This window comes from Hyperolius riggenbachi, chromosome 8, assembly GCF_040937935.1.
Source record: "Hyperolius riggenbachi isolate aHypRig1 chromosome 8, aHypRig1.pri, whole genome shotgun sequence".
Classification (NCBI taxonomy): Eukaryota; Metazoa; Chordata; class Amphibia; order Anura; family Hyperoliidae; genus Hyperolius; species Hyperolius riggenbachi.
Window position 1 is genome coordinate 68524108 of NC_090653.1, and position 56818 is coordinate 68580925.

The following is a 56818-nucleotide window of genomic DNA, read 5'->3' on the forward strand; positions in this document are numbered from 1 at the left end:
TGCACCTCCAATACAGGTGCGCCGCTAGGGAACTGAGCCGCAAAGGCGTGTCAGAGTTGCAAGTAGCGAAAAAGCTTTTTGTTTGCAATGGAATATGTTTGTTTTAACTCATTAAATGTTAATAAAGAGCCGTCTTTGACAATATGTTGCAGACTTTTTAATCCTGCCTCAGCCCATACCTTAGTTTCTGGGATCTGGGTAAAGTGTACTAGGTTAGGATTATCCCACATAGGAGTGTATGGAGAAGTGTAATTGCTTACGCCTAAGTATTTAACCGCCTCAGACCATACCTTACAAACTGTTTGCATTGGAATAGTACAACGTTCGTCATTGGCAGTACCTCTATATAACAGGAGAGTGAGTCTTTCGTAAGATCCCAGGCATGCCGCCTCTGTAACTACTGCAGGGTTGTATTGATCCTGAGAGAGCCACCATCTGGCTGTGACTAGTATTGCAGCATAATAATAAAGTTGCATATTGGGAAGAGCCAAGCCCCCTTGGTCTGTATCTAGTTGTAACGTGGTCAGGGCAATTTTGGGGGTTTGGCCTGACCAAATGAATGTTGAGATTAAGGAATGTAGAGTTTTAAAGAATTTTTTAGGGATCATAGTTGTGAGTTACATAATACATATAGGAATTTGGGCAAAAAGATCATTTTGAATATGTTTATTTTCCCAATAAGCAAGTGTTTCCAGGTTTGGGATTTCTTACGAAAGGCTTCCACAGCTGGCACAATATTGAGTTTAGTGTAATCACGTATAGAGTTCGTTATTAAGATGCTTAGGTACTTAAACTCAGAGACTCATTGTAGTGAATTAGAAAGTATTTGGGGCTGAGAATTATTCAGTGGCATGATGACAGACTTATCTTTATTGATTCTAAGACCCGAGAAAGAGCTGAAAGTTGTAATAATATCTAAGGGCGAGGTCAGAGAGCTCTCTGGGTCATTTAAATATAGCAGTGTATCATCCGCGTATAAAGATATCCTTTCTTCAATACACCCAACTGGAATCCCATGAATTTGTTCGGATTCTCGGATTAAAATAGCCATAGGTTCTATTGCAAGGGCGAAAAGATATGGGGACAGTGGACACCCCTGCCGGGTACCGCGTTGCAATTGAAATAACTCAGAGATGTTATTTCCAGTGCGAATTTTTGCCCTGGGAGCTTGATACAAAGCTTTAATCCATTTGACAAAGTTATTACCAAACCCATATCGATTTAGGATTTCCCAAAGATAAGGCCACTCTATTGAATCAAATGCCTTCTCGGTGTCCAGCGAGGCAACTACTCTATGGCCGGGCACCGAGGAGGACAGAGAAATATTAGTAAAAAGCCTGCGCAAATGAATATCGGTGCCTTTATTGGGCATAAAGCCAGATTGGTCGCCATGAATTAAAGAAGTTATTATTGGTGAAACCCTATTTGTTAACATTTTGGCAAGGATTTTAGCATCTGTGTTAAGTAATGAGATTGGTCTATATATGATCCAGATCCGCATTGTGTTGGGTCTTTCCCTGGTTTCAAAATGAGGATGATAATTGCGTCTGAGAAGGACTCAGGTAGGGGATGCCCCTCTAGGACTTCATTAAAAAGGGACCGCAGTTTAGGAGCCAAGATATCAGTAAAGCATTTATAAAATTCAGTAGGAAGACCATCTGATCCAGGAGTTTTGTTAGGTTTAAGCTCAGCTATAGCTTCCTGTATTTCCTCAGTGGAGATTGGCTTGTCAAGGATTGTTTTATTTTGTTCAGATAACTTTGGCATGTCTATATTATTAAGGTAATTGATTAGTTCATCTGTGGAGTAATGGGCCCTTGAGGAGTATAGTGTTTTATAGAAGATAGAGAAGACTTTATTTATTTGTTCCGGGTCCATATGTGTAACATTACCTTGATCTATTATAACAGGAATAGCTGTAGGTAAGCTAGAATCCTTAGACAACCAGGCCAACAATTTACTATTTTTGTCCCCGAACTCAAAGATGCGTTGCGTTTGATGTAACATGGCATTCTTAGTTAGGGATATTTGAGCAAGCCTCCATTGTCTAATTAGCTGCTGCCAGGATCTCCAGGATTCAGGGGAGTTAGATTGTATATAGTTATTTTCAGCAACCTTAGCTTTGTTTTCAAGGCTCAGTATATGTGCCCTGGAGTTTGCTTTGTATGCCTTAAGTTCTGTCATATACTGCCCCCTGATAACCGCTTTCTCTGCGTCCCAAACAACCGGGCCAGAGGTGGTCCAGAATTAGTGTCCCAATAAACCCGCAGGGCCTGAGATATTTGAGGTTGTATAAGGGGTTCATTAATATAGAAGCGTGATATTCTCCATAGCCGGTCCTTGGGTTTAGCGGAGATGGTCACTGTAAGTAAAATAGGGACATGATCTGAGATACCTGATGGTAGTATGTCCATTGACTGTATTTGGGGTATAATGGGTGGGGGGGTAGCAAATGCTAAGTCTATTCGGGACATAGAGCGATGCGCAGAGGAAAAACAAGTAAAAGCTCTATCTGTGGGGTGTTTCCACCTCCATATGTCTTGTAGATGATTGCCCTCAGCCCAGGTTTTGAGGTCGGTACCGTCCCTGGAAGAACTGCTAGTTCTGTCTATTGTGGGGTCCATAGTTAGGTTAAAATCGCCCATTATAATAAGTCTGTCACCATGCCACCTAGAGGACTTAGTAATAATATCATATAGAATTTGTTTGTTTACCGGCGGTGGGACGTACACCCCTGCTATAATATATTCAAGGCCATAGAGTTCAAAGTTAAGCAAGACAAAACGTCCCTGGCTGTCACAGCACGAGTCGACCACCCGTAGTGGGAGAGATTTATGAATAAGTATTGAGACACCTCTGGAGTAGGAAGAAAATGTTGAGTGATAGTGCTGCTACACCCAAGGGCGCCTAAGTGACAAATTTTAGTTCCCAGTCAGATGCGTTTCAAGTAGAATACATATATGTGGGGTATACCGCTTTAAATAATTAAACACTAAGGATCTCTTAATTTTAGAGCCCAGCCCTCTTGTGTTCCAGCATATACATTTAAGTGTATCCATTTATGGTGATGAGTAATTGTAGTAGGATATATATATGGATATATATATATGGATATATATATATATATATATATATATATATATATATATATATATATATATATATATATATAATCTCTATATCGGAAGAACTATAGTAGATCTACATATACGGTTAGGCCACAGTGTGGTAACAAGGCATATGAAATATAAAGTAGACAGTACTGAACTGCCTAGTCAACAGAAGCTTTTTTAGAGATTTCTGAGATTCCGTTTAGAGGTCATACCCCTCAATCTTCTTACTCTTCTAAGGGGAATATTAAAATAGCTGCCATTCTTGCACTGTTAATGGCACAAGCCTCAAACCTGGTACAGTTGATCATTGGGTCACTGGGGTTCAAATTCAGAAAAGGTGGTGGAGTCACAAACAGCCAATCAGATTTTTTCATTTCAATGCAAATTATTGATGCCAAAGACGGCAAAGCTCACAAACTTGGTCATTGAGTAATTGTGTGTTAGGGTTAGAAAAAGTGGGCGGAGCCAACACCAGCCAAATACATACCCGGGCAACGCCGGGCAATCAGCTAGTTGATAATAAATACTGGCATCTTGCTGATGCTGGCTTTTATTCATTGCAGGCACTTTGATCGGATTTGGGAACACTTGTTTCCATTCACCGCTCATGCCGGTGATCGTGAGCAGATGATTAAATAAACAAATATGCATATCTACGCCCCTGGTGATTAAGTGAAGTTTCAAGGGGCATAGATATACATAGCAGCTGTGGGGAAGCAGTTAATTAATGGATGTTATTTTGTGTGCTTGTTGCATTGGTTGTTTCAATTTGGGTCCTCGATTCGCAAATCTATTACTCTGGTTATAGGTATGCTCTTGTAGTAACTGAATAACTCTAGAGCAGCCATGCCTCCATATTCTTTTTTTCCTTGTATGCTATTTTTCTTTTGGTCCTGGCCCAAATAACATGTTTAAATACTTTAAACCAAGTACCGGGAAGGGCCACTGGCAGACACTGCCTTTCCAGTTTCCAGTTGTGGTTTTGTTTTTTGCCTGGCGGTTGCAGCCTGTATAGAACAGCCGTGTGGAAAGTGCATCATCTTGTTATACGCCATTTTGTCCGGGGGTTGCAGCCTGTACAGAACAGCCATGAGGATAGCGCATCATCTTGGTATATGCCATTTTATCTGGGGGTTGCAGCCTGTACAGGACAGCCGTGAGAATAGCGCATCATCTTGGTATATGCAATTTTGTCCGGCGGTTGCAGCCTGTACAGGACAGCCGTGAGGATAGCACATCATCTTGGTATATGCCACACTTGATTGGGACAAATCCATGAAACACAGAGAAGACAACAAAGCAAGGCAGGGCTTGTGTAAGTGCTACTGATGGCCAGTCACCTTAGATAACCTTCAGAAATGTGCAGAGATGTACATAGGATGCAATCCTACTGACTCCATTGAGGGTGTCATGTTCTCCAATTCCTTTTAAAAGTTCCCTAAAGGAAGAGAAGGCAGCCATTTCCTGCTAGGTGTTCCAATACTAATCATCTAATCTTCATTATATAACTGGAGCACAAAGGGATGTTTAGTGTAGGAGCGAGGAATTGTGTTACAGGACAATTTCAGCTAAGCTATCATGGCTTCCGGGAATATCAGCGCTGATAAGGGCAAAAGGTGCTGAATAATGAGTCACTGAGAGTAGCATAGAACACTCATTTGAAAGATTGCTGTAATACTTTTAAAGTGGACCTAAACTCAGAATGTCCTCTCTGTTCTAAACGATACACAACAGCATAATAACCTTTACAAAAAAACATTTCTTTGTTACAGCTGATACAAATCCTAAAATAAATCTGCACTGTTTTTACTTTCTGATTCGTGGAAGCAGGCATATTGTTAACATCCTGTGCTTTCAAGTGAGCTTATCTGCTGTCTCTGCCATGGCAGTCATGTGACACAGGGGCAGGGGAGAGATCAAATTACAGCTTGTGATTAGACACAAATGAGGGGGAATTAAGCAGGCTAAACTCTCTAAATACATACAAGGTGCATATCTCTACGTTTTCCTTCTGTCATGTGCAAGAGTTCAGGTCCACTTCAGTTAGAGTAACTGTTAGCCCCCAAAGTGAAATTTAAATCTCTACAGCAATGTTTTATTTAGTATTAAAGTGATCCAAAAAGCCAATGCAGAACTTAAAAATCAATATAATTTTGTTACTATGTAGCCTTTTGCCCAAGCTAATGACGCAAAGCCGCATATCTGATACTGATGAGCATGCAGAGCATGCCTATGTCTGCCCGACCCCCCTCTCCCCCCTCTCCCCCCCCCCCCCCCCCCCAGGACCAGGTGCCGATCTATTCGCACCACAAACAGCTGACCGCTCTGACAGGGAGAGAGAGCGGCAGCACTTCCAGCGCAGCCACGGCAGAGCAGCCGCCACCGTGCATCTCTCTCACATGTCTCACATGTGACTCGGCGGCGGCTGCTCTGCGTGGCTGCACTGGAAGTGCTGCCGCTCTCTCTCCCTGTCAGAGCGGTCAGCTGTTTGTGGTGCGAATAGATCGGCACCTGGTCAGGGCCGGCGCTACCATTAAGGCAAAGAAGGCAGCTGCCCCAGGGCCCCAGAGCTTGTAGGGGCCCCCAGTGGCTACAAGAGGAAAACAATTTTTTTCAAATCGGCCTTATAGTTTTTGAGAAAATCGATTTTAATGTTTTAAAGGAAAAAAAAACACATTTAAAAACCTGCCGACTTTAATGGTTAATAGCAAATCCACCTTAAATGCTAGAAACCCTAAATTTGCAGGATATGTTAAGGAGATCATTAGAAATAAGAGGAAAAAACAATTTTTCAAAAAGACCTTATAGTTTTTGAGAAAATCGATTTTAAAGTTTAGACGGAAAAAAGTATAGTTTTAAATGCGGTAAATGTAACTTTTAGTAGCAAACCTAACAGTAGTGTCATTTTACATGTATCAAACGAAAGCGCAATCAATTTCCTGACGGGGTTTCCAGGCGGTCTATACGCAGCCACAGCGCTTTGGCCAGGGATCGCTATACAGCCGCAATATGGCTGTATGAAGATCCCTGGCATTTTTTCCTATTTTCCCCCCAAAAAAATTGATGTTTAGAGTGTGGGAATTAAAAAAAAAAAAAAATTATGTGAGGTCCCCCCTCCTGAAACTTTTTAACCCCTTGTATCCCATGCAGGCTGGGATAGCCAGAATGTGGAGCTCTGACCGATTGGGACTTCACACCCTGACTATACCAGCTGCAAAAAAGGTCCCCTAATGCCGATTTTTGTTCGGGGTATATGTTGGGAGGGCCCCCCAGGTTTATTTTGCCCTAGGGCCCCATTGTTGCTTAAACCGGCCCTGCACCTGGTCCTGGGGGGGAGAGGGGGGAGAGGGGGTCGGGCAGACATAGGCATGCTCTGCATACTCATCAGTATCAGATATGCGGCTTTGCGTCATTAGCTTGGGCAAAAGGCTACATAGTAACAAAATTATATTGATTTTTAAGTTCTGCATTGGCTTTTTGGATCACTTTAATACTAAATAAAACATTGCTGTAGAGATTTAAATTTCACTTTGGGGGCTAACAGTTACTCTTTAAAGGTGTTTTCCACCTTGAAAAGTATTTCACAAAATTATTTCACAGATCAAAATACAATTTCAGTATAAAATATAATTCTCCTCCCTCTTAATATTCCACACATTGTCCCAAGTAGGGGCGTCACTACAGGGGAGCAGCCCCTGCGACCGCAGAGGGGCCCAGACCTGTAAGAGGGGCCCAACTACTATGTCACGCCCTCTGATAAAGGGGTTTATCTTCAGATCAGCTGTTTTGTGGCTACACAGGGGCGTATCTAGGTAAGATAGAGCCTATGGCATACACTGAAATTGCGCCCCACTGCCCCAGTCAGAGCGCGATTGGCTGAAGCCTCTTTCCCTCCTGTTTTCTCCTCCCACAACTCTGTTCCTCTGATTGGCCAGTATTTCTCATGCTGAGACAATGTTCTTTCTATAGTGGAGGGCGAGCAATGCATACACAATCAGGCAGGGAGGAAATGACATCAGGATTGGCTTCAAAATAGCCACACTTAAAATGGGAAATGCTAAGAAGGATTTTTCTCTTTACCATAGAAAAAGCAATAAAAATCAAAATGTGGACAGTGCAATACATATGTTATGTAAGTAGAGCAAGTATTTATCTACTTATATATGTGGGTTTTTTTCTGAGATAGTATGGATGACAGCTCCTCTTTAACAAGTGGCTTTACCCAAGTGCACCATCAGAATGGGATGTCAAAGAGGAACTGACACACTTATTTCTATAGGACAAGCTTGACACCATAAGGAAAAGAAAACAAAAAGTTTCTTAACAAATTTGAAGTTTTTCATTTTAAAGACTGTATTTTTGGACTATAAGTCTCACTTTTCTCCCCCAAAAGTGTGTGTGTGTGTGTGTGGGGGGGGGGGGGCAGTCACTGCGTCTTATAGTCCAAATACAGGGATTTCCTGACTTGTGAACGCCTGCCAATACAAATCTCCAACACGCCACAATGTCGGGGTCTCTGTACTATGCCTATGCAGAGGAGGACACAGGGGGACAAACAGAGGACAAGGGGGACACAAAGGGGAATCAAGAAGGACAAAGGTATACACATGGGGGACACAGGAGGACACAAGGGGACAGAGGAGGACACAGGGAGACACAAGAGGTACAAGGGGGCATGAAGTACAAAGGGGGCATAATCTACAAGATGCCCCTTCACCATGGATGCACCAGATTTAGTATATACAGGATCTTCTCAAAAAATTAGCATATCGTGATAAAGTTCATTATTTTCTGTAATGTACTGATAAACATTAGACTTTCATATATTTTAGATTCAAATACACACAACTGAAGTAGTTCAAGCCTTTTATTGTTTTATTATTGATGATTTTGGCATACAGCTCATGAAAACCCAAATTTCCTATCTCAAAAAATTAGCATATTTCATCCGACCAATAAAAGAAAAGTGTTTTTAGAACAAGAAAAGTCAACCTTCAAATAATTATGTTCAGTTATGCACTCAATACTTGGTCAGGAATCCTTTTGCAGAAATGACTGCTTCAATGCGGCGTGGCATGGAGGCAATCAGCCTGTGGCACTGCTCAGGTGTTATGGAGGCCCAGGATGCTTCGATAGCAGCCTTAAGCTCATCCAGAGTGTTGGATCTTGCGTCTCTCAACTTTCTCTTCACAATATCCCACAGATTCCCTATGGGGTTCAGGTCAGGAGAGTTGGCAGGCCAATTGAGCACAGTAATACCATGGTCAGTAAACCATTTACCAGTGGTTTTGGCACTGTGAGCAGGTACCAGGTCGTGCTGAAAAATAAAATCTTCATCTCCATAAAGCTTTTTGTCCTCTAAATCTAGCTGCGTCTTATGGTCAGGAGTGTCTTATAGTCCGGAAAATACGGAACCTTCACCAGGAAAGACATACACAAGCTCATGGAACATTTTAAGTATACAGACTGGTATATTATGGAATCGCTACATGGTTCTTTGGGAACATTAGAGATTGTATGAGGCTATTTGTAAGCAACTTGGGGCACAAGAGATGACAAGGGGTGGGTAGGGAGGTGGGTGGCTAAGCATGGGGTTTCTAACCTTTTACTATGATTTGCCATACACAAGGCAAAAAGAAAATACATGTCACACTCAAAACTCACAGCTTAGGTCAAGTGTCTGATAAGTGCCTTCACGAGCTTCACTTTGTTTCATGGTAGGGCCCCCCTGCCTGGGCCCCAGAATCCCTGGGGCCCCATACAAGTCTCCCCTCTGTGATACCCTATTGGTGGCTCTGACAACAAGAGAACATCAGATAATCTATCCAGCTGGGACACTGATGGCCATAGAAATACCTTAATAGAATGGGACAGGCATTGTCAAGTTATGTATTTCCAGAAGAGAGAAGTGAGATTTCCACACTTCCTCTCATGTCACCAGTGGCAGGAACTGAAGGGATGCTTTCCAGTGGCAATGCAGTGATCAATAAAAAACAAAACACCACATAAGAAACTTTCACTGCTGTATCTAAATAATGTGTTATGACCACACTTCCACATTAATATGCAAACATTATCCACCTATGGCGTCCTGATCTCCTGATCTGTGGATGGATGACTGATTCTGCCACACCCTATAAGTCTCCATAGGCGTACATGGCTAAAAATCAAATACTAAGCAAGAGAACTGGGTTATGAAAGTAAGACGCAGTAGGGAAGACAGCCAGAGTACTAGCAAAATGGTGACTACACAAGCTAGCAGAGACAGATTTATACATTTTACCACCACAGGCCCACTATCACCAACTGTCCCCTGACAACAGCATCCTAAACTCCCCTACCTACCAAAAACAAACCTCACTTATAGCTCTTTGCAGCCTACATCTGCAGGTACCAAATACTTATGGCGTCACTGCAATGTATATTACAGTACTGCTGCCATTCCTTTCAGCCATTAGTTGGCGCTGTCCTGCATATGTTCAATACTTGTTCTACTTTAATAGGTAGATCACCCACCATCACTTGCAGTGTAGATAGTAAAGCCTGGATCACCTTAGCAGCTGCTAAGTGGCCCCTAGCCAAGGGGGCCCCGTAGTAATGGCCAGCAGCAATAATGGGGTCCTCAGTGGGTCCCCACCGGAGGGCTATTTATTACTAGAGACCCCTTTGAAGATCCATACTGGGAGCTACCCAATACTGTGGGTACCTTTGGCTACCTTTAGTGGGGAGCACTTCTGGCTACCTATACTGGGAGGCTACCTAATACTGGAGGTACCTCTGGCTACTAATACTCAGGGGTTGCCTAATTCTGGAGGGCACCTCTGGCTACCTAAAACTGACTTGTGTGGGAGGGCACAAAGGTGTCTTATCATTTTTTTTGGGGGGGGCAACCAATATTTTGCTATAGAGCCCAACGTTTCTAGCTATGCCCCTGGCTGGTGGTTTAAAAATTATACAAATTGTAAGCTACCATGTGATTTGTGTTTATCTGGGTAGTAGTGGTGGGTGGTTTCCCTGGTGTTTAGAGCACTGGGGAAGGGGGGGCTGCTAACTCCTCCCTCTGTGTTGTAGCATGTGATTGATGGTCCCAGGCAGTGGTTGCGCTTTGAACCCCACCTATACTGATCACCTCTGTTTAAAGCCTTGCATGCTAAAGGTATGTACCCACATCGTAATTTTACAAACATTTTTCCCGATGACCGGCGATTTTTTTTGAGCGCCGAGCGGTTGTTTCTGCTATATCAGACCGTAGGTACAGGCATATAGCCATGAGAACATCGTTTAGCGTCGTACCACAATATCTACAGGCGGATTGGAGCTTTAAGATTCCCAACGACTCCCGCGCAAAGTACTGCGATCGCTTGAAGTCTCGTTCACGCCTGTCGTGTAACGTAGCGTGACGTCATGCATACCAGCCGGCAGGAAGAGGCGTTGCTGAATGACCATCATCAAGAGGACATCGCTGGACCCATTGGGTGGTGAGTACGGTGCTTAAGGCTCTGATACCTATAGCAGGGGGTCGGTGGAGTCTTATGCCAGATGAGATGGACTTTTTGGGGTATACACTCTTAAGTACTTACCCATTACATACAACCCAAATGGTAGCTGGTACCACTTACACAGCTTCCCTGTTCCTTCCATCTCTACACCTTCCTGCTGTTGCCAAATGTAAGCTAATAATGGGGAAATACACAACAGACGTCACTGGATTGCGGATCTGACCTCCATAGAGCAGGACTTTTTTTGCATTTTACGAAACACTCCTAAAAATGTTCTCTGGCTTGGCCTCTGTCTAGCCAAACTATGAACGCACGAATGCTCTTATTGGCCGTAGGTTGGGACTTTCATTTGTTTAAACATTGACACAGCTGAGAATGAAAATGTTAGCAAAGAATCACCAAAGTTGCACATTATTCTTTCACAAATTGTCCCAATGTGCAACATGACATAGCACAACAATAGAGGGGATCAGCTAAAGAGGTTTAAGTGCAATACTGTGCCATAATCCCAGATACCGGTCACTTTACACCATTAATCTCCCATCATACGAACTGATCATACATATCAAGTCACCCTGCACCCTATAATCATGACAAACATGTACTTTTAGGATTAAGAGAACAAAGCACCAGTATGGGGGAAAGAGAGAGAGGGGAGTGATGATTCATGTTATCTGTATATAAGCCCTTATCCTGTGATGTCCAAGCACTGGTGGTCCATCATCTCAGACAGCAATGTATCTCGCTCTCCTGACGCTGGTCCTGCTCCATGCTGCTGCTGCCTTTGTGAGTATCCCCACCTGTGTAGTACAGCAATAGTACTTAACTATGCATCCCTCCACAAATGCTGTGTATCCAGCATAGAAGGGGAGTCTTTATTACAATGCAGTTAAAGGACCACTATATTTGAAAATGTAAAATACTTGTGTATACGTGCTTATAAGGAGTACATTTCTCCAAAATGAAAAATCACTATAAATTAATTTTCTCCTATGTTCCTATCACTTACAGTAGGCAGTAGAAATCTTGCAGAACTGACAAGTTTTGGACTAGTCCATCTCTTCATGGGGAATTATGAATATCTCATTTATTCTTTACAAAGGCAATCCCTGGATAGGAACTATACATAGATTGCGGCCAGCCTGCCTACTAATTTGCACAGTATTTGAGCAGCTGGACTGAGGAAACTGCCGTTCACCAAGTGCTTTTAAAAATAAAAAATCCAGAGAATTCCTCATGAAGACTTGGACTAGTCCAAAACCTGTCAGATCTGTCAGTTTTTTACTGTCTACTGTAAGCAACAGAAACATAGGAGAAAAGTAATTTATATTGCATTTTACTCGGGAAGAAATGTATTACAATTTACAATTAGTGTGATAGTGATGGTTTAAACTGTGAAGTCTTCATTGTAAGGCCAGTGAGACTGTAAATTGCTGCAAGAGCATACTATTATTAATTTATAAAGCGCCAACATACTCAGTATATCATTTGTGGTCCTGTACCTTTTTTTTGCAAGCCCAAACTCGTGTTAAAAAGTACACAAATGTTATTCGCATTGAAAGCCGCATGTCAAATTGATCTGTAAATCCAGAGGTATTGGCTGTAACACAAAGCAAAACATTTAAGGTGCCCATACACTCGTCAATTTCAGCCATCGATCAATCGATTCTATAGAATCGATCTCTCAGTCGATTCTTTCAAATCAGCATATTGATCGATTTTGCAGCTGATTTCGACTGATCTATCTGACAGGATGGAAAATCTAGGTTGATCTGCTGCCAGCATAGCCCATAGTGTTGCATTGGATCTAATGGTGCAGTAATGCATTTAGATCGATTTTCAATAGATTTACAATAGATTTCATTCTGAAATCTATTGGAAATCTGTTCCTAGTGTGTGGCACACATCAGATAGATTCCTGTCAGATTTGACTTGACAGGCATCTGACAGAAATCTATCTGATGATCGAATCTGCTGCAAATCTACAAGTGTATGGCCACCTCTAGGAATACCTTGTTTGTATATTTCATAGAGATGTCCACCCTGGTCTCCTTATTCAGTATCTTATGATAGTTGAAGACTGTACTTACATTTAAGGGGCCCATACACTCAGCCGATTTTTGGCTGATCGATCAAAATCGATTGACCAATCAATCAATTTGCGGCCGATTTCGATCAATTTCAATCGATCTGGCAGGCTGGAAAATCTAGGTCGATCTGTTGAGATTGCTTATCATTTTGCATTGGGCCCCAATTGAAATCTATTGAAAATCGATCTGATGGCATTTTTTTTGCCATCAGATTTCCAACTGAAATCTATTGGAAATCTGTTCCTAGTAAAAAAAATGTTCCTAAACACATCAGATAGATCAGAAATCTATCTGATGATCTATCTGCTGCTAATCTAACGAGTGTATGGCCACCTTTAGACTTTTATTGTTGATCTTTGCCCTACCCATTCCATCCTTCTTATTGGTCTTTCAATTGATGGGCTGATTTACTGGCCAACAGAGGAAACTCTGATACCCAACTCACTTTCAATACTTTCACACAATTTTATCATGCTGGTTCTCTGGAACTACTCTGGTTGTGTATTTTTCAACATGTGATCGCTCTCTATTGCCTCTGTTTTTGCGATATTTTCCTTTAATTGGAAGTTTGCACAATTCTTTACGGTAACAGTTTGGGCACACGGGGAAAAGAAGCAGAAAGCTGCTCAAGTTGTACAGACTGTCAGTTTTTCATTTTCTTTTTAAAAATGTATTTTAACATATAAAGTATATACATATATAAAACTTGCTACAGCTTGCAAAAATGAGCTAGAAAATGTCAGAGAAAATGTTTATAAAACTTCCCTGCATATGTCAACATGCAGCAGGCGACTTACAGTTATCCCCAAAAACCAGCATTGGGAAGGAATCACTTAGTAAATTCTTGATTGGCCATCGTGGCCATCCTGCTCATGGACATTATTTTTGGTGGGGTAAATCTGTGATAGTGGATTTATGTTTACTTACTACTGTAAATAATAAGACTCCTGTACTCATTCCCCTGGGAGAAGGTAGATATTTAAAGGGGCACTACAGTGGAAAAACTGTAAAATCTAAGATATGTGCAAACATACAAATAAGAAGTATACATTTTTTCCAGAGTAAAATGAGCCATAAATTACTTTTCTCTTATGTTGCTGTCACTTACAGTAGGTTGTAGAAATCTGACAGAAGTGACAGGTGTTGGACTAGTCCATCTCATTATAGGGGATTCTCAGGGATAGCCGGGAAGCTGGCCAGCATCATTGTTTAAATCCTTTTTAGGCAATATCTTTATAAAGAATAAAAGCCTTGCTGAGAATCCCCTATGAAGAGATGAACTAGTCCAAAACCTGTCACTTCACTAATTTATGGCTCATTTTACTTTGGAAAAAAAACGTACTTCTTATTTGTTTATGTTTGCACATATTTTAAATCTTACAATTTTTCGCCATAGTGCCCGTTTAAATGACCCCTTTTTATTAAAACGGCTTCCCGATTACACATGCGTCCTCTCCAGTCCTTTTATCTGCACTTTTTCATCTGCAGCACAGGTGAGGAAGATCCTCTTTTCCTTAACACTGGAAAAAAGTTTTGCAAGAGGGGTGCCTGAAAGGTACCCCCCAGTGCTAGAACACTGTTAGTTGGTATTGCTCAGGGGGTGGAGCCCCATGCTCACTGCTCCACATTCTTAGCATTTCTTATAAAATGGTGGATAATGCTTTAATAAAGTTTTTGATGTGCCAGTTCTTTTGAACAATTCCTAGTCCCAGTTTCCAGACTGCATGCAAGCACATGTGTGTTTGTAAAAAGGACACTGATGGGTACTGTAGTGCAGAACTGCTTGTCATTTGATAAATGATGCAATGGTCTGCCCACCAGACAGTGTGATGTAGGGGGAACAGGGCTATATTTACCATAAGGCACTGTAGGCACGTGCCTACAGGCACCTGATAATGGAAAGGCAGCTCACTTCGCTCCAAGAATGCCTCCCTCCTTCCCTATGCAGAATCCTGAGCAGAGCATAAATGAGAGGTTACTCACCCAGCTCTCAGCATTCCACTGACGAGATCTCCCTTCAGTCAGGGGCACCTCTAGCTACTTATTATTGAGGGTACTTCTGGCTACCTAATACTAAGGGGCACCTGTAGCTACCTATGATGCGCAAGGGAAGTAAGGGAGAAGTGACAGCTGGGACAGCCAAGCACACTTGCGGTGAAGGTTGGTGGGGGTTTGTAGGTTCATGGAAAGCGAAGTCTAAAGTGCCAGGACATCTGTGCCTATAGGCTCCTGTGAGGTAAATCTGGGCCTGAGGGGGAAACATGCTGGTTCAAACACTGTTTCCCTTTTTATTTCAATAAAGCCATGCATGGCTGCTAATATAACCAGGAAAAAAGCTCCTGTGTGAGGGAGACCCCAGTTCTTGCACATAGTGGTCATTCACCTAGTGGCTAACATACTGCAAACCCTGAGCTTTATAAATCAGGCCCAGAATATCACAAATAATCGAAAGGTTGTCTATTTGCCTTTGTCCTAAAAGTAATTATGACTATAACTCCTTCTGGCTGCTGCTGCCAGATTAGTGCATTTAGTGACTTGGTGGGTCCACTAAACTCTTAATTGTAGCATTTGTACTAGAATTAAATACAAATACATACTGTATATACTTTTTAATGCTGAGAAAAAGTGCATATTAAATGAACACTTGGAACCTTATTTCTAAAACTACACACATTAGATTTCAGTAGCCAGTTGTCAGCAAGAACAATTGTTCCTAGTAGAATTATCATTCCACAAACAATTGTTTGAATCAGCCTCGTGGCGCCACCTCATTGCTTCGCTGCCCCTGGGCTCATCCCCCCAAATGTAGATGTACCCCCCGCCAGCTGACTGTGCATAATACATTACCTGTCCAGTGTCCACACTCCACTCCCACGTTTACACCCATGTGGTTGCCGGTGTACTGCACAAGGGGCACATCTGTGATGTCACACATGCGCACCGCATGCACTGCGCTGGCAACCACGTGAGGCGCAAATCCGAAGGAGTGCGGACACAGCGCAGGACACCGGACAGGTACAGTATTAATGTAGGGGCAGCGGGGTCTGCATTCACATTTGGGGGGAACGGCCAACTTAGGGGGAGGCCAATTAACTTATCTATATGTTTTTGGTATGTGGGGAGAAATTAGAGTGCCTGGAGGAAACCCACGCAGACACGGGGAGAACATACAAACTCTGTGGTGAGACCGTTGTCATTTGCAATTATCACATGCAATTACCCCTGCACACCTGATCGAGAATGTCGAGCCAGAGATTTTCTAGCATGACCGATGAATACATGCAACCAATTTCGGCCCAAAATTGTGTGCATCGCCGATCAGACATACTTTTGGCGGCACAGATTTTCATCTGATTTGTTAATTATTATCGAATTGGATGGTGGATTGGCCACCAAATCTACAGATGTTTGGCCACCTTTACTTGTATTCTCCTTCCCCTCTCTATACACCAATCAAGCTGCCTGGCAGAGAGGGTGGCATTGTGCCTGCCCAACGACCGTTTTGGGAATGCTCCCAGAAACAATCATGAAAGATCAATAATTAAGTGTGTTTTTAATTTAAAGAGGAACTCCAGTGAAAATAATGTAAAAAAAAAAGTGCTTACTCTAGTGAAAATAATGTAATAAAAAAATGCTTAATTTTTACAATAATTATGTATAAATGATTTAGTCAGTTTGCCAATTGTAAAAGCTTTCGTGTCCCTGATCTACATTCTGACATTTATCACATGGTGACATTTTTACTGCTGGCAGGTGATGTCAGTGGAAGGAGATGCTGCTTGCTTCTCTGTCAGTTGGTAACAGCTGTAAACTGCTATTTCCCACAATGCAATGAGGTTCACAGACAGGAAACTGCCAGGACAATGGTCATTACAGTTTCCTGTGGGAGGTGTGTCACCACAATATCACTCATACAGCGCCCCCTGATGATCCGTTTGTTTAAAGGAATAGATTTCTCATGTAAAAGGGGTATCAGCTACTGAGTTCAAATCTTGGTTACGGTTTCTCTTTAAGTGTAGGAAAACTGTTACTTGCATTTAACTAGAGTGACCATATTTTTGTGGGTCCAACCTGGGACGGGGGGGGGGGGGGGGCGGCGCAGCGCGGCGCGGCGAAAAGTGGGAAGGAGTGAGGAGCACGCAGCGGCGAAGACTGGGGGAGGGGTGCGCGCCGCGCCGAAAAAATGGGCGTGGCCATGACATTGTATGGGCGGAGCTAACGTAATGATGTAACAGCGAGGCATAAGAAAGCAGTGTTTACGCCATGATGTGGACAAACGAGACTTTGTATCATGGGTGTGCAGAAACTGTGTGATGCTAATAGTATACCGTAACCACAAAGCAGCAAACATAGCCATCTATGACCATTAAATAATAAATGCAGTAACAGTTACCCCGGACACCAGAAAATAAACGCAATAGGCAACATGTCAGTATAAAATAAATGCAATGCGGGCAAACATGTCAGTACAAAATAAACGCAATGCGGGCAACATGTCAGTACAAAATAAACGCACTGCGGGCAAACATTTCACCAGAAAAGAAACGCACTGCGGCCAAACATTTTCACCAGAAAAGAAACGCACTGCGGCCAAACATTTCACCAGAAAAGAAACAATGCGGGCAAACATTTCACCTGGAAAAGAAACAATGCGGGCAAACATTTCACCTGGAAAAGAAACAATGCGGGCAAACATTTCACCTGGAAAAGAAACAATGTGGGCAAACATTTCACCTGGAAAAGAAACAATGCGGGCAAACATTTCACCTGGAAAAGAAACAATGCGGGCAAACATTTCACCTGGAAAAGAAACAATGCGGGCAAACATTTCACCAGAAAAGAAACAATGCGGGCAAACATTTCACCTGGAAAAGAAACAATGCGGGCAAACATTTCACCTGGAAAAGAAACAATGCGGGCAAACATTTCACCTGGAAAAGAAAGCATTTACTCACCTGGCAGAAGTGTCCGGCCTCTGGCGCGCTGCTCCGTCCCGGGACCGTCTTCCTCCTCCTGCTCTGGTCTCCCGCGCTGACAGGGCTACGGCAAGATGGCGCCCGAAGCCCTGTACTAGTGACACAAATAGGTCTCCAGTACAGGGCTTCGGCAGCCATCTTGCCGTAGCCCTGCTCGCCTGCCGGTGTTGGAACAGACACCGGAAGAGGAGGCTGGAGCGGGGCTGCAGGCAATGAACTGGCACGGCGTCTATAGACGCCGCTGCCAGTTCATTGAGGAGAGAGTGGCCAGAGTCCCGAGGCCGGGACGTCCCGCTGCTGAAAGCGGGATGTTTCCAGGGACCTCATTAAGCCTGGGACAGCGGACCCCGAATCCGGGACGTGTCCCGGGCAATCCGGGACGTCTGGTCACTCTAATTTAACATTAAATGCAAATTGTTTAATTTAAGGTTGGTGAAGCTTCTGTGTTCAGGAAATAATTGATCCTGTCCGGCTTTGGTACTTAGGGCCTTTTTCCACTAGCCTGCGATTTGCGATTTGATTCTGATCAGAAATCACAAGGTACATTAAACTAATGGAAAGTGCAGCAGCAAATTCCATTAGTGCGATCTGATTGCGATGCGATTTTGGTCAAAGCGCAATCGTCGTCCTGCCGCATTTTGTATGCGATTGAGCTGTACTATGAGTATAGTAGCTCAATCGCAATCGCATGGTGGAAATTAAACCGCGATTGCGATCAGAATCGCGATCGCAATCGCATTTCATAGTGGAAAAGAGCCCTAACAGCTTTTACAAATGTGCATTTTTTTATGTGCCTCTGAATACCAATACAGCACATTACATAAGGACAAGGACTTGATGAATGAATGCCCTTTACCAACCTAAGGACCCATTCAAAAGAGTATAATATAAAATAGCACACAACAGACAAAGATAAAGCTTCACTGAAGAACCATACTTCAGTCTGCCATATTTCAGGGAACCAACTGTTGTCAAATGGCATCTCAATAAAATCCAAGTTAGATTTGTTCAAAGATGGCCTTCAAAGCCTCAAATCTCACATATTTCCATACACAGTAATGGGTAGTGTTGGAATTTGGGAGCATGTGATTGGAACACGGACTCATTTGGTGCTGAATGCATGAGTCCGTGTTCCAATCACATTGGACAGCAGGGCGAGTTACGATTTACTTAACTCTAACTCTACTTGGAAGGGGGAAGTATCAGGCTGGATTTACACTTAGATGCATTGCGTTGAGTTGTGGCCAGCTGCATTGCATCTCAGCGAAAGAAGTATGCAGCTGCACAACACAACTCAATCCAACTCATCGCAACGCATCTATGTGTAAATCCAGCCTCAGAGTTCAATGAAAGCACCCTGCCCTACTGTTTGGTGCTGAAACTGTGCTGAATGCGTGTGTCCGAGTTCCAAACCACATGCCAAATTCAGATCCCTGCAGTAAAGCTGCAATTTTGAAGATAGTCTATAAAAGAGGTGACAACCTAGTAGAGGTGATCTCCCCTCTACTAAATTCTGGAGGCCATAGGAAATAGACAGGAACAACATACATACTAAGGTATTATGAGCTTTGTGTATGAGACAACCAGGTAAATAGCTTTGTACTGAGATGGTGAAGTTCTCACAGTGTTGGATTCCCATATAGAAATGTCAAAAATGTGGAATATCTGAAAACCATCAGATTTGTTTAAGGCTGGGCACACACCAGGGGCGTAGCAATAGGGGTTGCAGAGGTAGCGACTGCATCGGGGCCCCGAAGGGTCCTCCCTCAACTACAGTATTAGCTCTCTATTGGTCCTGTGCTCATAATAATCCCTTCTATAGATACTTTGAATAGTGGTAATCCTTAACTAACCGTTTCCCATCCTTTTCTTGCAACTCTGACACTGTAGTTGTCCTTGGCGGGTTTTGGTGTGCCATATCAATTGTTACGTATAGAGTGCTTGGGGGGCCCCATTGTAAAACTTGCATCGGGGCCCACTGCTCCTTAGCTACGCCACTGGCACACACTCGGCAATGTTCACAAGCAATCATAAAAAGATTTAATCATTCTGACTGAACCTTTTCTTCCCCAAGAAAACTGTCAACAGGATTCTTTAATGGTCTGTCAGTGAAATAGCAATGTTTTTCTTCTGGCATACTTACATTACTTGTAGATGGGATCTGATCCTTATTATGGCAAGACCCTTACATAGTCTCATTCCACAGGTTGCCAATCTATTCATTACACTACCAAGTAATACACGGGGATAATTGCCACCATGCCTTTAATCCTAAAACCATACACATAGATGATAAAAAATGTGCAGCACAGTGGGGTAGTGGTTAATACTCTTGCCTTGCTGCACCGGGTCCTGGTTCAAATCCCAACCAGGGCACTATCTGCACAGAGTTTGCATGTTCTCTGTATGTCTGTGTGGGTTTCCCCCGTGCACTCCAGTTTCCTCACACATCCTAAACCCATACTGATAAGTTTATTGGCTTCCCCCTAATTTGGCCCTAGACTATGATACATATATAGACATATGACTATGGTAGGGATTAGATTGTGAGAGACAGTATACAAGACAATATACTCTGTACAGCACTGCGGAAGATGTCTGTGATATATAAAAACTAAATAATAAAATTATGACAACAATTAACGTATCCCTCTTTACTAGTAACATACAGAATGAACTGGGCGATATTATTGATGTGTGCATAATTATCACCTTAGTTTAGCCAATAATACTGAGTCATTTAACAGCTTGATTAAAACACTTTAAGACACACAGAAATGTCGATGTAATCCAGTAGTACCTTTGTAGCCAGACAGTCTGGAGTGTGCTGACATACTCAGTATTGCTGTGTATTGCAGCATGTTCATCTACCGTAGGATTGCTGAATAACAGGTTTGCATTACTATAGAACTAATTGTAACTGACCAGCATACAAATAGGAAGAATTCCTTATACACTGGTAGATTGGTATGTTTGATACTTCTCTCTCCTGGATACGAGATGGATGTGGCCATGATGGTACCCACATAACAATGAGAGTGCTGTCTGTGACAGGCCGGGGGGCCAATGCAATGTTTTTAGGAATGGACTCATGCAAAGAATGTTTTATGGAGATTTCCCACAGAGATACATTTATGGAAATCATACCAAATAAAGTGTTGTAATTTTACAAGGAACATAACTCATTTAAACCCCGTGGTGTTGCTTACTAGGGGGAGGAGTATTTAGACATAAAAATATACATTTACATCAATTGTATAAAATAATAATTCTATACTTGTACCTACCTTAAAGCAAACCTCTATCCAAAGTAGCAGGATTTTTCCAATTATTAGCGATGATACTTTTAGCCACTATCGTGTCATATTCTTTAATCAGTGAAAAGTATCTTATAACTCTAAACCCCCATACCACATTCTGCGTTTGTGTAGGTAGGTTAGGGTAGCGACTATCCACCCAACAACCAGAACTGCAGGACCTCGCTTGATCTGGTGCCTTTTCCAACAATCCCAATTGCCATTTACTAACACTAGGTGGAAGGCACACATGGTCTAATTCTAGTGTAATGCAGGAATGTCAAACTCCAGTTCACAAGGGCCGAGATCCTTACACATTTGGGCATGATGGGACTGAATCAGGTAAGGTGTGGTTCATCAAGTAGAACATATCTCTCCATTTCTCTATCCATCCTAAACACTGGCATGGATATGGCTCTCATGGACTGGAGTTCGACACCTATGGTGCATTGAAACCAGAACTGCAGAAAGAGGTACTGGAAACAAATGAGGAGCAAGAGTCTTGGTTGCAAGGCAGACAACAATGTATGTAACAAACAACAACAATACAGGTGAAATTTGAAAAATTACAATATTGTGCAAAACTCCATTTATTTCAGTAATTCGACTTAAAAAGTGAAACTAATATATGAAATAGACTCATTACATGCAAAGTGAGATATTTCAAGCTTTTATTTGTTATAATTTTGATGATTGTGGCTTACAGCTTATGAAAACCCCCAAATCTCAGACCATTAGAATATTGTGAAAATATTATAGGCTCAAAGTGTCAGACTGTAATCAGCTAATTATTTCAAAACACCTGCAAAGGGTTCCTATTTCATATATTGTAGAGGGTGTGGTGCCAATGGTGTCTGAGGACCTTCCAAAGAAGACAAAAAACGAGTCGGGGACACCAGGAGCCCCTGATAGTGTAGCACGTCGAGGGTATGGGACACTCAACAATGGTATGTGCAGAATACACACAAGAATAGGTTGCAAGACCGACAACCACAGTGTAATGGCTGTTGAGGAAAGCCTGTCCTCACTCAGGTTCTTTAGTCTTTGAAAAGCAAAAGGGGTGTAAGGGTTCCTAGGAGCCAACATACAGGGCCACCACCCTGTATCACTGGGAGGGAGGATGCGCCCCAAGGTTTGATGTGTGGATGTGAGAATGTCATCTGGATAAAACAAGTAAATAGGCTTACCTCTAAAAGAAGGGGGTAGCCCAAATAAATGAATACATTTTTTAACAGAAACCAGACACTTGAATGACAATGCGTTTCGCAGATCGCAGTCTGCTTCCTTCGATCAAATAACACAAAGGGCTTGATTCAGTAAACGGTGCTAACCCAGTTAGCACGCCTAAAGGCTTTGGGTGTGCTAACTAGGGTGCTAAGTAGTTAGCACATGCAAACTACTTAGCACCATAGTTAGCACATGCAAACTACTACTTAGCACCGTGCTAACTAGAATGCTAAGTAGTTTGCATGTGCTAACTACGGTGCTAAGTAGTTTACATGTGCTAACTACGGTGCTAAGTAGTTTGCATGTGCTAACTACTTAGCACCCTAGTTAGCACGTGCAAAGCATGTTAGCACATGCAAAGTGGCTTTCACTGGCGTGCTAAACACTTAGCACCCTTTTCTGAATCAAGACCAGTGTCTTAATATTAGCATTTTGCGCCTCTGTTTTTAGTTTTATTTCGTGCACATGATTTGCTGTGGAGTGACTTTTCCAAGCAGAATCTATTAACACGCATCGGGTTACAGTGTGAGCAGACTGGATGATTTTACAATAGCAGGGTCCTTGTGATGAACATTACAAGAAACTCAGGACATCAGGAGTCTACAACAGAATCTCCTCCCACCATTGCAACCTGCAAATATGAGAGAGAAACTGGAAAATCCCTGCCGGACGCTGTGATGCCTGGGGTATGTGCTTTGATTTCTATGAAAATAATTCAGAACATGTTGCACTATATAGTGATGGAGTATATCTGCACACTTCCAGCCTACTGACTTATAAAGAAAAGATTAGCGCATGAAAAGGAGAAATCACATTTGTTAAATTAACCCCACTTCCTCCTAATCAATAGTTATTTACAAAATACTGGCTTATTCTAATGCCATAAACAGACTGGAGGACCTCCTGACTGCAGCTATTTACATGTGCTTACTCACTATCGGCTAGTACATGTATACCAAACATATGTTTTCTGCGGTTTCTGCTATCTCCCGGTCTGCTATCTTTTCCTGTCAATCCCTGGACTTTGATTCTCCAAGCTTCTCATCTTGTGCGTAATAACACTACTTACAAATCTGTGATCTGAGTCGCATATATGTAATCTACTCATTGGGACTAAGAAGACAGGACAGGGAGAGGATGGACTATGGGGGAGTATACAGACCTTCTGTGCAGATCACAGATATGTCATTAATTTGACAGATAATGTAACGCACAAAATGGGAAGCACTAACAGGCTACCAGCTAGCAGAAAGAAGCATAAAACAGATGTCAGAAGAGCAGGGAACAGCACAGAAGTGGTTGGTGTACATGTTGCAACTGCTTGCAAAGCGCAGCACATAAAAACAACTGAATCCAGGGGTGTTCAGGAATAAAAAAAAAATTGGTCTTTATGCACCAATGATCAAGTATAAACTTTGTATATTTGTAACTACTACACTTCTCTTTGGGTATGGCTGAATGTGTGTAGAAATACTCAGTACTGTGTTAAAACATAGTCTGCCACTGTGTTTATTTATTAGTTGGATGCCAGTTACCATATGACATGTTGTAATATACATTAATTAGAAAAAAGCTATTTCAGAAGTGCCTCTTTATGTACAGTATCCTGACTATTGGCTGTAAGAGTGTCCACAATATCAGTTTACGTTTTGAAACTTTTCTCTTGTATCTATACTCCCTATAACACTCCTCCTATCTTGGAGATTGATTCACAAAGCTTTTCTCTTGATTTACCTGGCTGGCCTTATTTTTCACCTCCGCACTTATGGAACCTGATGCACAAACCACCAGTAAACGGTAGTAGCATGAGTTATGCAATTGGAGCCACGTACGTTACTGGGGTAAAGCGAGGTACAATACTTACGCAAGTAGCGCATCCCGTGCTACCATAGCAATTTGTATTTGTTGGGCTACTCCTCTGGTGTCAGTGCGATCCAGCGATCGCACAGCAAATTTGCCGACAGTTTGTGCATCAGGCTCAAAGAGCATTCATACAGATACAGAGAAATAAATCATGAATTACATCAGATAAGGAGAGATTAATCATTAGTTAAAGCAGACCTGAACTTAGAACTTTCTCACTGCTCTAAAGCAACAGAATAATAACCTTTAAGAGCGGTATGCCCGACACTGTATACAACACATACACAAGAAACAGGGTTTTTTAGAACCAAGTCTCTATTTTTATTCTTCAATCGTAATTTCTTCAAATTGCGGGCTATATATGTAGATACAACATCAGACCTTCACTTCACATAGAAAAATACCTGACACGTGTTTGACGGCCAAAAGCCGCTTCCTCAGAGGCACACCGTACACAAACATCCGTGGGCCAAAATCACATGAACGCCACCGCAATCTGAAGTGTAGGAAGAGAGATACCCTCTACGCCGATCCCAGATAGAATGGGCTGCAAGAGACCCTGTGTTAGGCATACCGCTCTGTGGCCCCAGGAGTCCCCCATAAATAAATGTGCCAAATGGCAGTAAATCCTTTAGCTAGCACTAGGCTAGCTAGTAAGAGTGTCTGGAACCCCACGATCCCCCCGTTTATACATTACCCCCCTGGATCCAGCGATCGCGCAGCCTCCCTGCACACCTCCGGTCTCTCTATGGGGAGATTCGGGTTTGCGCATGACGTCATCTGCGATCCTCCCCAAAGTGAAGAACGGAGCTGTCTGGGGAGGCTGCGCCGATCGCTGGATCCAGGCTGGGTAATGTATAAACGGGGGAGCGGCGGGGATTGGAGGGTGCTGGAGACTTCTTCTAGCTAGCCTAGTGCTAGCTAGAGGGTTTATAGCCATTTAGCACATTTATTCAGAAAATCGGGCAAAAAGTAACAAAACCTCCTGAGCGGCGTAACGCTCAGGAGGTTAAAGAAAAACATTTCCTTGTTACAGCTGATACAAATCCTGCAGTAAATCTGCAACATGTCTACTTCCTGCTTTCATGGAAGCAGATATAGGGTTATCATCCTGTGTTTACAATTTAGCTGTGTCTGCCATGGCCTTCAGCTGACACAGCTAGGAGATCAAATTACAACTTGCGATTAGTCACAGATGATGGGGAATTAGACTGGCTAAACTCTTACAGGCCCATATGCAATTCACTTTTTCTCCTGAGTTTTCTCCGAGGTGATATTTTTACACGTTGTTATATAATGCCTTTTAAAGAGAACCCGAGGTGGGATTTAACTATGCCAGTGGGGCACAGAGGCTGGTTGTGCACACTAACACCAGCCTCTGTTGCCCCTATGGTGTGCCTCCAGGACCCCCCTGCGCGCCGCTATACCCCCGCAGTGCTGGCGACACGCAGCGTGTCGCCAGCACAATATTTACCTATGCGCTGTCTGTCAGCGCCGCTCCCCTGCCTCCTCCGTATCGGCGCTACCCGCCCGCGTCCCTTCCCTCCCGCTGATTGGAGGGAAGTGACGTGGGCGGGTAGCGCCGATACGGAGCGCATAGGTAAACATTGTGCTGGCGACACGCTCTGTGTCGCCAGCACTGCGGGGGTATAGCGGCGCGCAGGGGGCCCTGGAGGCACACCATGGGGCAACAGAGGCTGGTGTTAGTGTGCACAACCAGCCTCTGTGCCCCACTGGCATAGTTAAATCCCACCTCGGGCTCTCTTTAAACCACCAGCAAACAAGAATGTATTCAAAATAAATTTGATAGTACTTTTTCACCATCTTTTGAGTACTTTTTCAATTGTTAAATGCTGAAAAGTTGGTTTAAAGAGAAGATGAAAATGATCTCCTAGGAGATAACTCAGGTGAAAAATGTAATTGCATATGGGCCACGGGGTGCATTTTTCTATGTTTTCCTTCTGTCGGGTGCAAGAGTTCAGGTCCACTTTAAAACAAACCTTCCTCCCCACCTGATATTCCTGAAGATGGCATCAGAAGGTTAGACTCTCCCTGCCAAGTATCAGGCCAAGTGTTTTATGGAGAGAATTTTGACGAATGACATATTAATATATTTATTTACTATTTATGTACGTATTTATTGTTTTATCAACTCTATAGTAACGTTTCTGATTTCTTTGACTTTTAGAAAATCGGCTACCAGGACACCGAGGATACTAAACAGACTGTGAGCTGGCGCATTCCCTTTGAAAAGCTCCCCTCGTGGACAAAACAGCAGGCTATAATGTGAATGGAATGTCTATTATCTGGACTCCTCTCTCTCTCTCAGTTATTCAGATGTTTTACTCTGTTAATAATGGACAGATGGGGAGAAGAAACAGCAACCCTGCCCTGCTTCCACTAACAGCCAGTCTGCTTTCATTATAGACCAATAGCGAGGCTCTCTGAGTGTTTGCTGTGTTGCTGAACACCAATGGCCTTTATCGCTATTGCCCTGATTTACTTTTCCTTTGCCACAGGCAAGACAAGGTTCTCCAAATGGATGAAATAACTTCTGTTATAGGTCTATACCTTGGGCTCCAACCCACTGCATCTGCCTGGGACAGTGTTAGCTGACACAGGAAGCCAAAGCGATATGTGCTCTCGACCAATCAAAAAGCTGCAAGTCTACCTCATGGTCAAATTGATCACATGATTCTCCATAATTCCTCCTAAAAGCGATTGTCTCTACTAATGATCACCAATGTCTGCGCTACTTTACATTTGCATTATAATGCAATCAACACCCATGTGATTCCTAAACCGCTACAACTTGGGCTGCATTATGCAAGTTCCTGTCCACCCAATGCTAAAAGCCCAGCTGAAGGCTGAAAGCAAAAAAAAAAAAGAAGGGCTAGTGAAGGCTTGTGCAGCACTGGCCTACATGTGCCACTGGCTAGAGATGGTATCTTCATCAGTAGTGTAGCATATCTGCAGCCTCCTGCCTTTCTAGACACCTGATTTTCATGGTATAATTCCATCCAAGGCTTTTCCCCTGCTTCCAGTAGGTCACAACTTTCATTCACAATGGCTATTCATTGCTCAGTCTAATGAGATGTCTCCACTACACAAGGACTTCTGACCATTTTATGGACCTAGACCCCCAAAAAAGTATTAAGATGAAATGGGGCCCAGGCAAGATGGCAGTTTTTTCCAACCACTGATGATCAACTGGCTTTTTTAGTAAGATTTTGTGGGGGTTTTCATCCACTAGGCCCCTAGACTCTCTCCAGGCACCAGACAATGGAGCAGGTGGTTTCGGCGCATGGAGCTCACCACCGGGTGTCGAAACCAGGCGCACCGTAGCAGCAATGTAATGCTACGTGGAGCACATAATGGTAATTAGGGGGTCCGCCGGCTGTCGGATCCCAAATTACATCTCCGAGTTGCGACAACTCGGAGGGGTAATAGTGTTTAGCACCGCCGGGAAGTTTTGTAACAGCATGGAGAGCCGTCATTCAGCTCTCCTGGTGCCCAACTCACCGGCGACACAACAATATGTACACCTAGGCAAGTACCTAGGTTTCCCTTGTGGATAATCCGGCTCACAAGGATGCCATTTGTTGGGCATATTAGACAAGGACATGTTAGACGTTTGCAGTGTGGAGAAGAGTACAGTTGTGCAGCATTCATTCGTAGTGGCTGTACACAGGAACCTGAGTGTCACCATATGAGAATGGTGCTGGAATACAGAAATCTTTACTAGTGCTTTAATTGCAATAATATATGCACTCACATTTACTCTCTTCTCAAGCTGTACAGTTCTGGATAAGTTGGGGGCTTATTTCTGCTTGCAAAGATGTTCCAAGTAATGAAGCTTGTAACATCTGCTGTCTTTTATAAATGGACCACAGTCAGTAACATTTGCATGCATATTCCCTTTTATTGTGTATTACTGGGTTTTTTTAATATATGATTTACATGTGGCGTGTATTAACAGCCGACTCTTGAAGAAAGGAAGGCACAACATTAACTCAACATCTGAAGAAGAACCTGGCTCTGGAGAAGAAGGCGAGATGTCCTGGGAAGAAGCTGATCCGGTGATGAAAGCATGTGTATGGCTGGTGACGGTGAGAAAGACATCTTCAAGTTTAGAGCAGAAGGGAGCTAGTTTGGCCTCTTGGTGCCGGTATAGTCTGTTGCTTTGTCGTGCCCATATTCCATCTCAGCTAGCTGCATTCTGTTATACTGGGATGAACAACAGTGGGTCATAGATCTATGAAAAAAAAACAGATTTCCGATGGGACTTAATTGGACAATGTAGTCTACTTGCTGTTCTGTTGCAGTCTGTTAATGTCCACATTCCCATAAAGTGGTTGTTGGGGCTAGTAACTCTTCACTGGTGTAAGATCTTCTGGGGCACCTTTGTTTTGGCATTACCCATGAAAAGCAAGATAAGGAATAGTTTTAGGTAAAGGAAGACCGTTAAATAGAGCAGGCTAAGATACTTCTTATCAGTTTAAATTCGGAGTTAAGGTAACAAGTCAGCAGTTTCTCTACTAGTGCCCTTGCAAGGGTTTTTTGGGGATATGGGGCAAAGCAGGTCAATTAGGCACAGGGAACGACAGGCACCTTGTAAATGCCTATGCTCAAGCAGTGAGTTAGGTGACCAATGTTATAGTAGTAACTGATCAGCTACAGAAGTAGCTGATTGGATACTAAGTAGCGAACTAAATGAGGGGTCAATCATCTATTTTGGAGACAATAAGCTACAAATAGCAGTAGATTTGGTGCTGGAAGAGGGTTCGTGTAATGCTGGGGATACACGGCACGTTTCTGTACCCTGTATCGACCAGCTGATCCGGCCAGCTGATAATATTCAGCTGGCCCGATCAAGCCGCTCGACCCTCGCCCGCTCGATCCCCGCCGGCGGACAATGGCAGGTAATCGAGCGCTGATAAATGTCACGCTTGGATCTGTATTCTCCACGGTCAGCACGTGATGCATAAGCTGACGTGAAGGAGGTACACACACCAGCACAAGGAATCAGGATATCCCCAGTTTAGTGGAGGAGAGGACTGACTCCAATAAGAGATTGTGGTGCACAGAGCCGGTGCAGATCCGAACAGCCACAAACACTTTCGTAATAACGTCTCAGCGCAAAGTAGCGCTGAGCGCATAAACCAGGACTGAGGAGATCAGGACAGGTAGACAGAATGAACGCTTGCCTAACTAGCCACTACTCAGTGACAGCAAGCGTCCACAATAAAACAGACTGGAATGAGGTAGCCAATGCGTTTGCAGCAATGGCGTGCCTCACAAAGACAGGACAGGATAGTCAGGAAATAGCAGGATCAAGATAGATGAACGTAACACAGATAAATATACAATAAGTATGATTTCCTAGCGTATTACAATTACAGCTATCAATGAAACTATTTGTAACGTCTGACTAACATATGTATATATCGGCAATGAACCGATATATGACATAAGCAGGAACTCTGACTAAGACTAGAGTAATACAGGGAACAGGACTCAGAAGGATTCGTTATCTCTTCGCAGAGATGAACGCAATCCACAAACAGGACCAGGAACAGGATAACTAGCTCAGCGTGCTGGAACGCTGACTAACGGAATACAGGATATAAACAGTTCGTGTACGTATATATCAGCGACACTGATGTATCAACGTAACACGAATACAAGGAAAATAATAAACGTGCAAGTATGCGTATATATTGGCGATGAACCAATATATGACACAAGACAAGCAAAGTAACAACTTCTAGAAACAAGAGCAGAACTAGGAGGACTCGCTGACCCCTTCGCAGGAGTCAGCGCAGTCCACACGGACTAGGAACGAGGTGGGGCACGGGCAGAGTAACAGACAGGATCTGAGACTATGGTAGCCCATGAGACATTGCAGGAAGCAGTTCTTTATTCTGAGGTCATCCAATGGGAGCAGACCTGCAGATTCCCACACAAGTGAATGGTAATTAATCACAGGCTGATAGCAGGAAAAGGCAGACAATGATATGCAGCCTGCAGGAAAGGGACTGCCCCTCCACTGCAGCAGACAATGTTTGTTTACACAAGAGCATGTTAAACTGTCATTAATTTCAGAGTGACTGCAGATGGAATCAGCAACTAGTTTAAGTGCAAACCAAACTATGCAAGAAAATGCATGTAATGACATCAGAACTGCTTGGGTTACAATACCACTGCAGCCAGCAGTAAACGCTGCAGACATGATCATAACAATAAGGAAGCGCCAGCGGGGACGAGCGGTAATCGATCTGCACACACACGCGGACGAGCGGGGGCGCGGCAGGGACGCGACTGGGGTCAATCCGGCAGCTAATCGAGCCGCCGGTCGACCCTTCTATTCCAAGCATTAGGAACTGGGAATCGGGTGGTTGGTGTTAGGCACTAGGAGGAGGGTTAGTGTTACACATTAGGTGTAGGGGTTAGTGTTAGGCACTATGGGCCTGTACACACTGAAAAACGCAAGCAAAATCGCAAGCGCATGCGTTTTTAAAGTGCATGTAGTTTTAAAAACGCATGCGCTTTTGCCTGCGTTTTTTGTGCGTTTGCGTTTTTCTTGTAATTGCTGATTGGCTAAGGGCTCGTTTCCACTAGGGCGAATCCGCATGCGGGCACTGCATGCGGATTCGCATAGTTAATGTTAGTGGATGGGGCTGTTTCCACCTGTGCGGCGTGCGGGAGCGATTTGGCGGCGGGCCAAATCTGCACGGCGGGACCCGCAGAATTCGCCTGCGTCGGGAATCCGTGCGAATCGCCGCTAATGTATTTAATAGTAAAAACGCATGCGTTTGTTACATGCGTTTTTTACCCGCGATTTCGCGTGCGATTTCGCATCCTTCTCAATGTTATTTTGCCCTGGCAGTGTCATGGTTAATTTCGCATGGCACCCTGCCATGCGAAATCGCACGCGAAATCGCGGGTAAAACGCATGCGGAAACGCACCCGCATGCGTTTTTACAAGCGTCGGAATGCCGGCGAAATCGCGTCGCACTAGTGGAAACGGGCCCTAAAGAATCCTTTGTTTTTTTTCTAGTTTACATTTCAACAGGAATCAGGAGATTGCAGAGTCTTCTGGGATACTGACTTCTGAAAAACGCAGGCAAAAATGCAAGCGCATGCGTTTTTAATGCGTTTTTCATGCGCTGCGCTTAAAAAAGCGCAGCAGGCACTGCGATTGCGTTTTTCTAAAAACGCATCGCACCAGTGTGTACAAGTCATCACGATTTTCATTCTTTTTCAAAAGACCTTGCGATTTTAAAAACGCATGCGTTTTTAAAAACGCAGCGCAAGCGCAGCAGTGTGTACAGGCCCTAAGAGGGGGTTAATGTTAGGCATTAGGTGTGAGGGTTAGTGTGAGGCACCACTCGGTGCCCAAATCACTGGTGCCAGCACCAAATCATGCGGCAATACGTACCTGGAGGGAGTGGTGGGCAGAGGGAGGTTTTATGCATTCTGCTTATCAAATTCCACTGTTATTCAGTATCTGAGATGGAGCAATGTGCAATATTCTTCCAGCCAATGGGGATTTGAATCTGGTCTTTTAAAGGTAAAAAATTAAATGGGCCACAGAAGTCCTGATTGTGCCCTAGACATGACAGGATAAAAGGAAACATGAACATGTGTTGGGGGGGGGGGGGGGGGGGATGGAGAGAGCAGCACAAAGAGTGGTGGTAGCTACTAATACAAAAGTTCCACAGCGTGAAATCATTATTTGATGAGCCCAGTATTAGAGAAACGCATATTTTGCCCGGACATTTCGCTGTTTGTTTTTCTGTACGTATCTCAGCGCTGTAGTTATTAGTTTTTGTATATGTTTCTATGCCTGATGTCCTATTTTTATTATCAATAAACATGGCAGTAAACAGTGTACAGGGTGGTCATTTTCAACCAGTAACATACTAAAACGTTTCCCTCTTCGACTGTGTTCATTTTCATACCAGGAACTTTACTGAAAAATAGTAAAAGGAGTAAAAAAATAAGTCAATACATTGCAAAGTGAGAAGTTAAAATATGATTGACATTTGTCATGTAATCCGTTCATGTTGTTGAACCACAATGAGTCTGCAGGTCATCATCTTTGCTACTGGCAGACAAGATAAAACTAGACTGCACCAACTGCTATTATCTATAACCACACCCACTAAAAATGTGATAGGAAAAAGGCTGTTTTTGCGACGTAGTGAGACAGCATTGCACGCTCATACAATAATTTCCATCATAGACAATCTAAAGTATGTACATAGTTTTAAGCTAAACTTACTGTTAGTGATTGTCTCTTCCTCTGTTTATAATCTGTTTTCGACCTCTTGCACACTGCAATTGATTCCGATTCAGATTCCGCTTTTTAATCAGTTTTTACTTCAGATTCCGATTTGCAGTTTGCTCCCTGCACACTGCAAATCGGAATCTGAATCGGATGTAAAAACTGATTAAAAAGCGAAATCGGAATCGGAATCACTTGCAGTGTGCAAGAGGCCTTCTTCCTCTGTCTTATAACCATGAGAAAAATAATGCACAGTCCCCCAAAATATGTATGTGTGGGCTTTCTGTTTTCAAACCTATCAATAAATTTCAGAAACAAAAACACAAAGAGAACATACAAACACCATACAGGTAATGTTGTGGCTGAGATCTGTACTAGGGACTCAAATGTTTCAAGAAAAGAGCCCTTGGCCCATATGCAATCAACTTTTTCTCCTGAGTTTCTCCTAGGTGATATTTTTAAACTTGTCAATAAAATGCCTTTTAAGCCACCAGAAAGCAAAAAAAAAAATTGATACTACTTTTTTTCATTTACTTTTTGGTACTTTTTTTTAGTTGAAAAGTGCTGGGAAGTTATTTTAAATAGAAGATGAAAAATTATCTTCTAGGAGAAAACTCAGGAGAAAAGATTAATTGCATATGGTCCCTAAGCCCATATACAAATAACTTTTTCTCCTGAGTTTTCTCCTAGGTAATATTTGCACACTTTTTGGGCCATATGCAATTCACCATTTCACCTGAGGTTTCTCCTCGGTGATATTTTAAAACTTTTCAATAAAATCCCTTGTAAACCACCAGCAAGCAAAAATATACTCAAAATAGTTTTGATAGTGCTCTTTACCTACTTTTTGATACTTTTTCCCATTGCAAAGTACTAAAAAGTTATTTTAAATCAAAGATGAAAAATGTTCTCCTAGGAGAAAACTAAGGTGAAAAAGTGAATTACATATGGGCCTTTGTCATAAAATGTCTTTTAAACCACCAGCAAGCAAGAAAATAATCACAATAATTTTGATAGTACTTTTTATCAATTTCTGGGTCCTTTTTCAATTGTAAATTGACTGAAAGTTTTTTTTAAAGAGAATCTGTATTGTTAAAATCGCACAAAAGTAAACCTACCAGTGCGTTAGGGGACATCTCCTATTCCCCTCTGTCACAATTTCGCCGCTCCTCGCCGCATTAAAAGTGGTTAAAAACAGTTTTAAAAAGTTTGTTTATAAACAAACAAAATGGCCACCAAAACAGGAAGTAGGTTGATGTACAGTATGTCCACACATAGAAAATACATCCATACACAAGCAGGCTGTATACACCCTTCCTTTTGAATCTCAAGAGATCATTTGTGTGTTTCTTTCCCCCTGCAGCTATCTTCCACTGAAGTGTCAGGCTTTTTCTTCCTGCAGAGTGCAGACAGCTCTTCCTGTATGTAATTCCTCAGTATGTAAAAGCCCAGCCAGCTCAGAGGAGGATTTATCCAGCTTGTAAAAGATAAGAGAGAAGAGCGAAGCTGCCCTAATCTAAATAATACACAGGCAGTGTGCAGAGAGGGGCCTGGAGGGGGGAGATGCATCACAGAACCACAACACTGAAGAACTTGGCAGCCTTCCAGACACTGGCTGACAAGTCTGACAAGAGAGAGATAAGTTGATTTATTACAGAGATGGTGATAGTAGAACGTGCTGCAGTAAGCCAGAACACATTACAATAGCTTTTGGAACTTGTAGGATGATAAAAAACAGGATGCAATTTTTGTTACGGAGTCTCTTTAAAGAGAATGTGAAAATTACCTCCTAGGAGATAACTCGGGAGAAAAAGTTAATTGCATATGGGCCCTATGCCCTTATTAAATTCATTTTTTTTCTCCTAAGTTATTATTAATAGATATTTTTTATATTTTGTTTAAAATAATTTTTTAAGCTCTCTGCCACTGAAAAAATACCAAAAAGTATGTAAAAAAAGTACTGTCAAAATTATTTTTTTTTCTTGCTTGCTGATGCCTTGAAAGGCATTTTATTGATAAGGTGTGAAAATATCACCCAGGAGAAAACTTAGGAGAAAACGTAAATTGAATAAGGTCCCAATGCTCTTATCTAATACAACTAGGAGATTATTTTTCTGTTTGAAATAACTTTTCAGCACTCTGCGATTTAGAAAGTACCACAAAGTACGGTATTTTGAAAAAGCAAAACAAGTATTTTCTTGCTTGCTGGTGACTTTTAAAAGGCATTTCACTGATGAGATTTGAAAAAACTTAGAAGAAAAAGCCATCATGCTTTATTAACAATAAAAAAAGCATTTATAGCTCACTAAAAGCATAAAAAATAATCCTGCTGTCACCCTGTCACGTCATACAGAACGATTGTTTTAGTGCACAAGATGTCACATACAATGAAACTTGAACATTTTGAATATTATGCAAAAAGTTCATTCAACTTAAAAGGGGAAACTAATACAGTATATGAAATAGGAACCCTTTGCAGGTGTTTTGGATGAATTAGCTGCTTAAAGTCTGACACTTTGAGCCTAGAATAGTGAACATTTTCACAATATTCTAATGGTCTGAGAATTTGATTTTGGGCTTCTCATAAGCTGTAAGCCATAATCATCAAAATGAGAACAAATAAGACTTGACATACCTCAGTTTGCATATAGAGAGTCTATTCCATATATTAGTTTCACCTTTTAAGTTAAATTACTGAAATAAATTGACTTTCGCGCAATATTTTTGTTATAAATCACCTTTTTGCTTCGACACCAGAAAACTCATCAGCAAGAGTTTGCAAACACGACTCCTCACAGCAAGCAGGAGATAGACTTTTCTCAGGCTTCTTCAATGCCTAAGGAGTTTATTCAGGAAACATATATACAGATATAGTTCATCATATCCTAGCCAAGCAAGATTCTCATTTAGTCATTCCGTTGCGTTGCAGCTTCTTCATTAAACTTCCTGCTGAAGTCAATCAGGTCTTCTTGTGTCTACTCTATGTTACATCTAGACTACCTATGTACAGCATACATTATATCAGATTACAGAAAGGAATGAAATACTTAGAGGTTCCAGTCAGCATTAAAGTAGGAAGCATAGCAGGAATCAGAGAGACCTCTTTCAGCTCGTCCGCTTCTTTTAATACCGACTAGGAAAGAGTTAAATGTGACCTCATCTTCGCCCTCCCACAGACCAGACTATTGGCTGAGCCCCCTCGTGGTGTCATAATACCCACCTACTTGATTAATATTTAATGAGGTTTTTGCCTTACTTACAGGAACTTTATTCAAGTTTCACCTTTAAATATAAACTGTAGCAAGTCTTTGGATGGCAAAACATTCTTGTAGTATAAAAAAGTCTCACAGCACATGTTGCTGCAGAAGGTCTATCACCCTGTGACCTGTGTGCATGAACACTTCAGTAGCATTTGAGCTGTGGTCCAATCATGGTTGTGTTGTGGTCTTCCATTGCACCACATTCTATTCTGCTGCATTTTGAAAACGGCAACTAAATCTACAGTAAAACCTTTGATTGAGAGTAACTTTATTTAAGAGCACTTTGATATACAAACAAACATTTTTGTGAAATCTTGACTTGATATACAAGCAACATCTTGATATACAAGCAAAGAAAAGTATACATGTGTCACGTCATCACAACTGAGCCAATAGTTCTTCTCCCTTTGGCACAGCAGGATTGTACTTAAAGCAGATCCGGGATGAAAAACTAACTATAACAAGTAACTTGTCTATATATCTTATCTAAAGTTTAGATAGTTTACACAGCAAATATAGCTTTAATAGAAAATTATTATTTCTTCCTGTGATACAATGACAGCAGCCATGTTGTTTGTAAACATTACACAGAGGCAGGCTTATCTGTATCTTGATCACTAAGCCTGTGAAAAAAACATAATCCCCCCTCCTCCCCTCTGCCTCTGAAATCAATGGCTAGTAACACCTCCTCCTCCTCCTGCCCAGACTGAGCTCCCATGAGCCCTTGCTACTGCCAAGGCTCTCTGAAAACCTGTGGGCGTGGTTTATTTAGTTTATAGGGAATTAGAGTATTAAAACAAAATCAAAAAAGTATTTGGCTTGATGAATACCCTATAAACAATAGGAAAGGAACACAATTATGCAATGAGTAAAAGTTCACCTCGGATCCACTTTCATCTAAGTGTAGAGACCATGCCAAGTCACATTTCCATGACATCCTCAAAAGTAACGGTCATTGGATAAGTTCCTTGTTAAAGCGCGCACACACACACACACACACACACACACACACACACACACACACACACACACACACACACACACACACACACACACACACACACACACACACACACACACACACACACGGTTGGGGCGAGCCAACAGATGGCAAGGATTCTGTTAGTTATAGTGAAAGTCTTCTTTACATCTTTATTTTATACTATTTTACTATAACTGTTTTTGGATTGTAGAACAAATCAACTGGGTCTCCATTAAGTCTTGTGAGGAGATTTGCTTTGATATTACGAGCATGTTTCCGGAACAAATTATTCTCGTAAACCAAGGTTCCACAGTACTCTGGCTTTTAAAATAACTCTCTATGTTGTATTGTGATTTTCTTATACTGTGCTACACTGTACCGTATTAGGGCATGTACACCATGTTTCTAAATCTCTTTGTCTTCCATACAGGTCAGGCAAAATGCTACAGGTACCCTAATGGGGAAAGACCGCTGCGTGTGTGAGGTGCTTCTGCCAGACAGCTCCTTCCCGGCCAAACGGGTTGGAGTCCTGGAGGATGAGACTCTACGTCTGAACAACAGAGTGGAGGATGAAATGCAGATGGTAAGATCAACCTTCATTCTAAACCTGGTTCATGCTAAATTGGTTTGCTGTCCAATAATGGATTCTGTTGTTACTACGGATCAAATTTACTAATTTCAACTACCGCATACGGTTTGCTTTTTACCTTTGGAGGACTAAATAATGTTTATATCAAGCATGTCCAAAGTCAAAATGCCAAATGCGACCCGCCGAGCCTTTTCTGGTGGCCCCCAAAGCCCTCTACAGTTCTTTATTACATTGCCCGCAAGCCATAGCTGTGGTGCCGCATGCAAGGGCCATCTTGTGACGCTGCTCTGCCTCCCCCTGTGTTCGCCTGTAGGTTATCCGCCACCACTGTAGAAGTAACAGCCACTGATTAGCAGCCGCCAATATGCCAGCAGCATTAACAGCCACTGATTAGCAGCTGCCACTGTGCCAGCAGCAGTAACAGACACTGATTAGCAGCTGCCACTGTGCCAGCAGCAGTAACAGACACTGATTAGCAGCTGCCACTGTGCTAACTGCACATGGTATATGGGTTATACCAGTGGACATGTGTTATTTGAAAAAATGTTACTGGCATATAATACCTGACGGCATTCATCAAAACTTGTGTTTAAGGTACTTACGTATTCTCACATCTGCAGAGTTTGGCAGCTTCTTGTAAAAGTTCTATTTACTGCCTACCACGCTCTAACCATTGTTGGAAATCTGAAAGCCCTGGCTTTCCTTTGCGCCAGGTCCCGAGTCTGTGTAATGCTTTGTTCCAAAGTTGAAGGGTTTTAAAGGAGGAGTGTCCCCTGCACTTGGCTGCAGAAAGCGTGATTATATAAGTACCGGACGAACCCAACATTAATGATCAGCAGCTCACCCGGGAGGTAGACTTCTTTTTTCGCAGAATGAATCTGTGTTTTCAAAACTTGTGTCAAGTGCCCTGGGGGTCTCATTACAGAAGAAGAAGAAGCAGTCCCACTATGCTCCCTCGACTCCTCTCTCAGAGTGTGATACTGCCCGAGGCTGGAGACTCCATTCCGCTGTGCTATCAGCAGCCAAAAGCAGGGGACACTCATCTTTCAAACTCCCCTAACTTGGGAATGAAGCTTTACACCGTCTCGGGACCTTGTGCAAAGGAATGCCAGGGTTTTCAGCTTTAAAAAAAATTGTTAGATCATGGTAGGGCAGCAAATAGAACTTTTACAAGAAGCTGCCAAACTCTGCAGACGGGATAATACATAAGTACCGTGTTTAATTTCACTAGTTCGGCCCCCTAACACCCTCAAGAACAGCAATATAGCCCTTGCCCTAAAAAGTTTGGACACTCCTGGTTTATATGGATACACATTTTGGGGGTTTTATTAATGGTACTCATGAGTACAGGATTACTTGGCTTAGTTCTGGTTGGCTAAGGTCATTTCACAGGCTGTTCACAAGGCAGTGTATTTTACCTCATGTTTCTAAAATGCTAAACACATCTGTTTTTAATTTTTTAATTTTTTTATAAATAAAGTTTGAAGAAAGACAAGAGCGTGCACCTACCGTCCAGGAATTTAATCTCATGTGCAGACAGTATTACAACCATTAGTACGTTCCAGTACATTAGCGTGCAGAATCCAACATGTGAGGTGGACATTGATGTGAAGCTTACGTGTCCATCCGGATGGCTGGTCTGTGGGAAGGAGGTGGGTGGGAGGCACAGAGGTGGCGAGCGACGGCCGTTTCGCGTCTCCTGACGCTTGGTCACGCTACGTGCCACAGAGCGTGACCAAGCGCACATGAGATTAAATTCCTGGACGGAAGGTGCACGCTCTTGTCTTTCTTCAAATTTGTTTGAACTGTTTCTTCTCCATGTTGGCGGAGCACACGTCCTGTGACAGTAGACCTCAGTACAACTAGTGCAGGCCTGCTGGACTGTGAGGGTGTTGTCTGTGTTCCTCACTCCCTGCCTGGGATGTGCCACACCTACCACTTTTTTCTTTAGAGCTACAACAGTTTTATAAATAAAGTTAATAGTATTTTTAAATGGTTTAAAACTGTTTGCTCCGGTTTTCTGCTTGAACGATTAGTCATTAGTGTTGCACTCTAAGCCGTAAGCCCTATTCTTTCTTTTATGCAGGCAAGACCACACTGAACTTTTTTGTGCTTTCTTACTATTATACCACAGAGTCCTTCAACCCTTTGACATAAATCCCACAATAGTATTTTCAGCAATGCCACCATTGTATGTCCTATTATGACTGGCACCTAAACTCCAATTTACTGTTTATTTGGAGGAGGACAGACTTGGATATTCCAGGGACTGAAAAAATACAAAGGGGACAAATATCAGAAACCAATAGTGCAAAAGTCAGCGTAAAAGAAGAATTGTAGATAAATAGGATTAGTCACACTGCAATAGAAATGCAACGGGATTGTGAGGATCCTCACTGGTCACACTTCTGAAAATTAGGTAGGCCCCCCAAAGGGGACTTGGATTAAAAAAAAAAACAATTTCCCAACAAAGGTGTAAAACAGTAATAACTGAAAGGTAAAGGTGACCAATAATAATTAAAAACTGTTTAAAAAGTAGTGGTTGTCTCACCTCACCTGTAGATAATACGGTAGTAGCCAAGACAACTTAGTAGAAATGAAAAAAGTTTACTCCACAGAAATAGGATCAGACAATGCATTTCACAGGCATTATGCGCTTCCTCAGGTCAATAATGCCTCAGAAATTTGCTGTGCAGCTGTAAGTGACTGGACTAGAGAGGAAGTGGGTAACACACACAAACGCATTGTCTGGCCCTATTTCTGTGCAAGAAAATTTTGAATTTATACTAAGTTGTTTTAGCTCCTATTATTTAAAGGGGAGGTGGGACTAATTCTCCTTTTTAAACAGTTTTTAATTTTATTGTTATTGGGCACCTTCACCTTTCAGTTTTTACTATCCTGTATAACTATAGGTGAATGAACAGCTGCCCTCAGCCACAAAACAGAAAGCAGTTTGCTGTGACAAACTGTATGTTTGGCTAAGCTGAATGTTTAAACTTGTGTCTAAAAAGATGAGTGAGAACCAGAGGAAAGAAGTGTCAGAAGACAGCTGGGTCCAACATTTCTGAAAGACAGCAACAGCATCCAGTCAGAGGAGGAGGAGGCGTGTTCACATGCGAAACAGCTGTAGACAGGAGGCATTTGTTGTACCTGTAACTCTTGGCTAAATAAAAGAAGAATCTGATGGAGAGTGCTGGAGTCCATCTTCTTTTGTGAAAAAAGCATCCAGTCAGAGTTTCAAACTGTATCTCCTGGGTAATTTATCACCCAGGGCTGACTAACAGTACCATAAATATGAGATGACTGTTCATGTTGATCTAAGACCATGAGCAGATCTGCTAAAAAAAAAAGCTGGAATAATAATCCAAATCCTTAAACGCTGAGGTGTTTTTTGTTTTGCTTCTTCTACGTAGATTGAAGAACAGGTGATCAGGGTGGACGCATATTTAGAGAAGATTGTGAATCTAACAAAGAGAGTGGAACGTCTAGAGAAGATGCGTCCTGAAGGCCTAATGGAAATAAACTTCGATCTGCTGAAGAAAGAGATCAAAGAAATGGAGACATTCATCATAAATCTGAAAGGCAAGCTAGGCAACAACAATGCTCAAGTAGACAGCCTCTATACCGAGGTAAGTTCATTCTGCTATCCATTAGGGTAGGACAGAAAGTGAGATAGGAGGGAGGTGGAACACCTAGCGGTGTAGAAGACTGCTGATATGAAGTACTTCATTGTCCAAATGTATGATTTCTTTTTATCTTTAGGTGAAAAATATTTCTAAGACAGTTGGTCAGTTGGAAACTCTTGACAAGAACAACGTCCTGAAAACCAGGAGAGATATGGAGGATCTGAAGAAACGTCTTGTGGACTGTGAAAAAAATCTGAAACCAAAAGCTCCAGCATCTCCTATTCCCTTAGGTAATTTGTCTGTTTTTTGTTTTTGTTTGTTTGTTTGTTTAAAGAATCATTGAGCCATATGCAATTCACGTTTTATCTTAAGTTTTCTCCTAGGTGAAATGTAGTAATAAAATGGCTTTTAAGCCACAAGCAAGCAAGAAAATAGAATAATTTTGTCAGTACTTTTTTACCTACCTTTTAGTACTTTTTTAAATTACATTTTAATGAAAAGTTAGTTAAAGCAGAAGATCAAAAATTGTGTTATAGGAGAAAACTTTGGAGATTAAGGGAATTGCCTATTATTCCAGGGACCCATACGCAATTCACTTGTTCACCTAGGAGATGCATTTAAATCTTCTGTTTAAAATAACTTTTCAGCACCCGGCAATTGAAAAAATACCAAAACTAGGTGGAAAAGTACTGTCAGATTTATTCAGTGTATTTTCTTGCTTCCTGGTGGCTTAAAAAGCATTTTATTGACAAGGTGTAAAAATATCAACTTGGAGAAAACTAAGGAGAAAAAGTGAATTGCCTATGGGCCCAAGTGTTTAGTTTATTGTGTTTTCTCTACATTTTTCTTCTTATATTCTCTAGCCATTACATTTTGATAGCTGAACGAATGGATGGGTTTATATGGACTAATGTATACTGGAAATGCATCCTTTGCACCATGACCTACAGTAATAAGATTTTCTAGACAGCCAGTGTAGTCTAAAAGTCAAAAGGAGATTCAAAGGAAACCTGAAGTGAGACGAACAGGTACTACTGAAAGAAAGCAGTCCTTCAATAGATACAGTGTTCAAAGTGATCATAATGTATTCACGGGCAATATAAACAACATAACCAGAGCTTACCTACAGTGAAAACAGTTAGCATCTCCAGATATTGGAGTAGATATAAGTGGAACAGAAGGTAAAATGTCATGAGCTTTCCTGGTGGCTAGTGAAACTGTCCATCACATAAAAGAACCAATAGGAGGTCAAAGAGGAGATAATTCCTCCAGACTTTCTGCTGACAATTAACCGTTTTTTGTTTTTTTTTATATATTTGTAGAAAAAAAAATCATTCACTAAGAATAACCTTTGATTATGTGCTAGAAGTACTGTATATGGTACAAAATATAGAAGATAGAAGAGAGGGTCAGACTTACCAAAGCATTACCGACAGTTTTTTCGGTACTTTTCCATTAGCCGGGTGCTTCCGCTAGGTGTCAGAAGAGTTACATCTTTCCCTACTATCCATGGCGGCCTGGAGGGGGAATAGTAATTAAAGCCACCTCAACGATCGCTATCTTTCCCCACTATCCATGGCGGCCTGGAGGGGGAATAGTAATTAACGCCATGGATAGTGGGGAAAGATAGCGATCGCTGAGGTGGCGTTAATTACTATTCCCCCTCCAGGCCGCCATGGATAGTAGGGAAAGTTGTAACTCTGCTGCCACCTAGCGGATGTGCCCGGCTAACAGAAAAGCACAGTTTTTTTTCTTAAACTGTTCTAACCAGCAGGGAGAACAGTTCTACATGATAATAAGAACCTTCTTAAATTGTAGGTAATAGTGGCAATTTAGCATGAATTTCTAGAGCTGCACTACGGTTAAGAAAAGTACAAATCCATCCCTAAACTGGCGCAGATTAAGAGTACTTGATAGCAGTTCTACAGGTGTAGAACTGCAGGCTAGACATGATTTGTGATGTGCTCCTCCCCCTGCTGAATTCCTCCTCAGAGCCTGCTGCTATCAATACAGCAGGTGTGTTGGTTACCTCAGCAACAGGAATCCCCCTCACACACTGCACTGTCTGAGAGACCTTCCTAGCTCCTCCTATTTTACAACAGTTTTACAAGGAATCTGCAATATCTAATGATTTTTTAAGATGCCCGAGACAGTTCTGCACGGATTTCTAAAAACCTACCAATGTTTTCTCTCAGACACTCTTGATAAATCTGACCCAGAGACTTTTGGGAAGCACAAACCTTATGATACATCATTTGGACATTCTCTTATGTGTTGTACAGAGCAGTGTTCAATTAAAAAGTACCATATATCTTCATTGAATAACAAACAAAGCAACATATGTCATACTTTTACATCACCCATGATCGCTGGAGGCGCCTGGAGATGGCAGCCTCGGCAGCTTGCTCTGTCTTTCTATATTTGTTTTATGTATTTTTGTTTTTCAACATTGCCTTGTGCAACCCAACCCGGATAACCTTCACCAGTGAACAACTACTGAGCTTTCGGAACTTAGCTAAATATAATCTACCTCTGGATATTTCATCTACTCTTGATCTTCTGGGGATTCTGACCAGTGGAGCTACAGTGCTGAACCAGGCAGTGAGGCTTAGAAGAAGAGGGAAACTCTCCGGGATCCAGACTCGCTTTCGACGCAGAGGACTGCGCTCTCCACTACCTGGAATCATACTCTCTAATGTCAGGTCCATATGCAACAAACTAGATGAGCTTCAACTACTGATCAGAACAAAGAAGGACTTTTATCTCTCTGCGGCTATTTGCTTCACAGAAACTTGGCTATCTGAGCTTATTCCAGACAACGCTCTGCCGATAAATGGATTTACACTCTACAGATCTGACCGAGACCCACTTACTTCTGGCAAAACCAAAGGTGGAGGACTCTGCTTCTATATTAATGATAGATGGTGCACGGATGTTACAGTTATTAAGAGGACATGCTCGGCTGGGCTGGAAACACTCTTCATAAACTGCAAACCCTATTATTCACCCCGTGAGTTTTCTTCATTTATTTTGGCTGCTGTGTACATCCCTCCACAAACATGTATGCAGCCTGCGCTCCAAGATCTCGCAGATCAAATCACTGAGGTGGAAAGGGAGTACCCAGATTCTTTTTTTTATCATACTAGGGGATTTCAACAGTGCTAATCTTTCCAAAGAACTCCCCAAATACAGGCAACATGTCACAAGCGCAACTAGAGAAGGTAAGACACTTGATCACTGTTACACTATGACTAAGGACTCGTATCACTCTGTCAGCAGGGCAGCTTTGGGGAACTCTGATCATGCTGTTATACAGCTTATCCCAACATACATCCAAAGACTAAAAACTGCCAAACCTGTAGTGACCACAGTTAAGAAATGGACTAGTGAAGCTGTAGAAAAACTGCAGAGCTGCTTTGATTTAACTGACTGGAATTTATTTAAAGAATCCTCCAGTGACCTAAATGAATACACTGACGCTGTGACATCATATATTACCTTTTGTGAAGAGTCCTGCATCCCCACAAAAAAGTGCACCAGGTACAATAACGATAAACCCTGGTTCACATCACATCTTAGGAAGCTGCGCCTCGATAAAGAAAGGGCATATCGTACAGGCGATAAAGTCCTCTACAAAGCTGCGAAATACAAACTGCAGAGAGCCATTACCGACGCAAAAAAAGATTATTCTCAAAAACTTGAGGAAAATTTTTCTAATGCAGACTCATCCACAAAATGGAAATCTCTACATGAAATTACCAGCTACAGGAAGAAATCTCCTCCCCCCTCACTACATAACCTGCAGCTTGCAGATGAACTGAATACATTTTATTGCAGGTTTGACACTACTAACAAAAGCCAAACACAACAAGTCAATTTGCATCTCTGCCACAGGCAAACTGAACACTCTTCCTGCCAGCCAATGTCTCCACCCCCTGCGGTGCCTCAGCAACTACACAACACAGGAGGCCAGATACAATCTGCTAACCTGTCCCCAGATGTGCATGCTCTAACAATATGCCAATCAGATGTAAATAGACTCTTTAAAAAACAAAACACCAGGAAAGCAATGGGACCAGACGCTGTGTCTGCGAAATGCTTGAATCTCTGTGCCGACCAATTAGCGCCTGTATTTACAGACATATTCAAAGCATCTCTAGAACTCTCAATTGTTCCTGCCTGTTTTAAATGCGCAACTATTGTACCAATTCAAAAAAAGACAAAACCTACATGTTTAAATGATTACAGGCCGGTTGCCCTGACATCAGGGCCGGATTTCCCATAAGGCACTATAGGCACGTGCCTATAGGCGGGCTTATAGGACAGGGGCGGGTCCTGAATGTGCCCCTACGCAGAGAAAGAGCGGCAGAACAGTGAGCGCAGGAGATAATTAATCGGCCCGCCCGCATCACATGTCAGTTTCACAGCGAGCGTCCACTGTATAAATTACTACACACACGGAGTGAGGGAGTCAGGAAGCAGCATTGCCTTTCAGCTGCGAGCAGGCTACAGGCGGGGGTGTCAGGGAGATGAGAGCGGCTCTGTGCACTGTGTCTCGGCTGGCTTTATTTATTTTTGCACTCTCTGTAGCAGCCGTGAGCTATTAGGGGAGAAAGTTTGTTACTTCAAAGTGTGTAGGGGGGAGGGAGGAAGAGGAAACAGAGCTAGGCTAAACACAAAAAGCTCCGTCCCCCCTCCTTCTCACATGGTGCAGGCTAAGGTCTGGTTAGTAACGTGACAGCCGAGTGGTGGGAGAGCAGAACGGAATGCTGCAAACAAATGGCTTAGGATGATTGCTGCAGGCTACAGCTCTGCCCCCATTGGTTCAGCCTGTGCCCGGGATATTTGAAGATGCCAGTGCTACTATGCTATTCTTATCACAGGACAGCATACAGCTAGCTACACAGACCTGCGTTGCAGCCAGCGAGATCTGCATTCAGGTACAGGGACAAAGTGAGTGACTGATCATGCAGAGAGACTGAGAGAGGCTTGGGACCCTAATTGATCCTCCTCCCTCCTTTTCCTAGCTGACACTGTAATGCTCCCCCTGCCTCCCCTCCCCCCCTTTCTGAACAGTATCCCCTGCTGAGACAATCCTGTGATGCTTTCCAGTGTTTCCATAGGGTGACACCTCAGCTATGTCCAGTTGTCACCTGACCTGATCAGATGTCATTGCTGCTGTAATCAGGCCAGGTGACAGCTGGTCGGTGGTGCTGAAGTGTTGCCCAATGGAAACACTCAGGGCCGGGCCGAGGCATAGGCTGGAGAGGCTCCAGCCTCAGGGCGCAGTGTAGGAGGGGGCGCACAATTCATTCAGTTGTCATTCTTAATTGTGTATGAAGCAGAAAGAAATAAGAAAAGGGGATACATAGCAGTGACTGCAAGCCAGATAACTAGATATTAAGATGTTGGGGAGGTTGTGGGCCCTGTGGCCCTCTTAGTCTAATAGCAATCAGTGTGTGACGGCTGGGGTGGGAGGGATGGAGAGGCGCACTTTGGTGTCTCAGCCTTGGGTGCTGGAGGACCTTGTCCCTGCTCTGGAAACACTGCTGAAGGCCAGGTTGTAGGTGTCAGATGGGGAGGGGGGCCACTTGAAAGAGTAAAGGGAAGCATAGGATTGCCTCATCAGGGGACATGGTTCAGAAGGGGGGAGTAATGTAGTCACTCAGCTAGAGAAGTGGGAATATCAGTGGTTAGTGAGGGTTAAAGAAAATATCAGGTATTTTAAAGAAAATGTGATCTACTTACCTGTTGCTTCCTCCAGCCCCTGGAAGACTGTGTCCCTCACCATAGCTCCGCTCTCAGCCGGTCTTCCGGGGTCACCTCGGTTGCAGATGCCGACCCGGCGAGGTCGGTATCTTCTGCGCCTGCGAGATCACACTCACGTAGCTGGGAGCATTCTGTGCAGGCGCAGAAGATACCGACCTCGCCAGGTCAGCATCTGCAACCGAGGTTACCCCAGGAGACCGGCTGGGAGCGGAGCTGTGGTGAGGGACACAGTCTTCCAGGGGCTGGGGGAAGCAACAGGAAGCAAATGCCTGATATTTCCTTTAAAGGATACTTTGGTCCGAAACATATCCTCAAATTGACGCTCTGTGTGTGAGGGGAGTTGTACATATGCTTACTGCACCTCCCGACATCTGCCTCTGTTTGCTTGTTTCCCTCCCCATTCTAAGTGTCCTGGTCAGTATCCTCTGACCCAGACATACTACACTGTGTATGCACAGTATGTCCGCTTGAGCGTCTTGTGACCGCGCTTGCTGGGAAGTGGAACCCCAAGTGCTTTACGTGCGCACTCCCAAACCAAAACGTACCCGGCGGACACACTGCACATGCACAGCATAGTATGTGAGGGTCACAGGGTGCCGACCAGGACCCTTTGAATGGGGAGGATAACGGGCAAACAGATGCAGACACTGGGAGATGCTGTAAGCATATGCTCAACTCTCTCTCTCTCTCATATGATATGTTTAGGATTAAGGTATGCTTTGAGGACTGATGTGTCTCCTATTATAATAAGTGTCACCCGTAAAGATTAGGCCCCATTTACACTTAATCAGTGGCACTCAGTTAAAACTGAAAGGTCAACTGATTTTCAAAGTAATGCCCATGTTTTCCTATGGCTCAGTTCACACTATACACATTTTAACTGAAAGATTTTTCATAATGCACTGCTGTGGAGAAGAAAAAGAAATGTGTACCAACTGATTAAGTGTAAACGGGGCCTCAAGCTCAGTCCTTATTGCGACATCCCTTGAACAGTGTGCTGTTTCTATGTGGGGAGGCATGAAACAGCTGCTTTTCACTAGCTGGGAGGAGGGGAACAATGCACCAATGTACTGCCTGCCTGCAACTAGAACCGACCAATTACTGTCTGCCAGTCACTACAATCAACCAACCAACCTCTACCAGCCTAGCACTAGGTTCAACGAATCACTGCCTGTCTGCCACTAGGTTTGACTGATCACCACCAGCCTGGCACTAAGAATGTCGATCACTCCATGTCTGTCACCAGATTTGACTGATCACTACCAGTCTGGCGCTAGGATTAACCGAATACTACCAGCCCGCCACTAAAATCAACCAAACACTGTCAGCCTGCCAATATATTAGACCGATCAGTACCTTCTGGCCCTTAGAATTGCTAGCGCTCTGTAGTGGTGCCGCACAACTCAGCCTCTGGTCTGAAAGAGGCCACACCGATTTAAATTTGACCAATCAAATACCCCTGCAACTGATTTTGATTTGGCTCACTTTCAACATGCAGACTAATTGTAACCAAATTTGCAACAACTCACAGGCCATCCATATTGCCTACCACCACCTTCCTATCAGTAGAATCTACCCATCACTAAAATCTACATCTGCTTGTTGCTGGTAGTAGCCTACATTTGGTAAATTCTGCATGTCATTGGCAATATCTGCATATTGTTGGTATTCTCTAATTGCCTTTGATAATATTTATATTAGCTTGCGTAAGAAAAGGGGGCGTGAGTTGGGGGTGTGGCTGGTGCTGATGGGTGGGGCTTAGGGCGCCAAAGCATCAGTGCCTATAGGCTCCCGAGCTGTAAATCCGGCCCTGGCCTCTGCCCCCATTGGTTCAGCCTGTGCCCGGGATATTTGAAGATGCCAGTGCTACTATGCTATTCTTATCACAGGACAGCATACAGCTAGCTACACAGACCTGCGTTGCAGCCAGCGAGATCTGCATTCAGGTACAGGGACAAAGTGAGTGACTGATCATGCAGAGAGACTGAGAGAGGCTTGGGACCCTAATTGATCCTCCTCCCTCCTTTTCCTAGCTGACACTGTAATGCTCCCCCTGCCTCCCCTCCCCCCCTTTCTGAACAGTATCCCCTGCTGAGACAATCCTGTGATGCTTTCCAGTGTTTCCATAGGGTGACACCTCAGCTATGTCCAGTTGTCACCTGACCTGATCAGATGTCATTGCTGCTGTAATCAGGCCAGGTGACAGCTGGTCGGTGGTGCTGAAGTGTTGCCCAATGGAAACACTCAGGGCCGGGCCGAGGCATAGGCTGGAGAGGCTCCAGCCTCAGGGCGCAGTGTAGGAGGGGGCGCACAATTCATTCAGTTGTCATTCTTAATTGTGTATGAAGCAGAAAGAAATAAGAAAAGGGGATACATAGCAGTGACTGCAAGCCAGATAACTAGATATTAAGATGTTGGGGAGGTTGTGGGCCCTGTGGCCCTCTTAGTCTAATAGCAATCAGTGTGTGACGGCTGGGGTGGGAGGGATGGAGAGGCGCACTTTGGTGTCTCAGCCTTGGGTGCTGGAGGACCTTGTCCCTGCTCTGGAAACACTGCTGAAGGCCAGGTTGTAGGTGTCAGATGGGGAGGGGGGCCACTTGAAAGAGTAAAGGGAAGCATAGGATTGCCTCATCAGGGGACATGGTTCAGAAGGGGGGAGTAATGTAGTCACTCAGCTAGAGAAGTGGGAATATCAGTGGTTAGTGAGGGTTAAAGAAAATATCAGGTATTTTAAAGAAAATGTGATCTACTTACCTGTTGCTTCCTCCAGCCCCTGGAAGACTGTGTCCCTCACCATAGCTCCGCTCTCAGCCGGTCTTCCGGGGTCACCTCGGTTGCAGATGCCGACCCGGCGAGGTCGGTATCTTCTGCGCCTGCGAGATCACACTCACGTAGCTGGGAGCATTCTGTGCAGGCGCAGAAGATACCGACCTCGCCAGGTCAGCATCTGCAACCGAGGTTACCCCAGGAGACCGGCTGGGAGCGGAGCTGTGGTGAGGGACACAGTCTTCCAGGGGCTGGGGGAAGCAACAGGAAGCAAATGCCTGATATTTCCTTTAAAGGATACTTTGGTCCGAAACATATCCTCAAATTGACGCTCTGTGTGTGAGGGGAGTTGTACATATGCTTACTGCACCTCCCGACATCTGCCTCTGTTTGCTTGTTTCCCTCCCCATTCTAAGTGTCCTGGTCAGTATCCTCTGACCCAGACATACTACACTGTGTATGCACAGTATGTCCGCTTGAGCGTCTTGTGACCGCGCTTGCTGGGAAGTGGAACCCCAAGTGCTTTACGTGCGCACTCCCAAACCAAAACGTACCCGGCGGACACACTGCACATGCACAGCATAGTATGTGAGGGTCACAGGGTGCCGACCAGGACCCTTTGAATGGGGAGGATAACGGGCAAACAGATGCAGACACTGGGAGATGCTGTAAGCATATGCTCAACTCTCTCTCTCTCTCATATGATATGTTTAGGATTAAGGTATGCTTTGAGGACTGATGTGTCTCCTATTATAATAAGTGTCACCCGTAAAGATTAGGCCCCATTTACACTTAATCAGTGGCACTCAGTTAAAACTGAAAGGTCAACTGATTTTCAAAGTAATGCCCATGTTTTCCTATGGCTCAGTTCACACTATACACATTTTAACTGAAAGATTTTTCATAATGCACTGCTGTGGAGAAGAAAAAGAAATGTGTACCAACTGATTAAGTGTAAACGGGGCCTCAAGCTCAGTCCTTATTGCGACATCCCTTGAACAGTGTGCTGTTTCTATGTGGGGAGGCATGAAACAGCTGCTTTTCACTAGCTGGGAGGAGGGGAACAATGCACCAATGTACTGCCTGCCTGCAACTAGAACCGACCAATTACTGTCTGCCAGTCACTACAATCAACCAACCAACCTCTACCAGCCTAGCACTAGGTTCAACGAATCACTGCCTGTCTGCCACTAGGTTTGACTGATCACCACCAGCCTGGCACTAAGAATGTCGATCACTCCATGTCTGTCACCAGATTTGACTGATCACTACCAGTCTGGCGCTAGGATTAACCGAATACTACCAGCCCGCCACTAAAATCAACCAAACACTGTCAGCCTGCCAATATATTAGACCGATCAGTACCTTCTGGCCCTTAGAATTGCTAGCGCTCTGTAGTGGTGCCGCACAACTCAGCCTCTGGTCTGAAAGAGGCCACACCGATTTAAATTTGACCAATCAAATACCCCTGCAACTGATTTTGATTTGGCTCACTTTCAACATGCAGACTAATTGTAACCAAATTTGCAACAACTCACAGGCCATCCATATTGCCTACCACCACCTTCCTATCAGTAGAATCTACCCATCACTAAAATCTACATCTGCTTGTTGCTGGTAGTAGCCTACATTTGGTAAATTCTGCATGTCATTGGCAATATCTGCATATTGTTGGTATTCTCTAATTGCCTTTGATAATATTTATATTAGCTTGCGTAAGAAAAGGGGGCGTGAGTTGGGGGTGTGGCTGGTGCTGATGGGTGGGGCTTAGGGCGCCAAAGCATCAGTGCCTATAGGCTCCCGAGCTGTAAATCCGGCCCTGCCTGACATCACTGGTCATGAAAGCATTTGAAAAACTGATAATGACTTATCTGAAATCCATCACAGATCCCCTGCTGGACTCTTTGCAATTTGCCTACAGACCTAACAGATCCGCAGACGATGCCGTGAACATGTGTATGCATTATGTACTACAGCATTTAGATAACCCAGGAACCTACACCAGGATTTTATTTATAGATTTCAGCTCTGCATTTAATACCATAATTCCATCACTGCTGCACAGCAAGCTCTCCCAGCTACACATACCTGAATCCCTCTGCAAATGGATAACCGACTTCTTAACCGACAGAAGACAGCGTGTTAGACTTGGTAAACTCACATCAAGCTCTCTGACAGTCAGTACTGGTGCACCCCAGGGCTGTGTGCTTTCCCCACTGCTGTACTCACTTTACACCAATGACTGCATCTCCACAGATCCATCTGTTAAGGTTCTGAAGTTTGCAGACGACACAACAGTTGTTGGTCTCATTCAAAACGGGGATGAGTCTGCATACAGGCATGTGGTGGGACAGCTTTCCTCCTGGTGCAGCAGCAACAACTTAGAACTAAATGCTCTCAAAACCATGGAGATGATAATAGACTTTAGGAGATCTCCCCCCCAGCACCTCCCCTTAACCATAAATGGATCCACAATAACCCAAGTAGAGTCATTCAAGTTTCTTGGGTCCACGATCTCAAACGACTTAAAATGGGACAACAACACTGCCACTATTGTCAAGAAAGCACAACAGAGAATGTACCATCTGCGGCAGCTGAAAAAGTTTGGCCTACCTCAAAAGCTAATGGTGCAGTTCTACACTGCAATTATCGAATCCACCATAACATCATCCATGACTGTATGGTTCAGCTCCTGCTCAGCATTAGAAAAGGGGAGGCTGCAGCGCATCATCCGATCAGCGGAAAGGATAATTGGCTGTAGCTTACCTTCCCTGCAGGATCTTTACACTAGCAGGTGCAGAAAGAGAGCGACCAAAATTGCCTCTGACCCCTCTCACCCAGCTTACTCCATCTTCCAGCGCATGCCTTCAGGAGTAAGATTCCGGTCAATCGCTACCAAAACCTCCAGACACAGGAACAGTTTTTTTCCTCAATCGGTAGCCATACTTAATGCTGAACCACGTTAGAGCTACTAGGACTGAAAGTAATCAGCACAGAACTAAACCTGAACAATTCGCACATTGCTTACTGCCACTATACTTATAATGTCCTTAACTTGTAATATTCACACTGTCTGTCCTTGTATTGTTTTTTGTTTGTGTTTGTTAAGCAACTGCCAAGACAAATTCCTTGTAGGTGCAAACTTACTTGGCGAAAATAAATTGATTCTGATTCTGATTCTGATCTGTGGGAAGGAAAGATGGCTATATACATATTCAGTATATCGATATAGATTAGTAAGTAGTCCTAAACAAGAGATGACAATACAAAGTTGGATGTAGATCAGGGGCGTAACTACAAATCATCGGGCCCCTCAGCAAAACTTTGATGGTGCCCCCCAATATTCAAATACTTTCCCTTGCACTCCCCTGGTGACCCTCACATCACACAGCCATATGTTTCCTTTTAAAAAATGCAAGTTGCCAGGCTGTCCTGCTGATCCATTGCCTCTAATACTTTTAGCCGTAAACATTGAACAAGCATTCATATGAGGTGCTTTGACTGAAGTCTGACTGGATTAGCAGCATGCTCGCTTCTTCTGTGATCCAAACACTACTACAGCCAAAGAGATCAGCAGGGCTGCCAGGCAACTGGGATTGGTTAAAAGGAAATAGATATGGCAGCCTCCGTATCCTTCTCACTTCAGATTCCATTTAAAGTCATTTTAAAAGAGGCGTTTTGATGGGGCAAGACGATAACACCCAACTATCAACACAAACACCAATAAAATTGCATTGGTTGTGTACAGCAACCAGCCAGGTTTCAGTTGTTAAATGGAGCAAGAATGCTCATTAGATACTCTGGGTAGCACTTTTACACCAGTCATCTTTCAACCATAGTGGATAGCTTTCTCTGTGGACTCTTGAAGTGCTTAGGTCCAAGTTTCTAAATCTGGAAACTACCTGAATAGAGTTTGTTTGCTCTCCCCATGTTTGTCTGGATTTTCTACCACACACTGTTTTTCCCCACACCCCAAAACCATACTGGTACCTTAATTCGCTCCCCTCCCAAAAAAATAGCCTTAGACTATGATAGGGTAGAAATAGACTATATCTGTGGTAGGAACTGAGAGCACCTCTGTTAGGCTGTTAGTGACACAACTACAAACTCTGTAAAGCACTGTAGAAGGTGTTGGGGCTACATAAACACACAATAATAATAATAGTATGTAATCTCTAAGAAATAATATTTAAGGGCAGGGTGAATAAACCTTACACACTGTAGTAAATAAACTATAGAAAACCTATAGCCTCCAAAGTAATGTCACTTATATCCTAATGGTAATATGTTTTCATAAATTGCCTTACAGGGTCTTGTCAACACCAAGGCTTAGCCCGTATTGGGAAACCCAGTCTTCTGCAGCTAAACTGGAAGGGAAGTGCCTACAAGTCAGGAGCATGGGGCAAAGATGCAGCATGGAACACCACCAAGAAGTTAATGTATTGGGTGGCTCCTCTGAATACTGATGGCCGAATTCTTGAGACTGTTCGTATTTACCCAACTCTTTCAGACCTGCAGATGTACAAGAACTCTATGGATCTACCCCTCGCTATGCTTGTCAAGGGAAAATGGAACCATACTTTTGCTGGCCAAGGTGCAGGAATGATTGTTCATAACAACAATCTATACTACAACTGCTACAACAGCCGTGACATCTGCAGGGTCAGTTTGACCAGTGGAGTCTACCAAAGAAGGCCTCTACCTAATGCACTGTTCAACAACCGCTACTCGTATGCTAGTTCTGTGTTCCAAGATATTGACTTTGCTTCAGATGAGAAGGGTCTCTGGGTTGTGTACACTACTGAAGAAAGTGCTGGAAACATGGTGGTGGGTAAAGTCAATGTTGCCACTTTGACAGTAGATAGCAGCTGGACCACCACACAGTACAAGCCTGGTGTCACCAATACTTTTATGATCTGCGGAGTGCTCTATGTCACTCGTTCAATCAGCACAAAGGTGGAAGAGATCTTCTACATGTTTGACACCAAAACAGGAAAGGAAGGTCGGCTGAGTATCCAAATAGAAAAGATGTCCGAGAAGGTGCAGAGTCTTAGTTACAATTCCAACGATCGCAAGCTTTATATGTATAATGAAGGTTACTTGACACACTATGATATTGTCTTGAAGCCGTGAGGTCACTTATCAACACTGCCTACTGTTATGGCTTTCATAGAATTTCCTATTGTCTGTCCTTGTTAGTTTACTTTTCTTAAAACCAAAACTTTTTTGTTCTGGCTTTCATAAACCTTTACAACTGATTTTGGCACCGTAGGTATACTCTGTATATTTGCCTGTGCTCTACACACTCTTCTAGGCCAGGTGAAAGATCTACTTAAAGAGTAACTCAATGCTGGATGTGTTTTTTCAAATGAAAGGTATTTCTAATGTTCTGCTCTCAATCAGGATTTAATATAAAATGCTACTTTCTATCAGTGATATGTCACTCATATCCTCTCCCTGCATCATCATTCCAGCCCTGCACTGCCCACCTCCCTCTAATGTAAAAACATCTCAAAGCCACCTAGTGGGGGAAATTATCTGTTTAGAATCAAGGGGGAAAATTGTTTCAGATGCATTTTGAGAATCTGAAGAGACAAAATGGCAGCCCCCATGAAACAGAGGGAATATACTGTGATTTGCATTAGTGAAATAAGTATTGTGTATAACATTGCAGAGATGAGATCAAGTAAAAATTTAGTTCAGGTTTGCTTTAAATAGCTTTCACAACCTGATGGGCTGTAGAGAAGTTACCATACACACGCCATGTTATCATGTAAGGCTTTGTGTCATTGTCGTTCGGTAGTCCAATTGCAGGCTTCCACATTTAAAGACAATCTGTTTTTGTTTGTTCGTGAGCAAGTGTCAATCACTGAAAGAAATACAGTATAACCATAACTTTACTATGATCCACTTACCGAAATGATTTATGAAACGCTATACAACTATAACTTTACTACGATTCACTTAATGATTTATGAAACGCTATACAATCATAACTTTACTATGCTCCACTTAATGATTTATGAAACGCTGTATAACCATAACTTTACTATGATCCACTAAATGATTTCTGAAACGCTGTATAACCATAACTTTACTACGATCCACTTAAGGATTTCTGTAAGCTCTACTTGAATGCTTTCATTTTGGTTCTGTCTTAAAGTGACCAAATCTTCAAGTGTTAATGAAAAAAAGTTGCACTCAAATTATCTTTGATATGGTCAAATAAGAATGATTTAATCCTGCAATAAGATCACAAACTGTACGTTTCTTGATTTTAAGTGAAAAATAAAGTGACACTGAAATGTGAGCGAGCTGATTGATTGGTCTGTAAGCTTAGCCTTTGCATCATGTTAACAACCTGACACCAATACAATTCTGTGGGGAGCAGGGCTGGGCCGAGGCAGAGAGGCTCCAGCTTCAGGGCGCAGTGTAGCAGGGGGTGCACAACTCACTCAGCTATCATTTGCCTATTGTGTTTAAAGCAGAGAGAAATAAGAAAAGAGGATACATGGCAGTGACTGCAAGCCAGATAACTAGAGATTAAGGTGTTGGGGCCCCTGGGGCGCCTCCTAGTCTAATAGCAATCAGTGTGTGATATTTGGGGTGGGAGGGATGGAGGGGATGCACTTTGGTGTCTTAGCCTTGGGTGCTGGAGGACCTTGTCCCGGCTCTGGTGGGGGGAAGGGGAGTAGTTAAGAACAAAACACTTACATATTAGTATTATGATCAGTCAGGACTGAGCTATGCATCTATGACTGGGATGTCCAATTTCAGTCCTCAACCTCAAGGGCCGAGGTACTCATACATTCTTGGCACAGCTCAAATGAATTGATGGGCATGAATCAGGAAAGGTGTGGTTCATAAAGTAGTACACATGTCTCCATTTCTCTGTCCATCCTAAACGCTGTCATGGGTATGGCCTTGGAGGACTGAAGTTGGCCAACCCTGATCTATTAGGTAAGGCCTGTCTCTGCTTTCTCTGATCAGACATGTGGTAGTGGGACTAGAGATGGAAATGGGCTGCAAGCTACAAGGAATATTTTATATATTCAATAAACCTAGGCTGCACCTAGCTCAGAATCTCTAGAGTTCCTTGCACCATTTATCTGAGCCTAGTCATCTTTACATTGAACAGTGGACAAAGCTTATTACCTCCTTTCTATGCAATCTTTGTTGTTTATGTCCCCAATTCCCTCCCGGTCCCCCCATACTATGAAAAAAAGTGGTAATTGTAAATGGGCACTCCTCTCTAGTTGAACTGTGGAACTGTGCATATTTAAAACAGGTTTAATTGCCAGCTGTGCCCCAACTGAGGTGATTTAACCTCAAGTATAGTTCTGTCCACTCTTTAGTAATCTTATTCTAGGGGATTTAGTAATTACATGCACGGCTGTTAAAATTCTGTCACCTAGTACATACGGTGGTTCCCCAACCCTGTCCTCAAGGACCAACAACAGTATGCTTCACAG

General features: G+C 43.1%; 1 protein-coding gene across 1 annotated transcript; it reads left to right on the forward strand.

The window, feature by feature from the left end:
* Positions 1-11344: 11344 nt before the first annotated feature.
* Positions 11345-55562, forward strand: LOC137528192 (olfactomedin-like). The gene is made up of 5 exons (XM_068249453.1): positions 11345-11398; positions 37027-37179; positions 40599-40814; positions 40948-41101; positions 53656-55562. The coding sequence occupies exons 1-5, from the start codon at positions 11348-11350 to the stop codon at positions 54477-54479; spliced, it is 1398 nt and encodes a 465-aa protein (XP_068105554.1). The 5' UTR covers positions 11345-11347; the 3' UTR covers positions 54480-55562.
* The last annotated feature ends 1256 nt before the right edge of the window (positions 55563-56818 follow it).

What these genes read in the sequence shown, in the direction of transcription:
- LOC137528192 (XM_068249453.1), top strand. Translation starts at nt 11,348, where the DNA reads ATGTATCTCGCTCTCCTGACGCTGGTCCTGCTCCATGCTGCTGCTGCC. An exon ending in TGGAGGATGAAATGCAGATG is followed by an intron (nt 37,180 to 40,598) that starts GTAAGATCAACC and finishes TCTTCTACGTAG; the next exon opens with ATTGAAGAACAGGTGATCAG. An exon ending in AGCATCTCCTATTCCCTTAG is followed by an intron (nt 41,102 to 53,655) that starts GTAATTTGTCTG and finishes ATTGCCTTACAG; the next exon opens with GGTCTTGTCAACACCAAGGC.